This window comes from Hydractinia symbiolongicarpus, chromosome 14 (genome assembly GCF_029227915.1).
Source record: "Hydractinia symbiolongicarpus strain clone_291-10 chromosome 14, HSymV2.1, whole genome shotgun sequence".
NCBI lineage: Eukaryota > Metazoa > Cnidaria > Hydrozoa > Anthoathecata > Hydractiniidae > Hydractinia > Hydractinia symbiolongicarpus.
In genome coordinates, this window is record NC_079888.1 from 11,881,425 (window position 1) to 11,953,513 (window position 72,089).

General features: G+C 35.6%; 3 protein-coding genes across 9 annotated transcripts; 2 read left to right on the forward strand and 1 right to left on the reverse strand.

Moving 5' to 3' along the window:
- The first annotated feature begins 6,577 nt into the window (after positions 1 to 6,577).
- Positions 6,578 to 12,073, forward strand: LOC130625812 (uncharacterized). 4 transcript variants are annotated; one of them, XR_008981764.1, is made up of 7 exons: positions 6,578 to 6,670; positions 8,330 to 8,444; positions 8,686 to 8,720; positions 8,876 to 8,968; positions 9,295 to 10,968; positions 11,118 to 11,189; positions 11,425 to 12,073. XR_008981764.1 is itself a non-coding variant. In XM_057440927.1 (6 exons), the coding sequence occupies exons 1-4, from the start codon at positions 8,385 to 8,387 to the stop codon at positions 9,440 to 9,442; spliced, it is 336 nt and encodes a 111-aa protein (XP_057296910.1). In that variant the 5' UTR covers positions 7,528 to 8,384; the 3' UTR covers positions 9,443 to 10,968; positions 11,118 to 11,189; positions 11,425 to 12,073. The 4 variants fall into 4 exon arrangements, 1 of the variants encoding a protein (XP_057296910.1); XR_008981765.1 differs by lacking the exon at positions 6,578 to 6,670 and adding an exon at positions 6,722 to 7,521; XM_057440927.1 differs by lacking the exon at positions 6,578 to 6,670 and having other exon boundaries at positions 7,528 to 8,444.
- Positions 12,074 to 17,644: 5,571 nt separating this feature from the next.
- LOC130625168 (uncharacterized) lies at positions 17,645 to 19,822 on the reverse strand. The gene is made up of 2 exons (XM_057440235.1): positions 18,637 to 19,822; positions 17,645 to 18,519 (listed from the first exon to the last, which is right to left on the reverse strand). The coding sequence occupies exons 1-2, from the start codon at positions 19,820 to 19,822 to the stop codon at positions 17,645 to 17,647; spliced, it is 2,061 nt and encodes a 686-aa protein (XP_057296218.1).
- Positions 19,823 to 23,266: 3,444 nt separating this feature from the next.
- On the forward strand, positions 23,267 to 54,762 carry LOC130625378 (uncharacterized). Of its 4 annotated transcripts, none has more exons than XM_057440459.1 (15): positions 23,267 to 23,339; positions 23,933 to 23,980; positions 37,682 to 37,887; positions 38,946 to 39,051; positions 40,074 to 40,331; positions 40,513 to 40,755; positions 41,417 to 41,578; positions 42,325 to 43,083; positions 43,982 to 44,059; positions 49,882 to 50,012; positions 50,781 to 50,830; positions 51,095 to 51,264; positions 51,373 to 51,522; positions 51,962 to 52,070; positions 53,567 to 54,762. In XM_057440459.1, the coding sequence occupies exons 2-15, from the start codon at positions 23,941 to 23,943 to the stop codon at positions 53,709 to 53,711; spliced, it is 2,607 nt and encodes an 868-aa protein (XP_057296442.1). In that variant the 5' UTR covers positions 23,267 to 23,339; positions 23,933 to 23,940; the 3' UTR covers positions 53,712 to 54,762. The 4 variants fall into 4 exon arrangements, with proteins under 4 accessions (XP_057296442.1, XP_057296444.1, XP_057296443.1 ...); XM_057440461.1 differs by having other exon boundaries at positions 42,325 to 42,924; XM_057440460.1 differs by lacking the exons at positions 23,267 to 23,339; positions 23,933 to 23,980 and adding an exon at positions 24,633 to 24,779.
- The last annotated feature ends 17,327 nt before the right edge of the window (positions 54,763 to 72,089 follow it).

A 72,089-nucleotide genomic window follows, 5' to 3' on the forward strand; every position in this document is an offset into this window, starting at 1 on the left:
CTTTGTCGATTATACTATCGTAGAAGACCATCTTGCCTTTCAAGTGCTTGAGGTTACCCCTTAGCGTTTGAAGCTCGCGGTTTAACCCTCTTCTTTCACGCTCTGTGATATCCCTGCCAAGGGAATTATCTTCGATAAGGCTTTCTGTGTCATCGAGCACGTTCTCGAGTAGCGGCAACATTTCGATGTCATCAGCTTTTTCATTGACATTATCCAATTCGTTAAGGAGCCTCTGGGCCATAGTCTTACTACCCTTGTGTGGTGTAGTATAGTCGGTGAACCCCATGGCTCGCAATCGCCCCGCACCCAACACCCTCCGTATCACGTCAACGGTTTTAAATGTACAATCCAGATTCGTGAGGAGCTTTATCTCCTTGCCCACGCCTTTGTAGATGAGTTGATCCCCATTCAGTTCAAACCTATCGTAATGTCTCGCGTTGAACTTCTGCCCTAGTCACTTAGCAAGGTGTTCGTAAAGCGAGTCGACTTTTCCTTTGACCACCTGCCACCTCTGATCCTCTAGACGATCCCCAGCTCTGCTAGATACCGGCTGCTCTTCTTGTGTTGGGGTGGAGATAGGGGGATAGTCAGATCTACTAAAAGTTACATCATCATCCTGCTCTTGAATGCCTTCCTCTGATGTAAAGTCATCTCCTTCGTATCCCAGATTTTTAACCATTTATTCAAGCCGTAATTGCCTACTAATAAATGTACGAAACCAAACTTGATCTGCATAAGGAACTAAAGGCAATTCCAGCCATGAAAGGCAAGAAGCAGCGTGTCAAGGTCTCACACAACCCCAGTACGATCAACCAAAACGACGACTTGTACGTGGATGTACCCAATTTGGAACAGAATGATGTAATTTTCCCCAGTTCCCTAAAACCTGGTTCAAAAACTTCGCATAACCTTGAACGGTCATGAGATACAGAACATCAGCGACTTCAATATACTCGGTGTGTATAGGGACTTGTGGCTGCCCAAGTTTGAGCCTGAGAACAACTTGATTCTTGAGGGCATAAATCCCAACGATGGTACCATCAGAGCTCTGCAAGTCAAAGCTAGTGACCATGTTGGAAATGATGAAGAAAAAGCAATTGTGGCAGCGTATGGCAATACTTTTGCCATCCCTATCGGCAAATGTTTTGAACTCACGAGGGATCTGCCATTCTATCAAGCAGGCTTACACAACAGACTGCAGTTTGTAATACATTTTGCTCCCTATGACCAAGTCATCAAAGATGCTGGTACGGCTACTGCTGGAAGCACGGCAGCTAAGCCCGACGATAGTAGGTATAAGATCACCAACATCTGCTTCGAGTTTGATAAAGTGACAAACAAGGGTCTCGCGAGTGCTATGATACAGCCGTCTCGCCCTACCCTATGAGCGTGTACTCCGCAGCAAGGTTATAACGATGAAGAAAGCTGATACCAACTATAATCTCCAGATCGACACTCGTCTTACTACTATTCGTGGATCCGGGGAGAGTTAAACCTTATGCTGGCGCTAACGAGGTCTTCTACAACCCCAAGATCGAGAAAATCGCGATCACGGTGGAAGGTGAGCCTAACGAACTATATTGGCACGCGATGTTGCCGAAAGATCATCTCGAGCAAATCGTTGAACTCTTCGGATCCCACGATAGCAAAATGACCATCGGTCAGTTCATGACTGAGCGCTATGCGCTGTTCATTGATTTCCGCAGTAGTCCAGATCACAGTCTCCATGGTTCTGGCAGACCCTTGCGAAGGCTTAGCGATGGGATCACCTTGCATATGATTAAAAAAGCTGATGGAAGTGGGGATATACGCTGCTACGTCTATCTATTGCAGATGCTCAGCTTAAGATCTTCGATGGCAGATGGCATAGCACAGAGTTTTGAATAAGCAATGGCAACCCTGGCAGTAATGGCAGGAGGGGCGTTGATTAATGCGTTGGCGTTTAGCGGTTCTAATTTCCTTTTCAGTAAACTGTCGGGGCACGGGGAGACGGAGCGTAAGAGACATGACAAAGCTATTGAGCAACTCCAGGCTACCCAGGCAGCTTGGGTACGTACCAGACAGGCAAAGATCGATTGGTATAACCAGCAGTGAGAGCTTAAGTGTCAAGCTGGCGAAAGCTTGAAAGAATTCGATCAAGGGATGAAGGACTATTACATCGCGACGATTGAGAAAGCTCCCAAGCTCTCCGACTTCTACACACCAAGCAAACAGCAACAAGACGGTGAGCTGACGTTCATCCTTGGCTCTGCTGGGTTTCGCGGTGTACAAGTATATGTAAGAAGAACGTTTTTGATATCTAATAAATACCGAGGAAGAAGCCGAAAAGCTAAGCCAAATCTACTACACTCCGGAACATCTCTGGACAGGTCGAAAAGCCATTAAACTACTCTCCGAGCAGAGTGGTCTTTCTAAAAAGAAAGTAATCCATTGGCTGACGAGACAGCTGCTCTGGCTCCGACATATTCGAGGCCCCATGCGCATCAACTACCCACATTTCACTATTACAAAACCAAATGAAATGCACCAATTTGATTTGCTCTATATGCCCCATGACAAGCTGCATGGAAACACCTATAAATACATCCTCACAGGCATCGACGTTGCTTCAAGATACAAGGTAGCGAGGCCTTTACGTACGGAAAAAGCTAGCGAGGTGGCTGATATGCTCAAGGGCATTTACAAAGCGGGACCTTTACGATACCCCAGTATATTCCAATGCAACAACGGCTCCGAGTTCAAGTCTGCCGTGAGCAAGCTGCTAGAAAGCAAAGGTGTCGAGATAAAGCGTGCAACTACCAAATACCACCACACTTTCACGGTGTTCGTTGAATCGTATAACAAGGTGCTCGCGCACAAGAGCTTGCCTCTGACGAAACTAGTACAACGTGGGTTAAACACTTGTACAATATCGTCAAGAGTTTGAACAACACCAAAGCAGCTATGATCGGCATGAAACCCCCTAAAGCAATCAAACTCGACGAGGTGCCGCAAGGTGAGGAAAAACACGATGAGAAACCGTTACCCGATGACGGTCTCTATATTTACCTCCTAAAACCTGGAGAAGAGAACGGCGATGCTAAAAGACGTGCAACAGACGCTTGGTGGAGCAGGAAAACGTATAGACTCGATCGTATTGTGCCTGGTACACGTCTCCTGTACTATTTGGCAGATGGGCCTGGTCAAAACTTTGTGGCAGAGGAGTTGATGCTGGTACCGGAAGATGTTGAAGTACCATTTCATTTGCAATGTCATTTCACCGGTTCGCCCGCAGCGGGGGAGCCGCTCAGTTTGATACTTATAGACGTAATTTTTGTGGCTTTGATAACCCACAAAAAAGTGTGCGACTCTAGTCCTCTGGTGGAGCACCTAGATCGCATAACTCGTCTTGAATAAGGTCGATAAGCCGGAAGTGGCATATGTATCGCTCCACATGCCCTTCCTCTTTAAATCTATTAAAGGCATGCATACCATTAGCATTATCGATAAAGACGATCTCCTCCGACTTAGGGTATTGATCCTTAAACCATTTTCTTTTAGTGGGGATAGCACATTTTTGTACGCGAGCGCCGTAGTATGGGAGGTGGTGGTACTTATCGTCCTCAGGTGTCGTATGCTTGTGGTAAATCATAATAACGTTGTCCTTCCCAGGATCATGGGCATTTGACACATACCTTTGACGGAGTCTCGCATTTTCTTGGCACTGTGCCTCAAGCTGGCGATCCCTGTTCTCAAGATCGTCATTCAACACCACAAATTGTCTCTCCCTATCCTCGAGGTCATCATTAAGCAGTGCCAGAGCTTGACACTGCTCTTCGATGGCCACGTCCCTTTGCTTGACCTCATCCTGTAATTTTTTAACACCTTTTTTTGCAAGCCACTTTATAACCTCAACGGCTTTAGGCTTTCTAGAACGACGCACAATATCCAAGGCACCGTCCAATGTTACGAAAGCATCATGTGGATTTTTCCCGCCTTCCCGTATACCTGATCGGGGTAGGGTCCCACCCTGGCCTACAATTTCTTCCCTTGTTTTGGTTTCCTCAGCCAGATGTTTAAAATTGCGCGCTATGTCAGCGATCCCCAATAATCTCCCAAGATCAGCACGTTTAAAAATCACAGTGTTAAATAGGGCAAGACAAGACATTTTATCTTTTTTATCAGGTTTTGGATCCGGGGATCGTATATGCAAGGATGGTGCTCGTGATTTTTGTTGCTTGAGAAGAGCAACAAAAACATGTGACTTAGTCATATAGCGCTGGAACACCTAGGTTGTACAAGTCATCTCGAGTAAGATCGATCAGTTGAAGTGGCCTCTGTATCGCTCGACGAGTCCTACCTCCTCAAACCTGTTGAAGGCGCGTACTAGGTTGGGTTTGTCAATGACGACAATCTCTTCAGACTTTGGAAATTTCTCTTTAAACCAATTCCTTATGCTGCGGATATCGCGTCTTTGAACACGCTGGAGCATATGCGGCACCTCTTTCGAAGAGCCTCAATTTCCCGGGATTTTTCCTCGAGATCTTCGTTCAGGAACTCGGTATGCTCATTCATATAGTCAACACATTCCTGTCGTTTTATCAGGTCATATTCAAGAGCCTCAATTTGCTGTTTCTGCACTCTAATCTCCCTCTGTAATTTTGCAAGACAAGACATTTTTATCTTACAGTTTTTTGATCGGGGGATCGTGTTGCGAGGACGGTGCTCGTGATTTTTGTGGCTTTGATAAACCACAAAACTGCGACTTAATCTTCTAGCGCCGTAACACCCGGGTCTTAATATTTCATCATATAGTGGATCATGGTAAGAGCCAGCGACGAGAAGCAGGCGATTAAAGCGATCCGGTTGTTGTATTTATCCCTCAGAATCATCTCAAACAACTCCCAATCTCTTTCCTCGAGATCTGTTTCCAAATCCTCGATTTTTTCCTCCAATTTATGGATCTTTTCCTCTCGTAATTTTTCGATACAAGTTATATTTATTTAGTTGAAAAGTCGAGGCGAAATGTTCCAATTTCTGGGGTGCTCCAGTAATAGCGTGATTTCTCCGCCTATGCATGTCTGATCAGTTGTACCCCGGGTACACCTGATGTCCGCGTCACTCCAAAATTTTCCAGGTCCGAGGGTGTTCCAATCTCCATACAAGCACGCATGTTTTGACTTCCTGAGCTGAGCCTTGATCGTCTCCCAATCCGAGATCATGTTCGTTTCCTCATCTACCAGCTTCATATCGCTGCGCTCGTGGGGGTACCATATGAACAGCTGCTTCTTCTGCCGACGGAGATTTTTAGGCAAAGCCGCGTATGACTGCGTTAACAACCATAACCTATGCTTTGGATGTCTCCCACAGATGGCCAGCTCGAGCAGAGGTTAACGCTTCTTGTCGAGGCTCTTGTCCGCTATAAGATCGTCAACAATGAACAGAGTCTCCTTCCCTGCTAGAAGCTTCGATAGTTGCTCTATCCAATAGAAGAGTTGATTACCCGGCTCTATAAGGAACACGTAGTAATCCTTCCAGAGCGATGCTCTATCGAGGTAGGTCTTGTTCCAGCGGATGGTGGGGCAGAGGATGACAACGTTGAAGAAATGGTGTTTATATTCATTCTCTAAGAAGTCGTTGGGTCTTACCACACGAGGTAGGCTTTGTAAAAATAGCTGTATGAGGCTGTAGCACCATATTCAGAGTCATATTTATTGATTTTCGCCGGCGAAGGTGGAATCTTTAATATCGCCTGGGAAGATAGATAGATAGATAGATAGATAGATAGATAGATAGATAGATAGATAGATAGATAGATAGATAGATAGATAGATAGATAGATAGATAGATAGATAGATAGATAGATAGATAGATAGATAGATAGATAGATAGATAGATAGATAGATAGATAGATAGATAGATAGATAGATAGATAGGTAGATAGATAGATAGATAGATAGATAGATAGATAGATAGATAGATAGATAGATAGATAGATAGATAGATAGATAGATAGATAGATAGATAGATAGATAGATAGATAGATAGATAGATAGATAGATAGATAGATAGATAGATAGATAGATAGATAGATAGATAGATAGATAGATAGATAGATAGATAGATAGATAGATAGATAGATAGATAGATAGATAGATAGATAGATAGATAGATAGATAGATAGATAGATAGATAGATAGATAGATAGATAGATAGATAGATAGATAGATAGATAGATAGATAGATAGATAGATAGATAGATAGATAGATAGATAGATAGATAGATAGATAGATAGATAGATAGATAGATAGATAGATAGATAGATAGATAGATAGATAGATAGATAGATAGATAGATAGATAGATAGATAGATAGATAGATATATTCACAGTTACTCTCCTGACCAAAAACAGTACCGAATCCTACTGTTTTAGGTTACGTTTTCTACGTCGGTTACCTTTCCTACGTACGACGGTTACGTTTCCTACCCAGCAGTAGGTTACGCTTAGGTTACGTCGGTTACCCACGACATGGAGGTTACGTTTTCTACGTCAACGCGCATGTGCAAATATAAAAAATAAATCATAAGGGCGGCTTGCGGCGTGAAAGATACTCTCAGTTAAAGATTGTTGTTGTTGTTTTTTAATCATACCAATGAGATAGAAGAAACAGAAAAGCTTTTTTTCTTTGGTAAGTTTTATTTTGTCCTTTAACAGTTTTAAATGTTGTAAATGCTTATATAAATATATTTTTTGTGGGCAACCAAAATGCATAGCTAGCTAACGTTTTGTAGCTAGCTAGTAACACCCCAAACAGCAATCTGAACTTTTTAGGTTTATTTAATGAAGTAACATTAGTAGAATTAAAGAGCTATAGCTATGGTCATTTAACAATAGCATTATGTTTCTTGGTAGTCTTTTTGTGTAGTTAAGTATATTGCTGTAGTGTGTTTTTATATAGTCCTTATTCTCATGTTGGTATTTTAATATGACCTCTGAGCGTTTGTTTAATAGCTCATTTTATTTTCACTAAATTTATTCTTACTTATTTTTTTTCTTGTTTTTTTAAAGACAATAGCCATGCTTGAAGTTGTTTTTCTAGAGACTCACACCTATTTGTTTTTAAAACATTTTGTTTATTTTTCTCTTGTTTTTAAAAATAATGACCATGCTTGAAGTTGTTTTTCTGGAGACCCCACACACTTGTTTTAAACAACCAGTGTTGTTTATAGATATATTATTCCTAATCAAAATGATATCAAATCATAACAAAAGCTGTTATAAATTATTGTTAAAAAAGTGTGTTGTCTGTTGTACCCATGCTTTCAAAGAACTTATATCACCGGTTTTTATTATGATAATTTAGTCAAGTACACAATTAAGCTTTCTTTTATATCACACTGCAGTTGTGCTTTGCTCAAGTATTTCATATATATTTTACATTGTCAGAATAAAAAAAATCATTTTTCAAGTTGGAATTGTCAAAGCAGGTCACAAGAAAAATAGGAAGCATATTTTATCATGAGTTTTGGTAATAGTAAGGTAAACAACAGTCTTTTGTGTGTATACACCTATTTTATATATACTATTATATACCTTTTTCTTGTTCTTAACAGTATATTTTTATTTCTAGGAAGTTTTGTATCGACAATTAGTGAAAATATATACGTGTACAATTTCTGCAAAAGTCAATTTGTGAAAATAAGTCTTTCCTGCAAAAAGGTTTATTTGTTAAAATTAATCAACATGAATTTTTAGCAAAACAAAAAGATTTCTGAATCTTGTAAGCAGCTTTAATTGAAAGCTATATAAATCCCAAATAATTTATAAGGACCTAAACTAAAATTGCAAACTAATTCACTGCAAAGCAAGTTGAAATTATTCGTTCCAAACATTTATATATTTCAAAAATAAATTTTTGAAATTTTTTAAAATGACTAATTTGTGAAAATTATTCTTTACGGAAGGTAATTTTTAATATAATTAATATAAACTGGCTAATATAATTAATATTATTAATATATTTAATATAAACTGAATTATATACAGAAATATCATATTCCACATATTATGGAATCACACAATCCATACTCACATCATCATCATCATTCTCGGCTTAACGTCCGTTTTCCATGCTAGCATGGGTTGGACGGGGTATATTAATGACCCTCTTCCAATCTGATCTAGACTGTGTTAGATCTAAACTCAACTTCCTTTGTATCAACTCACCTTTTTGACATATTTTTAAAACTATATGTAGCTGTGTGGATGTCTTTTTAATACAGTTGGCACAAAGTGTGTGAATTTTTTTTTGACAATGGTAAATATATGTGTATACATTTTTATATAGCGAAATCTTCAAGAATCATTTGTATTGGTTGGTACCATAACAGTTATTACAAGGAATGGGACTGATGGCATGGCCTATCCTATTATCTTGGGAAAAAAATGGTAACAATTGGAAAGTAAGTATGGCACACATTTTTCTAAACACATTGTTACTTATTATAACTTTTTATAACAAAAATAAGGAAATTTTCAGCTAGGTTTTTTGTCAAATTTTATAGTGATGTTGATAGTGACATCAGGGTACGAAGTAAAAATGGTGAGGCGCTTCATTGCAAATTAAAAGTCATTGGAAAAAACGATGAAAGTCTTTCTTTTATTGTCAGGTCTATAATCAGGTTTTGATATTGTTTGTTTCAGGTTGAAACATCGTCTACGTCAAATAGTTTAGAAAGGTATGTTTATTTCTTTTTTAATATGTTCTGAAATTGCTGTATAACAATCTAATTTAAGATTAAATTAAGAATTGAAGTTGCGCATGTAAGAAAGATTCTGCAGCCTTAACTGTTACTAATTTTAGATTCCTTAAATTCTTTTATCCTTGCCTTAGTATGTTGATGAGAGAAAATATCAGGTTGAAAAAGAAAATTTCAGAGCTCGAGAACCAACTTTCAACAGACTCTACAAGCTTACCTATAGAAAAGTATGATTTTTACTGCCATATACTATTTACAACATGTAGATTTTTTGTTTCTCGTATCTCCTTTATTCGAATTATATTATTAATGTATTCAAATTATTATTTGAAAGTAAAAGAGAAAAAAAATTAGCTAAACCAGAAATGCCAACAAAAATATTCTGCAAAAGCTTCATTCTGCCGAAAATCTTAGTTTAAATGTAATATATTCCTGCGAAATTCAACTCGTGCAAGACATATTGCAATTAAAATACTAAGAAGAAATTTCTGTTTCCCACCGTTTTCTTGCAGTCTCAAACTATGTTAATTTAATTGTTTGAATTGTTTCATAGAAACCGCAAAAAATGTCCATCACAGTCATGTGATAGTTGTGTTACAAATTTATCTCGGCACATGATAGAAGTACACTATTGGCCCCAGAGTAAGGCAAAATATTGCGTTGGCATATACGGATTGAGGAAACCAGGTGTTAGGTTTTAGGTTGTCGAAACAAAAGAATGAGTTTGCACCTCCAAGACGTCCACAAACTATCAAAAGGACCTTACTATTATAGTATGTTGAAATTAGCCAGGGTGTGTGACGTTGCATCAAACAACGAAGTACACATATGACATCCATCCCTGCCAAGCATGTCGCCACTGATGATCGCCACTGATCCGAAGTAACAGATTCGGATAGTGACATGGAAGATGACGAAGTGGTTGACTCTGCTGAAATTTTAGAGAGGTTTGTGACATATAAAATTTCAGTTGATGGAGGGAAGAGTTGCCAAAAGAGTGCTATTCAGTCAAAGCAGCAATTGAGAGATATTTGGGCAGCTTTGGATTCCTCATATCCCAGTGATTTAGTCAGAAAATATAAAATTCGCGACACCTTTTTGACAACGTATGCCGAAAAGACAAAGGAATACAAAGCTTTAACCATTAAACGGTATATTTTGTCACTGCCACACTTCTATGACTTTCTCCTTACTGAGGAGATCCATCTACCTGGAATAGCACCAGATATGATTTTAAGGATGAAAGTTAGTGTATCTCGATGAAGCAAATCTAATAATGGAACGGTAGAGATACAGCAGCTTGAGAGACAGATGGAGGAGCAACAAATGCTTATCACGCCTGAGCAGATCCAACGGTATGAGGAGTCTGCCAGTGCAAAGGAGGCTATCTCGATAATTAAAAATTTTCGTAGCCCTTACCGAGAAAACACCTTGTCTCGTCAAGAATATGCGTGTATACGGGATTTTCTCATAACGGAAATAACTATAATTAATTTTCAGAGGTCTGGCGTACCTAGCAACATGAACATCGATGAGGTGAAGGCTGCTGTATTTCGTGATGGTAAATATATTATTAAAGTAAAACGTCACAAGACATTTAGGAAACACGGTCCTGTTAATCTGTGTAAGAGAAACCTTGTACCAACAGCTCTTAATTTTTTTCGATTCAATTCGCAGTCAGATACACAGTGACTTTGAAAATGTTTTTGTTTCATATAATGGCAAGATGTTAGAATCTGGAGCAATATCGAAACAAATTAATAGCACTTGGAAAAGGTCCGGTGTTTATGGTGAAAACGATCCGCCAGTGAGGAAAAACATCACTTCAAATATATTTCAAAAGTCTGGATCCACCATCATTGAAGATAAAAATCCAAGTGAAGCTCCATATGTTGCTAGCCTGCTGACGCACTCTGAGAGCACGTCAAAAAATACTACCGTTTGATAGAAAAGGAAAAGTATGCCCTTAAGGGTACAGCTGCCTTGGAGGAAACTTTCAACAAACGTGGCAAAACAAATATTTACGAAAAAAAGAAAACGTGGACTGATGCCGAAGTCGGGGAGTTGGAGACTCTATTTAAGCAGTTTTTGACTGCGAAATCTGTCAGAATTGGCGATGTACGTAATCTACGTGAAAAGTTTATCCATCTTATTCATTTGTCTGATAGGCAGATTTTGGATAAATTGAGAAGCTACTGGCGCTATGGAGTCACGGAAGGGGAGAAAGGTAGGTTAAAACTATCGCATTTTTCTTCTTATATGTTGTATTGGTGACTTTTATTTGTTTTACGTTAGTATAAATATAAAGATTTTCATGAAAATTGTGCCTGTTTTTTTTATTAAATTTAAAAGAATTCATTTCCTATCTTTTAATAGATGGTAATGATGCTGTTCACAATTCATGCTCCTCTATTGCAACTGAATACAAACAATCTGTGTCAAAAGGAGGTATGTTTGTGTTGTGCTACTTGCTAGCTTAATTGATTTTGAAAAAAGCGCTGAAGCTTTCACAGGCCGAAACTCGCGAAATGCAATTTTTTTGTGAAATTTACAATTCGCGAATATTTCTGTTGCGAAAGTTTATGCACTTAAAGCAGCCCGATCCAATATTTCTTTAGTTAAGGCTTAATAGTGTGTGGTGTGCTCTTGTTGCGAAAACACAATTTTGTTTTTGATATAGTAGATAAGCATCATGGTGAAAACGAAGATGTTGACGAAGAAAGTGAAGATGATGATTATGAAAATACAGTTTCTGGGAAGGAAAAAATTTTCTCGAATGTTGAAGCTAACATCATTGTCGAAAAGTGTGCCGAGATCATTCGTTCTGGACCAATATCCATCAATAGAGTAGAACGTGCACTCGAATCAAGCTCTGTTGGAAAACGTACTACAAAACTTTGACATGTCGCAAATACAAACAAGGCTTAAATATGAGCGCTTGTAGTACAGAAAAAGTTCCAGAAGAAAGTGTCTCTAAACTGTTTTATTTCTACCTTTACTGTACGAAACATTTAACTATAATTTGGTGTAGTTTCGCACACTTTTAATTATTTTTCCCACTATTAAACGCTCCTCATTGTATGTATCGAGAATGTTTTCATTTTCTTTGAATTCTTATGGTTCGTTAAAAAAAAGATCTGTAGCGCACGTTTTAATTCTTAACGGTGCTGAGACAAGAGTATGGATTAAAATAAGTACCATTTGTTAAAAATAGTTATATCGTTTTGCAGTATACAAGTTATGTTTTATGTGCATCACTTGACATTTTTATGTATGTTATTTTTCTATATATATATTTAGTTATGCAAAAACAATGAACAAAATTTCCGTAATTTGCTACATTATTCATCATTCACCCTAACATCGTTTGCTTATAACAAAAAACGTGTACCTTGTGAATCCTTATTACATTGCCTTTATCGTTATGAGTCTTATGAGTCGCCGTTAGGGAGAACTGCCATGTGCCTAGGTGATGCCACGTAACTCGTGAATTTTTTGAATAAGTAACTAAAAACAGTCAATAAATGCACGATTAAGCGCCCTTGATGCTCGTTAAGGGGAAATGGGCGTTTTGAAAAAAGAAGTATAAATGTTATACTACCGTAGGGGACAAATATTCAATGGGGTTCCTAACCGGAAAAGGTGCCACATCTAGCTAAATTTAGTACTTAATAAGTCGGTTAGAAATCACGAAATTATAACGAAAAGTATCAGCTAAACTCCAGGAACGGTCTATTTAATTTTGCAACAGTATTCTGTAAAGTACCCTGCAGTAAAGAGCGGGAGTGTCCTCATCTGTTTAAAACAAATTCGAATAAAAACAAAAATATCCTTTCAAATAAATACGCAACATACTGTCATAAAAGTGAGGGAAAGTCGAGAATAGTAACAAAATAATGTCCCGGTTAATGGCGCAGCACTATTGTTAGGTCACGCTACTATATTTTTAACATGTTCGAGTCTGTAAATAACGCATCCGTATTATAACTTGAACAGCACGTTATTATAAAAACTGTGGGTAATACAATAGCAGTTTTGACCATTAACAGTTATACTTGCGATATTATGATTTGGCTTTTATATATAGACAGCAAGACAAAGCAGACATCAAAGCACAAATTTAAGTAGCGTTATTAAGATTCTTCTTCTTCTCCCAAAACAAATCTTGGAGATAAAGGATGACGCAACAATCAACAATAGTTCAATATTTATTATTCTGTCTAAACATTGTTAAATAGGAAATTATGTTGAAAATTGTATACGTCGTCATTGCGTAGCAATCTCAAAGGTTTTCCCAACCGAAAAAAGCGATAAGAACCTATAGTTCGGCTATTACAGAGTACGGTGGTTTTTATCCTGGAGTAGGAGGCGATTACAATAAACGTGATCGTCTTCGTGCAATGATCTCACACTGACGCTGTTGTTATAAACTTTACTTGTATTACTCGTACTTGTACATTATTCACGATGGATTTTAACGATTTCAGCCAGCGCGAAATACCAACGTTTACCAAAAAGTAGTTGTTTTTTGTGTTTGTCAGGAAGATGTGAAAAGAAGTGCTAAAAGTTATAAATGACAACGAAATTATATGTAAAAAATTCTTTGAAAACTGGAATATTGATTAAAAAAGCTGACGTCAGCATAAAATATTGCTGACAGTCATCGTCTAATGCATAAATTTTGTTTGTCTTGTGTTATCTAGAAATTATTCCTACAAACGTTATGAAATATAAGCCAACACACGATAAATTTTGTTTAGGAAAATGTTTCCTCCTAGCGGTAATGCACTACCGCATCCCCCTACCCTCAATATACTAGCCTCAACTTTGGTTGACGACACATAATCAAAAAATTAATAACCTCTTGTTATGTCTATCACCGTTTTGTTTCTTACAAAGACAATACGAAAACTAGAGTGCACTAAAATCGTTTTTCCGATTCCGCGCCGTAGGAAAAGTCTGCGACCTTTCCACTTCCATGCTGTGATAGATCGTAAGACAGCAACACCAAGATGAAAGAGATAATACTACGTTAATTCTTAGCACATATATTTATTTTACATGGGCTAATAAAAAGATTCTCTTTCATATACCTTCATAGACACAAAAAGGGTTAATATGCGCAATTTTTTTATACTCAGGTCGATAACGTAACTCATCGATAGAATATTAAGAATACATCCGACTAGAAACAGAGTAGCAATATCAAAAAGCAATTATATAAACACAATTTCAAACTTAAAAAGTATTTAACCACATGATTTGATGAAGAATAATCAAAATTTAAAAAAGTTTTGTTGTTGTTGTGCATATCTTGAAAAGGTTACGTTAACTACGTGTTAAATTTTCGAGGGTACCTCTAACAGACAGGTCCAAAAATCCTAATTGAAGTGACTACACGTCAAATCCTTTGGTACGAATGCCAGTGTATGTTAGCAGAATGTTCATGTGTAATTTCAAGATTTTTTGACACAGTACGTTTACACAGTGACAGTGCAAACATGAAGCCCCCAAAATCGCAAAAAAGACCTACTTTTAAAAAGATAAGGGGTATGTTATGTATGTGATTGCACTCGATTTTTTTTTAAAAAAAATCGTTAAAAACTGGATAATGGCGAATGGTGGTAATTAATTAGGGGGCTATTTTGGTGCGTGGTAGGATGATCTTTACCCATATAATCAATATTTTCCCATACCACGCCCTAATTCTACTTACCACGACGTAGGTTACGATTCCTACTATCTTAACTTTAGCTTACTCATTTTTTTTTTAATCGCAACACTTTTACAAAACTTTTAGGTTTTCCTGTTGCAAATTTATTAAAAAATATAAAATAACCTTTGGCAGCCCTTCAAACATCACGCGCGGTTTTATAATATGACTTTTCTTTGAGGTAGAAAACGTAACCTATTTACCTATACAGATAGATAGATAGATAGATAGATAGATAGATAGATAGATAGATAGATAGATAGATAGATAGATAGATAGATAGATAGATAGATAGATAGATAGATAGATAGATAGATAGATAGATAGATAGATAGATAGATAGATAGATAGATAGATAGATAGATAGATAGATAGATAGGTGAAAGATAATGTATTATATCTTTTTTCATATTATTGCTAATGGCGGAAATCTTTAAGCCGCAGGACTTCTTGTTCTATCTGCTTTGGGCAGACAGAAACCTGGGATGTACTTACTTGGGCTTGATCACGATACTCAAGGGTATCCACCCGCGTGCTACCGCCATCTTGCGGCTGGCGCGTCCAGCTGAAAAATAAGCGATCATCTTCATCACGTCGCTGGTATCCAGCTTGGTGCTGGGGCTGCCCAGGAATTTTTTGCCACCATGGCATACGCGAACGTGAATCCGAGGTCCTCGACACTCTCGTACAGCATGTCGATGATTTCCTTCTCTTTGGGGGTCACATTAGAACTCATGTTTATATTATATATTATCGCATGTGAAAAAAGTCGGTATCGGGCTGGGCTGTAGACTCTCGCTGAGGATGCTCTGGTGCACATGTTTCGGCAGGCTGCTGAGCCACTGCGGGCTGCTTACGCGTAAGGTAGTAGACACCTGCTGCCATGTAAGCAAGTACGACAAGGCCTCCACCAATGTATACACTGCCTGACTGTATAGAAGTGCCTCCAGAAGAGGTTTTGACTGTAGATTCTACAGCACCCTCTTGTTGCTTCAGATCTTCCTTCAGTGCCGCCAATTTGTGACCTTGTGCGACTCTCCCTGGGTGCTTTGCTGACTTTGTTATGACTGTTACTTCTTTGTGGTTGAACTTCGTCTATTCTTTAAGTCATGAGACTTGGAGAAATCACTTCCCTCCGCGTCAAGAAAACCCCTTCGAACCATATCTTCCCTCGTACTCCAATCAATTCTTATAAGGTCTCGTCTCTAAAACACAGACGTGAAGCGGGAAGCGAGCCGCCGCATGTGTTATGATGACGGTATCATGTACACCCAAATCAGCAGATGTACTACCCCAATCCAAATAACGCAGGGATGATAACTTGTATAAATATTGTGCCATGCTCTTTAAATGCTCGTAACGTTCACGATTGTCAATTCGTATCTTTGATAGACTGTTTCCCATTGTTTTCTTGATCTTCATCATCTCGTTCTTCACCACTCTTGGACGTTGAGAGCTGGGTGTGATTAATCGTATGCGCAGCAATAAGCAGAGGTGTTAAAAGCTTTCCGAAAGCGACATATACCAGTATCCCCAAGTAAGCCATAGAGTCCTTGATGATGGGGTCCTCCTCGATATCTTGCCTCAAGACTCCGGGGCTATCGAGGGGCACTACGTTACTTATAGCCTTGGTGTACATGCATATCGCGTGGGTTGACAGTGCCTTGGCAGTCTTTGAACCCTTCTCTTGGAGCTCGCGTTGGGTGAAATCGACATGTACCTTGTCGATCACCTCGTCTGATGCTTTGACAACAAAACCTTCTGTGCATTTCTTGGGTAGAAGGTGCTGTTTAACTTGACGTATTGCATCTTTCAAAGCCTGGCGTTTGTTAATAGGTTTTTCACGTTGCTCGAAGGCTTCTACAGGTGTATCATCAAAAATTTGCGCGATATCAGACATTCTATTTATTACATGTCGATATCTCAAATAACCGAAGATGATCAAGACGTATGGCAAAATTATGGCGATTAGTAACAATACGTCCAACATTTATTGACACCCCTTAGCCACTAAGAGGTAATGACCCCTGGCGAGCGTTGATATCTTGTCTGGTTGCACTTGCCGCTTGTCATCTGCCCTATTGAGTGCCAGCTTGTTCACTTTCTGCGTGTAGATTTGATGCTCCTTATTCTGGATACATACCCAGGTTTTGTATATGTCAACGCCAACCTCTAGGCAGCGCTGGTAGTCTTCAAAGCTGGTGGATCTCTTCGTGACAGACTTTTATACACCTTTAGCTTTGCAATCGCCGCCTTCTTTCGTGAGGCTCTTGTAGGCATACAACTTTGCTCTCAGAGTGATGAATTCTGTCATGATTTTGCCGCTTAATTCATCATTCATCAAGCCCACGACTTTCTTGTTTTTGCCAATGGGGAGAGGTCTGCCATCATCTTTGCTATAGGCACTCGTGTCGAAACGTGCTTCTACATTGTCAGCAATGTCGCGATAAAAATCCTCCGTTCTGATGTGGTACACGAATGATTCGGTATCCATATAGCAGAGTTGGAGCTTCCTACCGTACTTGGGCTGCATGTAGTCATAGTGGAAGTCGTACATTACGATTTTCGAGTTGTCTAAAATGGTTTGACCAACATACACGAGCTTGTTCATCTTTACCTCTGTTTTACACATTTTCACACCCATGAGGTGGCTGCTGAAGTAGTTCCCGCCCTTGAAATTGGGCTTCATGACGAGCTTTGTGTACCTCTCTTCGTTGGTAACCAACTGGATGAGCTTATAGAAGTCCTCTCGAACTCGTTTTTGGCGGCTGTTCTAAGCCCCGTGTTGTGGTCGATGTAGTTTCTTAGCCAGGGCTTCTGGTTAAACTGGATGACTCTATACACCTTCTTGAGCTCGAGTCCATGCTTTAAAGCTTGATGAAGGGCTCTGATGTGCACGACCCTGTGAACCACCTTGTAGTCCGGCAGGAAAGGTAGCTCATTGTGCTTGTCGTGAAGGCTCTTTGGATAATCGATGTCAACCTCCAAGATGTATCCATGCTTGTTGTCAGCGACGAGCTTCTCGATGCGCTTCTGTGTAAAGGCCTCAACGTTCGACAGCCACTTGAACCCGTGCGTGGGTAGGTCTTGACGCATAGCCCAGCCGTAGAGGTTGTTGGAATCTAGGTACTGCAAGTATAAAGACTCAACCTCCGGATCGTATTGGTCCCTCATATACTTGTTGTTAGCTTTAGCATATCTGTGCACGGCTTGAGTAATACCACCTCTGATACCCTTCTCGAACATCAGGACATTGTCGGAATCCGTAAGGAGCTCCAGCTTGATCCCCGTGTACTTCAATTATGCTTTCCAAGCGAGACCAGGTGCACTGTAGAAGTGGGCGGGATCGAGCTTGTAGTTCTCCTGACACACTCCTCGAAAGCCCTGGAAGATGTCGGTTAGTAGCAAGACGTCTGCGACGAGGTACATAATAGTGATAGTCACCCATGTTGACCTCAGCACCCTCTAGAGTGATGCACTTCCATACTTTTTGAGCATGCTTGTAGTTGTTGTCGCTAATCCCCTTCATGTTCAGTTTGCTATAGAAAGCCTCCTTGGGAGGTAGTTCCGTTTCCTTGAATCGCTGCCAGCTATCCATGTACTCATAGGGGTAGACGCTTTTTTGAAGCATCAGTCTGAAGACATCATCTTTGTCGATGAATTTGACCATGGATGGTACGTTTGTCTTTACCTGCTCCTTGCCTAGCTGCTTTGTAGTACCTGTGTCGCAATTTTTACACCAAAAGCTTGCCACATACTTGGCGTCGATCCTCTGAAATTCCAGACATGTATCTGCGCACTGCTGACATTTCATACCTGCTGTGTTTTTACCGATGAGGTTGCTTGCCAATTTGTCCAGGCTTGATGTCATGAAGCGACAGCTGTCGATGAATCTGATCTCTATGGTCTTGTACGTATCACCATCATCGTGCCCCGTGTCTGCAATGGGCACCCTGATTTTAACGTTGAAGGAGATGTATTTTTCGGTGTTTTCAGCGATGCAACCAATATCCTGAGTGTCATACTTCTCCCCCAGTTCTCGGATGAACAAGTGTGCGTCGTACCCTGAAAGATTGTGGAAGATCACGGGTACGTGGCTAGGTATCTTGTATCTGAGATTGCAAGTCGCGTGCGCTGCATCTCTATACAGCCCCGTGTAGTGACAGTGGTCTCAAACTTTACGGCTATATTCGTCGTTGTCAAATGGTTTCATGCAGATGTGACAATTCGTGGCGGAGTCGTGCTCCCTCTTTAGTACCTCCGTTAGTGGTAGCATGTCCTGTTGATTGTAAGTGTCGTAGAGTCGCTTTATCTCATCCTCTAGGTTGTCGACGAACTTCTTCACGCAGTCATCACCCCTGTAGACTGTCAGTGGGTCCGGCACGGACCCGTAGGCGAAGGTACTATATGTGCACCAGCCACATGGCACGTGCTTGTTCAGCTTTGTCGTCTTGGTCTCCCTCTTATCTTCCGTCATGGGAACGAGCAGGGATTCGAAATCCGCATAGATGGCGAAGGGTACCTTGAACTGCTGCTGACCATCCTTGTAGTAGAGCCACTTTTCCTTTTCGCTTGGCAACGTGATCTTGACCACTTCGTTATCCCTGCAGTAGGTATAGTGCTTGTCTTTCGATTCAATTGTTGGAAAGGCTTGCAGACAGTTCATACAGAAGTGCATCTTTGCATGATTCTTTGATGTCTCGCTACCCAGGAGCCGTGAGGGATTTTTGATGGCTATATAATGACTCTTTTTATCGTCCGTGAGGAGTAGCAGATTAACCTGTTTCTCGCGTCCGTTGTGTGTAGATTGACGCAGGATATTGAAAGTCTTCCCCGTCAGGTACAAGACGTTCACCGCGATGTCAGGGTTGTTCTTCTCAAATTTGGAAATGTCCTTGATGCTTGTTGGAAACTCGATGGCCTGCCAGCTGTACTGTTCCATGTAGGGCTCTAGCTTGCTTATTCTTTGAGGGTTCGTCCCTATCTCCTCGTGATGCAGAGCAGACATGATGCTCCACTTGAAGCACTCCTCGTCTTCATTCATAGGATTAATGATGGCCTTTTTGGTGAGTATCCACTTAGGTGCTTTGATATATGATGAACCCCTTGTTAGCCGTAGCTTATGGAAGTCCACGTCGATATGCATAATTCGACTGATTGTAAAGCCACTCTTGGGCAGCGCGGGATTCTCTACATGCGTCCTGACCTGGGAAAACATCGTATCCAGCACCTCATCCACGACGGTACCCTGGAAGACCGATGTCATGTTGCTGTGGAAGACCTTATCAACTTCGATAAACTCGCTTGTGCCCTCCACTGCCTTCTTCCATAAAATCCAGAGGGAACACTGCACCTTAGCAGACCCCATTTCTTTAACCTGCTTCTCAACTAAGGTTTTCACATGTGATCATGTGTGCACCATCTTCAAGTACCCATCGACATCCGTACCATCTATGCCAGGGTTGCGAAAACTTCTGAAGGTCCTATGGTGAGCATGCTTATGTTCCTTGGGAGTGAAGTCTTGGTTTGGTTGCTGCTCATCTTCAGCATTCCCTTGCCTTCTTCTTCAACTTCACCCATCAGGGTCTTCCTTGCGCCATGATAAAGGGCAAGGATGCGATTTTTTACCGATGCATATATACTTTGCACCGGCTTTCTAGTGCCCTCTGGTACATAGTTCACAAGCACTGGCTTGTGAACTATGTACCAGACCACTCTCGCAGCTTACTCTTTACCACTGGACGTGTCCTCGCCATCTCTTGACGTTCAAATACATTCACAGCTTCGGGTGTGGGGGGCCGAGGCTCGATCTTACTCTTAATTGGACGGGTTTTTGCCATCTCTTGACGTTCAAATATATCCAAGGCATCTGGTGTAAATGCTTGTGACCTTGGTTCTGGAACAGGAACAGGTCGTGGAGGGACCTACAGCAAAGCAACAAGGTCGGCTTTGCGCAGCTTGGAATAGCCCGTAAGTCCACGGGTTTTCGCGATAGTGTGTAACTGTTTCACAGTGTACTCATTCATTTATTATATGGATTTTTTTATTTCAATCAATAAAATTTCTAGCACGGTCGTAGTTTTAGTATGGGACTTTTCCCCTACTCAATTGCGCATGCTCGAAATTTTGTTGATGTCAGCATTATTCCTGTTAGTCGCTATTGCGCATGAGTAGGATTTATCGGTATTTACGAAATTGTCGGATTATGGGATTCGGGATTTCGGATTTCGGGGATTTCGGGAATTTCCCTTGTCGTCCGTCGACTGTGCTAGAACGAACATTTTTCTATCTCTGCATTTCGTGTGTCTCGGTACTGCTGTTACCAATTTGCGTGACAGACAGACGCATACGGGTATTATAATATAGATTTGACAAGTAGGAAATAGTTTTTGGCATGCCGAGTTACGCAATGAAGCCAATCAGTGAGACAAAAAGCCCTGGGATCATATAGACTCACGTGAAGATCTGATAGGGAAGCGAGTTATCGCTTGGTTGGTAGAGTTCACCCTCCTAACCGAGTTACCCGGCTCAATATAAACAGTAGACCCTAAGGCTCATTCACCATTTCCATTTCGGATAATTTGTTCGCACGAAAACTAAAGGGGACAGTCCCGCGGTGTGCTCACCGCGACGAACCAGGTGAGTAGGATGTTCAATCTTACCCACGCGCCGTTCGCCAGGCGCAAGCCAATCAAATTGCTTGCACTTGTTGATCGCCTGTTGTTTTTTGGTAACGCGCTTAAGTGGAGGCTTAATCTCGTTACCAGAGACCTTTCTCTGTGGTGAAAAGCAGAAGACGCTACGAAGGGACACGACATTGGTGGGGGCTGCCTTTAATGTACGAAAAGAAGTGGAAAATGTAATACGTTCTATGGAACTCTAACATGATAGTAGAAGAAGGAAAGAAACAAGACGTCCTAGAAAGAGACTGAAATGATTACAACTTCGATCCGTGGAGACAATGCTCTTGGAACGAGATGGAGGTGATTAATTAAACCCTTTCTGCAACGACGATGTGCCAGATGACGAATGAAGCTTGAGAGCTATATATATTTCGTGCCCCCTTCTCCCGTTCTTAAACCAAAAGCACAAATTGTTGGAATCGAGAAAAAAAGAACATTACCCGCTGTTACGAACGAAGTATATTTTAAAATGTGACTTTAAGGTCACGAACTCTTGCTAAAAATGATATGTATACTTCAATCTCTTGAACGCAAAAGTAATAGTAATTTTGAATCTTCAGCATGTCATTTTCTGAAAAGGAGAAGCTTCTTGTATATCAGTTAGAATGCAAGAAAAGTTTTAAGAGGAGAAATTATTAGGATATATCTTTTTTTCTAATTTTATCCTGAATATTCTTATAAAATGTACTGTTATATAAAAAGTGTGTAGTCTGCATTCAATTTAATTGAACTAAATCTTTGACAAGATTTCTCTAGCCCTCTGCTGCGAACCCTGCCTACTGGGTTAATATCAGCTTGACTTTCTCTGTTCCCAAGCCCCATACCCGACTCCTTATTATTGCAAGGTGGATTCAAATCATTTATGTAAACATGTATGAAAGGAATCTGTTATTAGTATATGCATCGATGTAGCTATGCATCTGCGAAAGATATCCAGTATCAGAGTACGTCCATCAGTGTTCATGAAGATGCGTGAAGTACTATGAGAAGCCATTTAGATGTGGTACTTGTGTCATTATTCACTAGTGTAATTGTGTAATTCTCAATTGTTTACACAACAATCAAACGAAATTTATTTACTCAGGCGACAATCGCACTAAACTTATTTACTTAGGCGAGATCGCACAGCAATAATATAGTTAGGCGACAATCGCTCAGCAATAATTTACTTAGGCGACAATCGCACTGAAATAGTTTACTCAGGCGACAATCGCTTAGCAATGATTTATTTAAGCGACAATCGCGCTGAAATAGTTTACTCAGGCGACAATCGCACTGAAATAGTTTACTCAGGCGACAATCGCTTAGCAATGATTTATTTAAGCGACAATCGCACTGAAATAGTTTACTTCTGTTTTAATTTGCTCCAGCAACAGCACGGTGTTAAATAATTAGGAGACAACCACAATACATTGGTTTACTTGGGTGAGGTATTGTCTTATTTTATTAACCACGAACCTGTAGGCTGCAACATCTCTCTTATACTTATGTCAAGAAAACGCTACAGACCATCGGTTCGAAGTTGTTATTTGGTCAGAAAACCAAACAACAAGAAGATCACCGGGAGAAAAAAAAGCTTTGTATTGTAATTATCGCGGCTAAAATAAGTGCATCACAAGTGGACACGTCAAATAAAGGCGTTATGTAACTGACTAATGTGTTTAGAAAAATAATTATGTCACCATAATTATGTGTATTCATTAAAACGTTGTGACCTATTTAATCCTAACATAAAAACAAAGCACCTCAGAAGAAACTAGACACCTTTCGCGTTGCAGGGATGTGCGTGCATCGATAATGGTAAGGATTGCTCCAGATCGATTAACCGCGAATTAGAAGGGGTACAGTTAAAAATTTAAACCAGGATTTGGTATAATAGCTATAATAACGTCATTTCCTTTTAGAGTTGAAAACATCTTTTACAGCAATTACTAATTGTAGCATAATGATGACATTAGGAATTGATGAATAAATTAGCATCTGTAGATGCCGACAAAAACATTTATGAGAACAACAGAAAAACAATGGCATAAATTAGGATTTAAAACGGAATAATTTAAAAAGACAATAGCATAAGTTAATTGTACCAAATTAGTGTTAAGTTATGCTTCCGTTAAATTTTTTTGTGGTATTAATTGCCCATTACGGAACATAAACAAAAGTCAAGAGAAATTTTCAAGAAAAGCTGAAAAAAAATAAAAGGTATACTTTTGTATGTAATTTAACCTTTTTGTGTATTCCTGTTACCAATGTAACAAGCCCTTTTCGTGAGCGTGAGAACTACACACAGCTGGTTATAAAAGACTTTTGGAAACATTAAGAAGGGTAGAGACATATTCGAAACAGAAAATTTTTTTAAGATGACAAAAGAAAAATTTTAACTTCGTTTCAACTTCGCCATTAGTTTTATTGACCGTTGTAATACAAAAATGCCACGCTCTGAGAAATTTTGAAAACAGGTTTTCCAACGCTGATACAAAAGTCTTAAACTTAAGCTAAACCTAAAGCTTGAGTGACTTGGTATGAATAAAGTAAAATATACAGTTACATTTTGCTGTCTCAAACCTTTAACAGAGCCGGAGAAAGCACGAATTTGAAGCAAGTGTGAAAAAAATTCTTTTCGCTGTCTAAAACAAGCCGGAATGTCAGTAAGAACCCATTTACTAAATAAACAAAGCTTCCTGAGGTTTCTAAAGAATGTTCAGTGTACTACATCCTCTTAAAAGTTTAGAATGGTAATGCTATCTAGGGAGCAGAACAAACGTAGTAATTTTCTCATCTGTTTTTTTCTTCAGGATACACAATGCACGTAGCAATCTTCATGTTTGTGGTTCTTACACCAGGTAAGCATTGCTATTGGTATTTTCAGTACTTGTTTTCAGAATCTCTTTATATTTTAATATTTATGTACGTATAATTTAGTAAAACTAGTCGTCAGCCCGTGGAAAATCCACGGGTTCGCCCGCCCTTTTTATACCGCATTGCGTGCTTCTCGCTATTGCGCAGCTAAGCCACCAGTTTGCGTGACAGACAGACGGACGGACGGACAGACGTATACGGACGGATAGACGTATACGGGCATTATAATTTAGTAAAATAAGATATTCCTGGGATTAGCAACTCGACTCCAGGGCTCTTTTAAGTCAACTAAAAACAGCAATGTGCTTATTTGGCCGATTAATTATAAGGGACCGACTTGTCACTGCCTTTTTTCGCATACAGCCGTTCGCTTACGAATTCAACGACCAAGAGCTCTACCTCTAATAATTTTAAAAAAAAGGGGAGAAAGTTACTTCTTTTTTCTGATTATCACAACCAACGATGAAAATTTTGTCATACACAAATTTTTCTCTTGTCCTCTTCACTAGACTTGAGCGCTTCGGTACTGGCGACGTTTCGTTTTGATATTTCTTCTACTCCCAGAAGTAGCTGCTTATTTCGGACAAAGAGAAGAGGGGGTTGAGCACCAGGGGCGCATAATCAATCATTTAAACCACTATAATAAACAAATATGGTAGACTTGTTCGCCACGTGCTACTGAGAGTGTTTAAATTTTAGAAGACCATAGTCAAAACTTGTAGCTCTAAATTAAAAGGTATTTTAAGATGTTTTCTTTAGAAAATAACGGGACCAAGTATTTTGGTAAGTAAAAAAAGAATCGCTTTTTTTGTCATGTTTAACTAGCTAGCTACATGGTGTGTGCGCGCATCCTGGGCAAACCTAGACAGGCAAAAAAAGAAGACCACAAAGTCAAATTTTGGCTATTAACTTTAATTCCAGGAATTTTATAAAGAAACTGTAGCTAGCTGATTGTTTTTTCGTAACTAGCTAGCTATCAACTTTTTTTAAGAGCAAGTTTTATTAGCTCAACGTAATTGATTTGTCCGGTCGTGGTGTCTGTATGATTGTCCAAGAGGCGCAATACTTTCTAACAACAACAGTATTATAGAAAAAGTTTCAGAATTGTTTAATGATATTTTATTTTCTAATCTAAGCTACTTATATATACTCCTTTGACCTTAAAGCTTACCTCCCGAGAAAAATCAAGTTGACCTAAATCGATTCATAACATCTTCAGAAAAAACAATTTAACGTTTATTTTGTTAAAATCACTACAGTATTCAAGAAACCAGGCAATGTTTACCTCATGTTTTTAAGCCTTCACCTCACTTGTTCGCTATTTTGCAAGTGAGCATTTAAGAGTATAATTATGCGCCTGACGTCACTAGTTAGAAGCTCACATTCATACCCCCGGGATGAGAGGCGAAACTTTGCGGATGTGATGTGATTTGTAAAAAAAGGTCCACACGTTGATGAATAAGGACGAATCCTTTTTTTAAATAGTAATATGGCTTCTTGCCCACTTACCTAGTTGTCTTAACCACCAAAAGAAACAAGGTGTATTTTTTTTCAACTTTCCCAAAGATCCAAAACAACGAACTATATGGATCTAACTAATCAAGAGAGAGGATACACTTCCAAAGAATTTTAAGATCTAGGAAGCTCATTTTACTTCCGAGTTCTTTGACTTTAGAAAGAAAAAAACAAAAGGAAGAAGGTTAGTAGATTTTTTCATTTTTATCGTCATTCATCGAACTCTAATTCGAATTCGTTTACCTATTAAAACTCAATGATCAAATTAAAAATATTCGCGGATTCCACACTTGCACCACGTCCTTACAGCAACAGCAACACGTTAAGCGACTTCTTCTTGAATAGTATCCTCATCACAGCAGCTCTCCCAACTGAAATCCGAGTCAGTGCTTGGTCTAGTATTTCGCCTGCTCAAATTGAAATCCTCCCTGTTGCTCATCTTTTTTTGCTGCACAACTTCTGGGTATTGCAATTGAATGATGATTACTCAACCAAAGTTAGTATATATTCATTTTCAAAGTTTCCTGATATTTTCACGGGGGTAAAAATACTCATTAGCAATGAATTTCACTATTAAAGTTTGAGTAAAGAATTTCAATGCAGAAGATTATTTACGATCTTCTAACAGGTGACGTCAGAGCACTGAAGGTGAAGAAATTTATAAAACAACATTGCGGATGTTTTACCTCGTGTCGGAGGTGAATTTTTGAATCTTTGAATAGGCATTTTAACTTATAAGTGCGAATTAAGGAAAATAAACTTTACATTCGTAAATCACGTATGAATATGAGCCAATTTAGGTCAACTTAATTTTTCTCGGGAGGTAAGCTTTAAAGAACCAATATTCACAAAGATATACAAAGATGTGTAAAGATATATAAAGTACAGAGTTTGTTTCTCCAACATATTTTTAAGAATATCGCATTTTCAGCAATATGCGCCCTGGGCGTTTATAACATTTTAAAAATTTTTAGGTGCACTTTTATTAGAGAGGGGCGTTAATAAGAGTTACAAAAAAGAAATGTTTTAGCATTGTTTAGCAGATCAAACTGCTTTTTTAAAGCAGCAAAGCCAGCAACAAAACTTAAATGCTATCTGGAGAAAGTTAACCACACACCAATAAAAACTTTAGATAAGTTTAAATTAGTCAATTAATATTTATATAGCACACTGAAATAGCCTTTGTCTATCTACTAATTTGAAGCTACTTTGATTAAAGGCGCGTAATCACCCTGTAGGCAACTTTTTTGAGGTACCTATTTTATAGTAAAAATTGAAAGATATACATGAGAAAACATTATCCTAAAAATTTTATTGAAAACTGACAACCAGAACATGTTCAAATGTTTCATAGAAATAGCAAACTCACCCCAATTTCTCTTAGCCTACAGAACCGCCATTACATTTCATTGCACGAATCATGTGATAATAAGCGCACGGCAAAATCGATCGCATGGTTGCTGGATTTATTCGATTACAGAAAAAAAAGGAATGAGGGAGAGTATCCGTAGCTGTGTTTCCATCGTAATGCTTTTATAAATGTATCCACAAAGTTTCGAGCACGATAAATCAGATAAATCAATCGAAGTTTCTGTGTTATTCTTTATTATTTAAACGTTTTATCTTACTGAAATCAGACTTCTTTGCAACACTGACCACTTCTTGTTGTTGTTTTTGAAGACAGCTTCGCCTCGCTAGCTGTCTTACTTTTTGATTATTTTCCTTTGTTCAAACAGTTAGTCGCTTCCTTATAGAGACAGTATCAGATCTAGACAATTAGCTGTCTTACTTTTTGATTATTTTCCTTTGTTCAAACAGTTAGTCGCTTCCTTATAGAGACAGTATCAGATCTAGACAATTAGAATATCTAAATTTTCAGAATTTCTCCTTTCATGCTCTAAATTTAATTATCTCCATAGTGCTGCAACTATCTTCAACTATCACAATGAGCATTCTCCCCTGTTGGGTATTTTGGCTTATAATATATCGTAATCCCTGTAAAAAAAGAAAGAGCGTGATAAGCATTAATTATCATAATTTATAACCCTGGCAATGCTGTGATTTCTTCTTTCTGTTTTGTTTTGTCTGGTCTCCAAAAACAATGACAAATAGAATAGAAGAAAATTAAATTTAAGTGCAGAAAGTGATACGGATGTTTTTACGCGCAGCCACTTTCTTAAACAGAACCTAAATTTCTTTCCACTTTTTGATGACATGTTTTGCAAAGATAAAACAAACCAAAAAGAACAGCATGGTGAACGGTGCCTAACCATATTGGCGATTTTATCGAACTCTATCTCAGAGCTCATTTAAAGTTAAGGCCGTTTGTTTACCTACGGTTTCACACGAACATTTTGCGACGGCCCGCTTATTAGACAAAAATAAGAGATCAACAAGATCGTTAAATATGGCTGCTGGAAAAAAACAAACAATAAATTCAAGATATTAAAGTACCATTATTTCCATTTCTAGTACGTTTTACATCCTCAAACTTTCAGAAAAGTCATAACTCCGTCTGAACTTAAAATAAAAGTCTGAAATAAATATAAAAAATGGATATGTTAATTTTTTTGATAAGGGTGATTACGCGCCTTTAAGCAGAATTGTGATATTTATGAGACAATTTTGACACTGGCTCAACTTTCACCCGCGCCAATATTCAAAATCTGTTCTTGGTCTCACTCATTGTCTTAAAAAGTATCATTATCAAATTTGTTGCAGAGAACTTAACTCAAAATCACATTTTGTCCTGGTCAAAAATGGTAAAAACACTTCCTTTAAATATCTTTAACTCCTGTTGCCATTTTATCTTATTTTCCCTGATTTTGTATATACTATACAACATTACTGTACATCTTAGTCAAGTGGAAAATGTCGCTGTGTTGTAGACATATCAGGGTTTCTAAACCCACCTACCCTGTTCAAATCTGTTAGACCAGACATTGTCTCTGTGAAGGACAACACCTATCACATTATCAAGCTGGGAGTTTGTTCTGACGCCAATTTGGTGAAGTCCATAATGTAAAAACAGAAAGTTTAAAAACAGGAATTATATACGTAATTGATAAGAACTCTGGTGTCATACTTTACCTTATCAAATTTAGTTCTGCGTTAGGGTTCATTTCTCCTTCGATGAATAAGCTTATAGGTCCTTGAGACAAAACAAAATAGACCTTAATAGAATGATTTTTAAATGCGGTCTGGCTGCTTTTAGATGTTGTTGGAAAGCCCATTATTATAATTTGTATAATATGTTTATCTCCTGTCCTTTTAATAAATGAACAACTAGAATTTAAATTATTATTATTATTATTATGCAATCTAATATGCATTTAATTTGCTAATTTGAGACTAAAATGGTGGATTTTTCAAGTAGTAAACTTTCATTTTCCTACAACTTCACACTTGGGTGACTTATGGTGCAACCCTATAAAGTTTTTGTAGAAAATAATGACATCGTCATGGCAGCCTTAGATGTTGATGTGTTAGCTTAACTATGTTAGCAAAGTTGCCGACACAGAAAAATGTTGTTTCCCACATTTCATGTACTGTCAAGTTGCCAAAATGTACTTTTCTTGAGTGTGTTGTGTACTATAGGCATCACTTACTGACCACACAAAGTGGTATAAAAGCGCATCGGAGATGTCCTTGTTAGTGATTTTAAAATAGACACATCACTTTTAAACGTCAATTATGACGCAGAAAATTGCAAGAACTAGAAATTTTGGAAAATACCATTTTTTATGAGGAGACTGAGACCTTAGATGCACTTTTATTACCCTTTCTGCGGTCAGTTAATAGTGCATGTAGCGCGCAAGACTCGATTTATAAAGGCACGAAAAAGTGCGTTTTAGTAATTTCTTAGTCATTAAAATTACAACTTTTTGACATAATAAACTACACACATCAATACTTGAAGGGATCCCAAGGTACTTTTACAAGTTGGACTCATCTGAAAGATTTGCATGAGAAATGCTAAAAGATATATTTACTTTTTGTTAAAACTTCATGTAACTCCAGATATAGCTTTCTAAATATTTATTTTTCTTGTTGCTCGACCTTCTTCGTTAAAAATTTTCATTCTAGCTCCAGTCTTTTTTAGTGGCACGTGACCCTGTTACGTATTATTTCAGTAGCGCTTTAATTATTACCAACTGAATAGCCAGAACATATAGCTTCGCGCGGCATAGTGAAACGAAAGCTCTCTACGAACAATTATTTTTTTAAAAAAAATTAAAATAATTCTGCGAATGTTCTCCCATAGCTGAGCAATCAAACGAAAAATAAATTGTGCATGATTTTTATTTCAAAAATGACTTTTGAGACATAAGTTGTGCATGATTTTTATTTCAAGGGACTTTTATTTAAAACGCAGGTTGTAAAAGTTACTGATCATTCAACATGATTTTTATTTCAAAAGGATATATTTTGGAAGGCAAATAAGAGTAACAAAATATCAACGTGTGACTATAAGCCCATGAAAGGTTATGGAAAAAGTTGAAGAGGAAAGGGAGAGGGGGCTGCATCACCCCTCCCCCTCCAGCACGAATAGGATTAAGGGCGGTTACAACCTTTGTAATTTGAGACGGCACTCGGCATTTGCCAAAGGTAATTACCAACATATTTTCAAAACATGTACCTTCGCGTCGGCAATTATTTGACTTGGTAAAATCGCACATAAAAAGTCACTAGTCCTTGTGCGATCAGACGTAATATATTTAATAAAATGACGTTTTTTCTGCGTTGAACTTTAATATTTACGCAATTATAACTATTATTATTTTATTTCTTATTTTTTCTTTGCTTTTCTCCGGTAAAAATAATATTTTTTATTTAGGAGGTAGCCAAAACATTTTTTTGTGTTTTGTTAAGTTTAAAAATTTAGAAGCTGCCACAGTATTCTAATAAGTGCGAATATAGCATCATCATCATCATCATCATCATTCTCAGCTTAACGTCCGTTTTCCATGCTAGCATGGGTTGGACGGGGTATATTAACGACCCTCTTCCAATCTGATCTAGACTGTGTTAGATCTAAACTCAACTTCCTCTCTATCAAGTCTGTCCTTATAACCTCCTGCCAAGTCTTTCTCGGTCTGCCTCTGGGCTTTGCCCCAGGAACTATCAAGTCTCTACACTTTCTTACCCAATTATCCCCCTCCATTCTTTCCAAGTGCCCCAGCCAATTCAATCTTCTTATCTGGATAACATCTTTAATTCTACGGAGACTTAGCCTGCTTCTTAGCTCATCTGAACTCTTTCTGTCTCTCAGACTGGCATTACACATCCACCTAACCATTCTCATATCATTCCTTTCTAAACGGTCAAGATCTTCCTGCTTCACTGCCCATGTCTCACTACCGTACAACATAACACTTCTTACACAGGCCTCATACAATCTACCTTTTACCTTAATTGACAGGACTCTGCTAGTCAATAAAGGAAGTAACTCTCTAAACCTTTTCCAAGCAGAACCTATCCTGCAAGTAACACTTCTTCCAACACCCCCTTCACTGCCCAACATATCACCTAAGTAACAGAAGTTCTTAACTATCTCTAACGAGCCACTGTTGTACATCATTAAAGCTGGAAATACTTCATTCTCTATAATCTCACCTTTGCAACGCTTGCATACAAACTGTATGCCAGCTCTTAACCTTCCACTAATACTACTGCACTTCTTATGTACCCAATGCTTGCAAGTCTGACAAAAAATTGAGTTACTACCAACCCCTTTCCTGCAAACTCCACAAGGCCACTTTCCAACTACAAGGTCACACTTGGCTGCAATGCTACTTATCATGACTTTAGACTTTGCTGTGTTTACCTTCAGCCACAGCAGTTATTTGTCAACGCTAAAAATGGCGAGTTATGAGGGTTTCGTTGGACATTCATGTATGATGTATGCTTTTAAAAGGTCTAATCATGGAGGTGCAGAGCTGCGTTGATGTTAGACAGGATACCTGTCTCTCTTTTCTGATTTTGCGCTTTGATGTCTGTCCTGCTTTTGTAACCCTGCTTATTTTAGCGCGCTATCGCAAAAGGGAAAAATGATGAGTTTAGTTTACTATACTACGTTGATGTTTGCGCTACATATTAGAAGAAAATCAGGAAAACAAACTTTAATTAGACAGTAATTTCTGGCTCTCTTTATCGTGGGATGAATTAAAGTAGTATTCTTTTCTATTAATTTTTTAATATTTTTTAATAAAAAATATATCATCTACTGAGTAACTTTGGCAACCTCGCCCCCAAGGATTGTTGAGAACAAGGTTGGCAATACTCACTTGAGCATCATACCCCGCCTAGGTCGACAGGCTATAGATCAGTAATTTTTACAACCTGTTTGTTGAAATAAATTCTTTTAAATTTGAATAAAGAAATCGTGCACACACCTGCTGCTAATATATTAGTTTTTTTGTTTTATTGCTTAGACGGCTAGAATATCATGTTGAATTATTTTTTTTTAAAAAAAACAAATCATTTGTACAGAGATCCATGTGGAAAGTACGTTGAATTTTTTTAACTTGTTGCGACAGTATATTAATTGTGTTTGGCTATGAAAGTCATTAATAATAGCAAACGAAAGTCATTAATTTGTAAGCGCTACTAAATTACTACATAATAGAGTCACGTGCCACTAAAAGGGACTGGAGCTAGTCTGAAATTTTTAACGAACAAGAAGATCGAAGCGGCTGTCAAGGCAGCAAGAAAAACAAATATTTAAAAAACGATATCTCAGGTTACATGAACTTTTAACAAAAAGTGAATATGTCATTGGGAATTTTTTATGAAAATCTTTCAGGTAAGTCCAACTTGTAAAAGTACCTCGGGATCCCTTTAAGGCTGCAATAAATTTTTTTTTCACACAGAATTTATAGGGTTGCGTCATAAGTCGCCTGAGTACAAATGTAAAAAACCTTGGAAGAGATCTATCTACACATTATGCATCGCCACATTTTATTTAGTAAAATTCAAAATCACAGTAGAATGGCCAATTGCTTCTAGCATTGGACTTAAACCTTGCTGGTTCTTAGTGCTAGCTGAGCTATTTAGGGCTCCTTACAGTGTGTTATAGCTAGAAATTCTTAATTGAGGTCGTTAGGCATTCATTTAGAATTTCGATTGGGCATTCTGTTGGAAAAATTTTAAAATTCCATGTTCTCAGATGCCTGGTAACAGCCTTTTCCAGCACATTTTCTTCTAAAACATTGGTCGAATACTTCATGTTTTTTACTTGCATACTGCCATTTTTAACGCAAAAGAATAATTTAACATTATTTGTTTTCAAAGATTTAATGTGATATTTTTAATTATGCGACATGACCTACTTTCACTACATCAACAAATTCCACTTCTACATTTCACATTTTAAATAGAACTGGATTATGAAAAGGCAGCAAGACTAATACTTAAATTCTCTTTTTCATATTATACCGTACTGATCGCGAGTAACTATACACGAGTATTAAACTACGGGTACGAGTAATTTCTTCCCTGTGTATTCCACGAGTACGCGACGAGTATAATGCACGTACGAGTACGTCAAAAATACTCGCACATTTTTGCTACTGTACTCACACAGTACTCCCTAGCGTGCTCGAAAGACAAACGATATAATTAATCGAGAAACTGGCGGAGAATGCACTTGCGGCCAATATTCTTTTATGTTGGTGTTGGATTTATTGAAAAACACTATTTTTACAGTGTTATTTTCTTTGTTCGTTAGTTTTCTATGTTCAATAGTGAGTTGAAGCTGGCATTGAGATTACATGCTAACACTATAAGCCCTGGCGTTTTGTTGATTTACGATCGAATCAGCAGTCCCATTTGGAACCATGCCACAGGGACCTGACAATTGAAGAGCCAGACGAGTCTAAACTGATTCGCGTTATATTCAACTCAACTGCGGGAAAGTGCGCACCAACGCAAGGTATATATGATAGCCAGAACAAGGGAGAACCTCAATTGCCTTACGACGGAGTCGTAACTTTCAATCGAACTCTTTTGCTTCTGAACAAACAAACAAACCAACTTCACTTCTGGAAAATGATTTTTAAGTCTAAAAATACCGAATGAAATTTAGTTGTCTGTGTTATAAAGATCTCCTCACTCTCTCTAAAACACGATTCTGGAGATAAATTTTTCTTTTGTGTTGAATGTTATTCTAATCTATTTATATCTTTGCAATCACATTGAGAATATTGAAATGCTTTGCTTCTGGTAATAGAACAATATAGCAGGTATCATGTTTACCAGTTATTGACATGTATTTCACAAGCTAATGCCCAGGACTAAATTGATAAATGCTATTAAAAAACAGTAAAAAATGTAACAATTTAGTTTGAATGATATTCATTCTTTCTTTTCTTTTTTATATTCGCTACTTTTAAACAACAGGTGCCCACAAAATATGTGAAAAAAATTAAAAATACAATTAATAAGACATGTGAAACGTTGTCCTCCCCATTACTGCCGCTCATTTTATTATGCACACTATGATAAGATGAGAATTGATAATAAAATTATAAAAACATGAGGAAGAATTTTCCGTACATCGTTGTTACAGACGATCTGTAATAATTCACTATTTTTGTTTATTTTTATGCATTTTAACTAAGATGCATATCCTTGATACACATTATTTTTTAATATAATTTTTTTACATATAAGAACATAAAGCTTCATAGAAACAAAATTTAGTGCAATTTAGTGCTAAAATTTAGTGCTGAAATGCTCCTTTAATCTTTTAAAATGGCGAAATGCTGATAGCTACACGATAGACTTGAAAGCCACTCATAATTTATGACAACCCATTTTGAAGTAATTAGGGAACTCACTCAAAATTTGGGTGCACATCATTCTCACTGGATCTCAGATTTCCCTGCTGGGTACGTTATTACTTTTGGTTACTTACAAAACAATAAAATTAAATGCGATTGGCTTAATTTAGTCTCCAGAGTTCATTGTTTAATTCATGCTTGCGAAGAAAAAGGAATAATGTTTGAATGTAGCAACAAAGCATTTAGCTAGGAGAAAAAAAAGCATTTAGATAACAGATGTAAATAGCAAAGGGTTTCCTCCTCGGTGAGAAAGAGCCATTACAGCAACGTATACATTTTTATGTAAACTAAAGAAAATTTGTTGCAACATAAAAAAAAATTATGTAAAATAAAATGTTATTTCTTACGACGCGAATAGGAAGTAAAAGTTTTCACAATGTGTAAGGTAGCAAACAAATGTGAGCTATCGATAAAAATTACGCTACCATGAATTCCCGTTTTTTATCTTATACTCGCAGACATACTCACAAATCATTTACTTGCTGTACTCGCATGCGGAAGAGGTTATACTCAGGGTATGGAGTAGTATACTCGCCAATTACTCGTACTGGTATTGCACTTTACTCGGCATTTAATGTACCTGTACTCGTATAATCGTGCATAGTTACCCGCGATCGGGACTGTATAAGAATTTAATTTGGAATTGTGCTTAGAAAAGTTAATTCTTTTGAAATTTATAAAATATTGCCAAACACAAAAGTTATGTAACCCCTGTTAATTAGGAATATATATATATATAAGACTAACCTGTAGGTTATCTTCGCAATAGTTCTTTCCTGTGTATAACGCAATACTAAATTAGTGTGATTGATTCAACTCAACACTATGGAACACCACTTTAACTAAACACAACGAATTACCAATGATACTGGTTCAACACCATTAAACCCCACCGCCAAGTGATTCTTATTAGTAATCGCCTAGATAGAAGATCAACAATCTTCCTCTATTTTCTTTCTGTTTGGTGTTCAGTTGGTTATTCGAATGTGAGAGGAATTTATAGCGACTCCTACTCGTTTAGTACAGTGGTCTTGGGGCAAAACTGGCTTTTCACCAAAACCCTCTACTGTACTATAGTCTTGGTTAAGTCATCACTATAGGTCATAGTTAATAGAACCATTAGATTGTTGTATATTGACACCAACATATTTGAAATTGGAGTAATCTTCAGATCCAATGAGAAAAGTTTCTCTGATAGGCGAAATGACCTTCACTTAAAAATCATGGGATCCTCCCCATAGAAAATCATCAACATGTATTACAGTCAGTCCTTGGTAGTAGTAATCTTGAATCCAATAAAATAATGCTTCATTAATAATAAAGACATTCTCAACCCCAAGCCGATTAGCTCTTCCTTCACACGTAGATACCAAGCTCTTGAAGCATAAGCAAGGCCATATACAACTTTATTTAGTTTCCAAAACACACCTGTTGTATCTGGTTGCCGTGAAGAAATGCTGTCTTGACATCTTAGGTGTGACATTCCCATTCATAGGTTGCTAACATTGTAAGTAAAATGCGAAGACTTTCTTTTGAAAAAGTTGGGGAGTCCTTAGTGAGATTTTTGACATCTTCTTCTTCCAAACCCTCCCTCTGTATTCTTTGTTGTGACCACCCATCTTATGGGTATTGCAGATGGACCCTTATCTTCTATGGTGGAGAAAACTTTGTTGTCTTCCCAATTGGCTAATTCTTTATACTTTGCATTTAGGACCTCATCTGTAACAGTTGCTTGAGTCAATAATAGTACTTCTTCAGTTTCGTTTGTCTCAACAACAGGTTGCCAGTCACTCACACATTTTTTGAAATCTAACCAATTTATTTCACCTGTGTCTTCATTTTGAACATTTAAACAGCTACCATACTGTCTGCCTTCTTTTCCTTTTCTGCTCACTTTTCCTGCTCTGCTGTGGACTAATCCCCTTGACCATTCACTGTCGGGAGTTAGATTGTAAATGATTTTTGTGTTCAACTTTGGTATTCCTTGGACTGTTGACGAATTGCTAACATTTCGATTGGTTGTGATTTCATTTGTTGATGTCTTGTGTGTTGCTGTTTCATTCATTGAGGAGCCGTCTGATGTTGTTTCTTTTGTTGTTTGTAAATTTGTTGTTTTCTCATTTTCTGGTTCTTCTGTATTGTTACTCTCAAAATCATCTGCACCAACATATTCACCAAAAACATCATCACGTTCAAGCGGAATGCAATTGTTCACTTGTGTAGTTGTCACTTCAGTACTCCCTCTGTGTCTTGTAAAGGTCTTTGTGAATGCAAAACTTGGTATACCTCTGCAAGCGACACATGTGTACTCCAACATAACTTCCACCATGTTTTACAAGGATTTGCTTATATATATATATATATATATATATATATATATATATATATATATATATATATATATATATATATATATATATATATATATATATATATATATATATATATATATATATATATATATATATATATATATATAATATATATATATATATATTATTTTTATGTTTTGTTTTCAAGAAAAAACTACATTAATTTTACTACTTGAAAACAAAACATAAAAATAATATAACTGCTCTGTTACACATTGAGCACTCTGTTGTAATTTGTGTTAAAATTACTTCGTGTTTATATATATATATATATATATATATATATATATATATATATATATATATATATATATAACTCAACACTATGGAACACTACTTTAACTAAACACAACGAATTAACAATGATACTGGTTCAACACAATTAAAACCCCACCACCAAGTGATTCTTATTAGTAATCGCCTAGATAGAAGATCAACAACCCCAACTTTTTTGTTCAACACAATGTCTCCAGACAGTGAAACAAAAGTAATAACAACCGCAGTTATCATTTCATAGTTTAAAATAACAAAAGAAAACAAAGCATAAAATTTAATCACAACCATAGCTTTTAAAACAAAACAAAAATTAAGTTGGTATGATACTTGAATACATTTTGACTTAAAAGCAAAACAGAATACTTTGATTTTTTGCACCATTTTGTATAACATTTGTTAAGCATTTTTGTAAAATCTTGTTTCTGTGCAATGTTTGTTGTTCTTTGTTTGCACAAGTTTTAAAAATGTTTTAAAACAACCGCACTTTGACATCAATTTATGTATATACATATACTGTACAAAACAAAGCATTCCTATTGTCTAAAAGCAAGCAACTAATTTTTAAATCACCAACATGTCGGATACTTTTGTGGTAAAAGCAACTAGTTAAAGCATTTCAACTAATTGAAAGTAACTGATCAACTTGTGTATCAACAGCTTTATGTGGATTTATATTTAGCACTTTGCAGTGATGCTTATGAATGCCAGCCAGAGAATCACAATCGTTTCACAGAGAAACATTTGGTATTTGATAATCTGGCTAGTTCTCAACCTAGTAGAAATTTAGAACGTGGTTGGTACAGATTTGATGTAAAGTTTAATGTAAACAGACCAAAAGCAAAAAGAATGTTGGAAATAAGTGAAGTGACAAAGAACGTTATACGGGTAATTTAATGTTAATAATGTGAATATGTTGATTGTGTGGATATTTATTTCTCATAGAATAATTGAATGCCTTTTATGCCATGAAAGTGCTATTTTTACATAGTAGCACTAGAGGATCATCATGTATGTACCATTGTTCCTATAATAGCATACATTAATTTCAAAAAGTTTTAGCAAAACAGTTAAATAAAAAATTAACTAACAAAATTTTGGTTCAAAAAAAAGCTTTGGAATAATGTTTTTTATTTTATGTTTCTTTATTAAATAAAATTAAAAAAAATTAAAATTAGAAAAATAACATTGTTGTAAACTGGACTGTGTTTATTTCCAAATTTAAATAACATTCAGAACAACTTTTTATTCTATTTCTTTTTGGTCCTAGTTTTTTGTTTAGTTGAATAACATTATCATTGATACTTAAATCACTAGTTTAGTTTGCTCCTGTTTATACATTATTTTTCCTGTTTGTACAGTGTAAAGTGCTACTTTGTTTACCTTAAAAATAAGAAAACAACTGTTACAAAGTTATCCCATTTTATTCTCATCTACAAGAATTGTGCACCCTTGTTATCTGATTTGCTTGTATTTTAATCATAAATAAATTAGTTCAATGTTTTTGCTATGCATAAAATTTGTTTGACACTAGCTGCACAGGATTAATTCTCCATAAAAGGATAAATAAATCCTAATACTTTCTCCCTAAACCAATAAATAAATCTAACAATATAGATTTTTAGCTTGAATTATCTTTTTAATTGCTTATGTGCACAAACTGTGTTTTGCAATTTTGTTTCTTGTTTCCTCTTTTTGTATGTCAATAAACACCACATGGGATTTATCTCAGCAATACATTTTTTTGGTAACCTATAATCTCTATTGTGTAGAGCTTGAAAGGCTGATCAAAGTAATGTATAAGATTAATACTATTTGCAACAAATCGTTTTAATGATATTAATATGTTCCTTTTGTTTTATAGTTGTGAATACAAAAAAAAGCAATTCTCCACGTTTACTTTGCTGATAAAAACAACATTAAATGGTATTTTCTTTATGTTTTAGAGCCGAGACTGGAAGCCTTGTGGTGTACAACATTTGGTCTCAGGCATAATAATTACATTTCCAGGTTTATTTGCACTTGGATCAAATCATCCATTGAAACAAGATGGTTAGTAAACAGTAATTACAGGAAAAATATTCTTAAGCTAAAATTTAATCAAATTTGAAATATCATCCATTCAGATACAACCATCATTTACATGCAAGCACATAAACCAGGATTTTTAGATTTAAATAACTACGTTAAAAGAGAAAAAACCTCAAAACAATTCTTTCTTAAATATGATAACAGATACTTTTAAAATACCCTAGTAAAAATTTTAGTATTTAAAAACCCTAATATAGTCCTAAAATACCCAATTGTTTCATCATACAGTTGTCGCCACTTGCATACGGTTGCTGTATAATTTACATTGTCATGTGACGTAACTATTGCGACAGATGTAGATAGATTAAAACATTAGAAATTGGTGTTGCCTGTATGCAGGAACCTTCTGGAATAAAACAACCTATTTTTTGTTCTTATGTTCTTGAATTTATGAAAATTCTAGTAAATTTGTATGAAATAAACTATAAAACGTAGCCCCATCCTAACATGACCCAGAAAGGTTGAGTTTTGATTTTCTTTTTTGCAAAAAACGAAAAAGCTGTTCTGTGTGTTAGTGTTACGACTTTCACTGGCATGATATGTTTATTTATTCTTTGTACCCTTGACTTCTACTTAAAATTTCTCTCCTTCAGTTCAGAATAATATGCACATGTGTACATTTTTAAATCACAAAAGTCGATCAAGTAAAGTTAACCTCTCTTCAATTTTCTTTATACAATAACTGCAATCAATGAACAGAGTCATTTAAAGGTGTGCCTCTCTCTGATTTTTTATTACGATTTCTTTGTGGTAGCAGCCATGATCTACTACTTTTTTTCGTTTTTAAATGCAAATGGCAATTTCTCAAGATATAATTTTAATCAATTTTAGGGATTAATAAGGTGGTTAAAACTAAGATATTTGTACGTTTTTTTATGTTCGTTCTTCTTCAAAGGAAGAAACATTTTGCGGCAGGAACAAGTTTTTTATTTAAAATTTTTGAGATAGGGAGCTCTCACAAAAAGTCTTTTTTATGTTGTTAGGTCGAGTACGTAGCACTGTTCAGTTGTTTGACTATCATTTTTTTGAATCAAATTGTAATGCTACTGGTAGTGGTGGATTTGTGGTATGCAACATCACACGTCGTATATTACCACATACATATGATATTTATGTACGCAACTGTGGTGAATTTTACGTTTATTTTCTCTCCCCAATTGTGATATTATACCCAGTAGGAAGTATAAGCGAACGTATTGTGGGCAGATATTGTGCTGGCTATTTGAAAAACACTATAAGCAGTAAGTACATTCTCTTTATTTAAATTAATTTGGTGGCTCTTTTTTTGGTTTTTAATTATCCCATATTCCTGTGAAGGAACTTTTACCAAAATACCTGAAATGTTTTTACTTATTTTGTTTTGACTTTTTGTGTTATGTTCTTGTGAGGAAATTCTAGACACAACTAACATTTTTGTTGCAGCTCCAGTTAGGCAAGAATGTCACAATTATTTAAATGCATCTGATGCACCAACACGTCCATTGCCACATATGCCAATAAATAACATTGATTGTGCTGATTTGAAGTTCATGAATTACCGTTGGATAAGGTTTGATGATATGTTGCAGGACACATGCTCTGTAAATTTAAGTTTGGTTGGAACTAAACCATGTGGTGGTTATTTTCGTGGTTGGTTAAAAGGAGATCACCCGAAAGAAGAACAAGGTAGATTTATTGTGTAATGAAATGAAGTCCTTTTTGTTGATTCTTTAAAAATACAGTTCTGGCAAATCTTTTGGACTTCGTATGTAAAACTTTTTAGGCTCTCTATAAGATTTCCCAAATTATGAGGGTACACCTCACTTTTCTGCAAAAAAGATTTTTCAGCCAAAGTTTTTCCTTATTTTTCTCGCATATTATGTGCATTTAATGCACTCTCCCTTTTGCATGTCTAAAAAAGACTTGATTGGAAGGAAATTTTTTGCAACTAGAAGGAGAACTTATATTTTTCCTCATAAAGTTTTTTTTATATGGTCAAGGTTTAGTAATCATACCTAAAAGGTCCTTTTTAAAATATTATATTTTTAAAAAAGATTTATAGAGATTTGTAGTTATAATGTGCCTGTACTCTTCTTTTTCATTTTCTCTCAAATAATTAAAGAGTTATTTACGGGAAAATTTTTGACTTTAGTGTTTTAGCTATTTTAGGGGAGCTAATTTTCAAGAATTTTTTCCTTTTTTTTTAATTAAAAATGAATAACTTGCTTTTTTGATAAATGTGGCATAGCATTGTTGCTTTTATAACGCTTAACTGATTTAGAAATATTACGCAATAAATAATTTTGTAAAAAAAAAAGTTGTTGAGCATTACATTTTAATATTATAGTGATTGTTCAAAGGGAGTTGTGTTTTTCTACACCCACTCACTGTAATTGTGAAGCATCTATCTCCATTGATATTATCAACTGTGGTGGCTTTTATATTTATAAAAGATATCAAAAATACCCTCTTTGTGCTGCAAGAGCATGTACCGTGAAGCAAAAGTCAGGTAATTATCTAAGTGTAGTTCAATAATGTAAATTTGCATTTTCTTTTTGACCAACTTACACTGTATTCTGAAAGGAAATACAAGATGAAATGTTAAACTTACGTTGCAGAGCTTTAAAAGTTGTTCAAACTTTTTCTTTTTGAAGAGCTTTATGTGCCTAAGATATTTACATTTGGAGATTTTTAACCTTAAAAAATTGTCCGCAGTTTCTGTTGTCATAACTTTTGACCTGTAAAAGGATATGGATTAAAACATTATCAACATGTAAGGGTAACATAAACAAAATAAAAGAATATTAAGAGATCATAAAATAGTGCTAATTTACTCATGCCAGCCCTCACTCTGTAACTTTGGGTCAGATTTTAAACCAATTGACTTCTCTAGCTGTGGCAGTTAGTAAGATTTTATTCAAGGCCTAAAAAACTACAATGCACCAGGACTAAAAGCATATTTAATTGTTGCCTGTAGAGCATTGCTGAGATGTGTGAACCATTCTAGACATATCCATGTAACTGTTTCTTCACATTCATGGTTATTGCCATAATCTACTGCCTAATAATTTTATATTGATATGTAAATGTTATAACTGTAAATATGTATATATGTTTTGTATACGCAATAAGCAGTACAGAATAGATATTTATAAAATTATTATCTAGGAATCTAAATGTTTTTTCATCTTGGATGCAAATGAAGGATTTATTCCACAACTACTTTATGAGCAACTTACAAAATCTTTATTATAGAGCTTTCAAATGTGACAACAATTCCAACAAATTTAACAACAGAAACAAAAAAACAAACATCAACAAAAGCCGTCTCAACTACTGCAACAAGTCATGTTACCCTGGAAAATGAAATAGAAACAACGTCAAAAGCTACAACAGCAGTAGATTCCACAGTGACAAGAGAGACTATATTGTTGACTGAGGTGACAACTATTACAACAACAACAGCAGACGCTGACCCAACAACAACTAAAATTAAAACAATAACTGCAACCACTTCAACGCCAATTACAACTAATACCACAGAACCAGAAATTAATCTCTGTCAAAATTATGAAACTGTGATTGACAATACTAGATTCTTTGATAACTTCTCATCGCTTGTGAGATGTGATGTGAAGTATAAGAAAGCTATCCGTTTTGTGTCCCCAAATGGTGAAAATCTTAAACTGAATGAAAGGTGCATTAGAAATAGTTTCATTCCTGCATGTGAATCAGCTGGGTATAGTTGGCTTGAAACAGCACCACCTACCATAGAAATGGGAGTGTCTCTGGGAGTAATGTGCTTTGCAGGTTATCATGATGATAGCGTATTTGATATAACAGCAAGAAATGCATGTATGTGTAAAAAGAGACAGTTAATCCAGATTCAAAATTGTTCTTCATTTTATGTGTATGAGTTGAATCCTGTTGACTACAGCGTTAGACAATGCATGTATCCCTACTGTAGAGAACGACACTTTTATTGTGCTTCTAGATATTGCTTGAAAGGACAAGGTATGTGTCATAATATACACATGTCATGAACAATCAACAAAATTTTGACACAGGAAAACTAGCTAGTCACCCAATTTTACCTGAAAATGAAAAAAAGAAGTTACTTTGGATGATGTTCAGCATTTCTTTGTTCAATTAAAACCTAAGAAATATGTTAAATAAAACGTCACAGAAAAGTTTTACTAAAATTATGTTTCATTTACTATGATACTGCAAATGTATCAAGTTTTATTCCATTTCAAAAATTTCGACCATCAAGTTATAAAATGACGGCCTCAACCGGTGTTCTTGGTGTGGTCAGCCCACTCTCCTGATGTGGTCAGCCAACTTTTTTGGTGTGGTCAGCTAATTCTCCTTTTAGGAGATTGGGCGGGCTAATTCAGCCCTTCTGTTCAATTTTTACTTTCCCTAACTTTTATTTAGCTTAATATTTTCTAGAAATTCCTATTTTGGAAAATGTGCCGAATGGTGAACAATTTTTGAGCAACATTTTTTAGCACTTGTTTTTTAAAAAGTTTTTAAATTGTTTTTATATTTTCATAGGCTTTAGGGAACTTCTTGGTATATATTGCTATATTATATTTTGTCTCAAATTTAAGCTAATTTCTCTTAGTTCAGCAAATTTGATGACGTCATTAGCAAAAATGTTTACATCAGCAATTCCTTTTGACCAAGTTGTTACCTGAGGTCTTGGCTAGATCTTTTAAAATTACCGAGGTGGGGCGAATAAGCCCCTACCCTTAACACTGAAGAACCCTCATATAGTGTAGCAGAAATGGGCAAGAGTGTTTATTTGCTTGTTATTTCATAAGCACTTTTCTATTAATAATTCCAACATGAGATATGATAACTGTGGCAAAGAAATAGACACTGACAACTTGTTTTTGTTTTGTTCTAGGCATTTTCATGAGCACTTCTACACAACCGACAACAACTGTTGTGACATCATCAAAGAAAGCAAGGGATAAAGTAGCAGGTTAAAATTTTATGGTTTCTCATAATGTTCATTTCCTTTTAAAATTGAAAAATTCTTGTAACATTTTAGGCATTCACTGTCAACTAAGAATATACTCGCAGTTTAATTGTTTTTAATTTTCATCTGTATTGAATCTTAATGGCTAATTTTACTTAGATTTTTTTTTGTTTTGGTAAAAGTCGGACATTTTTCTCTGATAAAAGTTGCATTCTTGTTAAAAAACTATATAATATGAGATAGAAGCTATTACTATTATGATTTGGATAAACATACATCAAAAGATTTGCCTGTTGTATGTACTACTAGTATACTCATAGTGAGTTACTTTATTGTTCTACAGCTTTAGCCGGTAGAACTTTAAAATGGGCTCCTTTTTGTCGACATTTTAACTACTGATACTAGTGAAGGACGGAAGGATACCAGTCTAGTGTAGCGGTACATAAGTTATAAGTTTTTCAATGTTGGGAGTATTTGCTCAACAGTAGTTCCAAAAGCCAAAATTCTTTTTAAAAAATAAAATAAATAAATAATAGTTGTATTATTAATTTTCACGTTTTTTAGGTTTCATAAAATCAGTGTTTACAAACATCATTTTTCTACTTTCATATTTTTCTTCTTTGGCTGTTCCAGTTGAAAATAATTGATTATTAATATTGTGAGCATTTTTTCTGCACAATTGGAGAACTAAAGCAAATACTCCTCCGTAGAGGATTAGAATTATTCCTTAATACGCCGTAGAACTTCCTGCCGAAATGGCTGGTTTATTATGCATTCACTTCAGTACAAAAAAATACTAAAAGAATATTTATGGTAACTATGGCGATAAGAAGGATAGTTTTGAAATATAGCTTTGGCAACAGGAAGCAACCTTGAAATCCTTTATATGAAAATTGTCAACATTAAAATGCTACACAACAAAAATGGCGTTGGGAACATGTAAATTCTATCAATGTAACTTTTTAAAAAGCATACACATTACAAGTATAAAAAAGCTGAGAATGTCCAAAAATCTCAAGGTTGCCACTCCTTTTCAGAACTCCTTCTTTTCAAAATTCCTTCTAAAATTAGATTTTTAACTACTTTTTCCTAAAATCTCTCCCTTTTTTAAAAACTATGGTAAAATATATAGAATAAAACCAAAAAAACTTATTTTTTACTCATGACATTACCTGTTACCATGACTCATGGAAATAATGAAAATAAGTTCGACTTTTTTGTAAGCATTATTTTCTTACGAGAGACCATTTAAAAAATAATACCCAGCGGAGATTGCAAATTTTTAAGGTATATTACGCATTCACAAATTGCTTCTGATATTGTTTAAGAAAATTAGCATAACTAATAAAGTATGTGATCCCAAATAATAAAAACATCACAATTTTGAATTTTGTTTATGTATTGGCATTATTATTATTTTTCACTAATGTTGCATATTTTACATGCTGTAGTTCATCAAGCACCTATGACAGCAAAAAGTATTCCTTTTGCACGTGATTTTCTGCAAAATTTAAATAAACATCCCCTCAAAATAAGCACCCACATTAGACATTGATAATAGAAATGTGCTATTTTTTCGTTTTGATTTAAAAATAGGCATTTTAGTGGGGGTCAACTTGTCATCTCGTGTGCACAGACTTGTTAGAAGCAAACTTTTGATTATAATGCATTCATTAGGTGGTAAATATGCAAAAAAACCATGGTGGCATTTTTAGACACCCCCTAAGTTAAAATTGATGATGTCAGCAGTTTTGCAGTCAGCAAAATGAAAGATTCAATATTTTTCAAACATTTTGATACCAATCAATAGATAATTTTAATTGGAACAAAAAAAGTATAAAAACAATATGTTCAAAATGTACAGTCAAGTTATAGTAGTTTTAAATTATGTAAAATACGGACCGGAAATTCGCGGACCAGTATCCTTAATCTGCAATAACTTGATACTTTGTATGTTGGTAGATCCTATCAATTTCTAGTGTGTGATACTTAAAATGTGACATAATGAATACCGTAATGGCACAATTCAACAAAAACACTGACGAGAAATTCACAGACCATTTCCTTAAATTTGCTATATTTTGTGAATAACTAGTCATTAGCTCGTGGAAAAATCCACAGGTTAGCCCGTCCCAGCTAAGCTACCATTTTCTGTGACAGACAGACGGACGGACGGACAGACGTATACGTGCATTATAATATAGACAATTCATTGTAGTTTTAAACTCAGTATGTTGGTTTATTTTAATAATCACTAGTATGTGGTGCATAGATTATTACAGTATATAAATTCTGATATTTTAGAATTCATAAAAAAACAAACCAGAAATTGTCAGACCTGCTGTTCAAAATTGAAAAGCAATAAAAATGTATTCAAAAATGTTGGTTATCTAAAAAGCATCATCATTTTCTTATTTTGTGAATAACAAAATAAACAATTAAAACTCAGTATGTTGGTTGATTTTAATAATCACTAGTATTTGGTGCATAGATTAACACAGTATATAATTGCACATTGTATTTGCAAGGTTGAAGGTCTTGGGGAAATACATTGATGGCAGCGAACTGGATAAAATATTCACGGAAGCAGGATTATATGGTAGCACTACTATGGGACAGATATTAGAAGGAAAGCATATGAAAAGAGGCGTGAAAGCGCATATGACAATGTATCTAGCACTGACACGTATATATTTCATGGATTGGTACAAAAAACATGACGATATTTCTATAAATGTTAATGAAATGCAACAACACTTATCGGTTTTCCTAGTCACACTAGAAAAATACTGAGAAGATAAAAAACAACAGTGATCAAGTATTTCAGATCATAGAAGATCCGAAAATCTTGGAAAAGTTACAGAGCTTTGGTGACTCCCCTACTAACCAAGGTAAATTTTTAAGAAATTATATGGACATGTGTGAATGCTTTCTTCTTTACATACGCTCATCAAGACAGGGACTTTGGAATCTCCACCTTTCTTCCTTGAACACATTTGTTAAATACTTCTTTGCGCATGATCAAATTCATTAGGCTATATTGACACCACTATATCTGGCTAACATGTTGGATTTGGAATTGAAAGATGAAAAAACCTGGGACAACTTGAAACAAAATTTAAAGAATAAAAATATGAAAGTTTTTTATTGGTTTAACACAGAATGTTAACGCATAATATCGTTTCTGCTTGACAGCACCTGTGCTGAATTCAATATTGGATCTATTTTATGATTTGTACCTAACCACTGGTAAAAGGAAAACAGCACTACCAAGTTACCGTATCACACTTGACTAGACTGTGTGGAAACACCAAAAAGTTAGTCGAGACAATGGAACCTTTCAGTTTGAATTTCGATGATAGCGACTGTTTTTCCAATGATGTATCAAAAGCAGTTCTACCAGATTTCATTGCAAACGAAGTTTTAAACAATAATGTCATTGGTGATAGCATGTACAAAGAGTTTATCGATGAGAGGTTGAAGGGTGAAAAATTAATTTTGTCATCTATGAAAAAACGAAAACTGAAGACATTCAAACTGCAAGGAAAGGTGATGAAGTCAAAAGTGGCAGGGAAAATGGTGCAAATAAAGGAAGAAAAGTCAGTTGTTGTTCATTTCATATTCGATCACTACATGTAGGAATCATTGAAAGCTTGTACACGAACCAAACGTACATCTGGACACAAGATTCGCTACCAAATTGGAGAAATGACTAACATTGCAAATATTCCATTAAAACAGTTGTTGTCTCATATTGATATCAAGCAAGACCTAACAGTCTATCTTGCCAACTATATTGCTACAGTTCTAGAAGATATTAATCAGGAATATGTTGTTACCTATAGCACTAGACGAATATCAACCATCTCTCTATGGAGATGATGCAACATGATCATGCAGAAGCTGATACGCTGTTAATTCTGCACTGTTGGGACATAGCAAGATCTGACCCATTTACAGATTGTATTGTATATTCTCCAGACACTGACGTTTTTCTGTTGTTGATTCATCACTTTCAATCTGTACCTCAGTGCTTGGTATTTCACACTGGTAAAGGTGAAACATAACGTGACATCTCTGTTTTGGAACTGCTTTGAAGCTTTTGGTGCAAATAAAGAAAACGCACTGTTAGGTTTCCACATCCTCACTGGATGCGACCAAACGGGCAGGTTTAGTGGGAAATAACGATCGTTTTGGTGAAAACAGTTTCTAGATGCTGATGATGATATATTGATTGCACTGTCGAAACTAGGTTTGTGTCCTTGTCTTTCTGTTATTAAGCAAATGTACGTACTTCGATTTAAATGACATCATAGCGATAGATTGTTATATCATATGGTGGTAAAAAGCGACCAGAAAGTATCAAGACCATTCCTTAGCTTCGATGGTACCTGTTTTTGAAATTGCAACTTGAAGCTGAAAAACTGCTTCCGAATATGGCAGCACTTAATTACAAAGTCTTTCGCAGTCACTTCATCATTATGATTCTCAGAAGATCTTTACAACCATTGCAAGTGCTACCTTCGCCTTTAAACTATGGTTGGAAAATTGCCGATCATAGCTATGTTTCAATTTAGACAGACGAACTTCCTGAACTTCTTGCGGTTGTAAAACGAATCGCTGTTTCAAAAGATGTAAATGTTACAAAAACCAAATGAATTATACCGACATGTGCAAATTTGTTGGATGTGAAAACGATGACGCGGATAAAATCAACTATTATACAGATGAGGAGGACAGCAGTGAAGAAAATGATGATGATTTTTAGATATTCAACATTTTTTAATATATTTTTATTGCTTTTCAATTTTGAACAGCAGGTCTGACAATTTCTGGTCTGTTTTTTTATGAATTCTAAAATATCAGAATTTATATACTGTAATAATCTATGTACCACATACTAGTGATTATTAAAATAAACCAACATACTGAGTTTTAATTGTTTATTTTGTTATTCACAAAATATTGCAAATTTAAGGAAATGGTCTGTGAATTTCTCGTCAGTGTTTTTGTTGAATTCTGCCATTATGGTATTCATTATGTCACATTTTAAGTATCACACACTAAAAATTGATAGGATCTACCAACATACTAAGTTTGAAGCTTTAATCAACTGCCATTATCGAGTTATTGCAGATTTAAGATACTGGTCCGCGAATTTCCGGTCCGTATTTTACATAATTTAAAACTACTATAACTTGAGAACCGTACATTTTGAACATATTGTTTTTATACTTTTTTTTGTTCCAATTAAAATTATCTATTGATTGGTATCAAAATGTTTGAAAAATATTGAATCTTTTATTTTGCTGACTGTAACACTGCTGACATCATCAGTTTCCACTTAGGGGCGTGTCCAAAAATGCCACCATGTTTTTTTTGCATATTTACCACCTAATGAATTCATTTCAATCGAAAGTTTGCTTCTAACAAGTCTGTGCACACGGGACTATTTTTTTCGACAAGTTGACCTGCACAAGTGATTTCAAATATTATTTTAAAATTTTTCTAAAACATATAGACTAGAGCGCCTTTGAAATTGAACCAACACTCGAACCTCAACTCTCCACATTTTTGCCTAGTCTAAATAATTACCAATTTTAATGGGTGTATTTATTTTTAAACGCCAATTTATATTTCTTTTTTCAGTCAGAGCAATCTAGCTAGCCTATTATATACTAATTGGTAAACTGGAAACACTTCGTTGATATAAGTTAAATAATTGCCTATCAAAGATTTGCCAAGCCTTCTTTTTAAATCTGAATGTTTCATAGTACATTCTATATGTGATAAATGCATTTAGCCTTTTATTTTGATTTATCAAGGACGTTTTGCGATGCAAGGAAAATTGCAAATAACCAATCCGAAGCTAAATGGAGCATCACTTACACAAGGGAACATTGCAGATCGAACATCAACCACTTATAGATTATTGGAAAACATTGTAGTTGAACTCGTAAGTTTTCTTTGTTTGCGTTGTTTGAGGTAATTTTATTAAAGTATGAACGGTAAATTAAAGGCAAAAGAATAACTAGAACATTAACCAATCAGATTGCAGTGTTGCTTTGTTTTGCCTTCCAGACTAAGTAAAATATGAACCGACAAAGCATGTGCATGCAGCCTCTGAACTGTTTTTTTATTATCTACAAGTCTATTTTGAAAAAAAGTAGAAAAAAAATCAATTTTTTTCACGTTTGTAATATTTTTTCTCTCCTAAGATACTGTAAATCATAAATAAAACAATGTTAAAAGAAACCGAAAGAGTTGGATTATCTTTAAACTTTGAACATTTTTCACATCTTACAAGTCAATTACTATATCATTTTAACGTAATGCCAGCTAGCGGAAGCAGTTTCGAAAAGACGGGTTCATCACTCCCGTTCGTCAAAAGCACACGATTCTCTACATTTTCCTAATCAGTATTTCAAGCTGTACACGATAGGGCCAACGGCTGAACAAGTTTCTTAAAATATTTTATTGTTTATCGTGGGGTCATTGCTGACGTCATTAAATTTAAAATAACGGTTTTTTCATTGTTCTACTGCCTGAGTGGATAATCCACAAGCTTGTCGACTAGTTTGAATATCTAGAGACTTCGTTTTTTATTTAGCAATGTATTATAGTGTAAGCATGAACTTTTAAAAAATTGACACGAGTTCTCAACCTAACATAAAAAGTTGCATGGGTAGTTCTTGATTGTTTATGACACTTTTTTATGATTTAGCTGAGAGAAGCACTGCACAATATGTCAGATATCGAAGTAAACGCCCTCAGGTATGCAAAAAAATCTCTTGTGAGTTCGCCGAGTATCTTTTAAACAAAGCTTAAAGAATTCCGCTTCAGTATAAATTTCCATCAATCTCTATAACGAAGTATAGTTGGAATATCATAATTTGTCAGGATTTTAATGTTTGAAATTTAAATAACTACTCAGAGCAACAATATGATTATGTTTTCTTTGTAAAGTAGTTTCTTTATTACCATCACTCCGTAAAAATTTTTTTAAATTAAAAAGCACTGACTATATTCACGTTTTAGAATTGGTAGTTTAATCGCCGATTATACGTTAAGTTCTGATAACGCGTTAAACGTAACTGCTGTAAGGGAAAATCTTATGAAGAATGCTGCAAACAAGACGCTGGACATATCCAATGGTGGTCAACAATTTACTGGAGTTGTTAACAGTAGTTCTGTTGCAAGTTTTAGAAGTATGTAGATTTTTTGGAACCAATAACGCAACATGTTGTTGTTGTTGTTGTTGTAGTTTTATTGTTTTAATTTTTGTTGTTATTGTTGTTAGGGTTATTACTTTTTAGGCCTCGACTTCTGTGCACAGACACGTTGCGATAAGAATGCAGCTTGTTTCAACCAGCCATCCAGTTTCACATTCACTTGTCTCTGTTCTACTGGTTATCAGGGAGATGGCTTCCAGTGTGTTAAAACAATCAGAGAAGTTGAGCATAAATGTAAGTATGAATATTATGTACACCTTAGTTTGGCTATTCCTCACAGATCCCGCAGATTGCACGAAGTATTACGCGAGTCCACGATTCGTTATAAATGCATAATTTAACATGATTAATTGTTTGAACAAAATTATTCGTAAAATATATTTATATATCGTCATTTTGGGACAGATAAAAACAATGTTAAACACGTTTTGCCCTAGCTTAAATGTTTGTATTGATGATCTAACCAAAGTTCCTTGCTCGCAGCCATGGTTGACATTTTGCTTCAGATTATTTAATAAGCTATCCAATTTATTTGACGTCTGCAGTACCAGTTAACTATTTCATGTCAAATATTGGAAAATATCTTATTTATTTTTATCTTATCAACTGCTTTGCACACTGAAATAGCTGCTGTATGGAGCAATTTAAAGTATTGATGTTTTTATTTCTTCAGGGTCAAATAACGCTATCATCATTGTGTCTGTTCTTTTTGCCATCGCTGTTGTTGTTATCGTCATTCTGGCAGGTTTTATATGTATACATCACCTGGGTACATCTAAAAGGTATGAATGTACTTGCATAGTATCCTCTTCTTTAAAGGGAAGGAGGTAATGTGGTCCAGGCAAGGGGGTAGCTGGCATTCTTATTCTGACCAATAATTAAGATTGCAAGTACGTGCTCCCGGGGCATGGTAGATTTTTAAATAGCGCTGTCCTACTGGAAGCTACAATGTTATCTCAAGTGGCGAGATGTTACGCTACAACGGATATTTCATTTAATTGAAAACTGATTTGTGATGCGAACCGCCATTAAGCGAAATGAAGCACCGAAAGTATTTATCCAGTTAATGTATTGTTGTAGCAGGGAATACACTCCGTGTGTAAGGTCGAATCTTTTCGGCTATTATTCTTACTTTATTTTTTTATATCTTGTCACTTGTAACAATCATGTATTGGACCTTCTCAGCATCGAGTTTGTCGGCTAAATATTTTTCTTTAGCAAGATTTTTCGGCACACTGAATGCTTACAAATGATTTGGTGCAGAAAGTTTAAGCCGTTTTTAAATTTTGCTTATTGATCTAAAAAATATCGATAAACCTTATAACCAGGTAGGGCCGACCATTCGACCAAAATCCGCAGAACAACATGTTGCCCAACATTTCGACCAAAATTTGCTGACCAACATGTTGCCCAGCATGTCGTGCGGCATGTCAGTCAGGTTTACTTTAGGCACCAACATGTTGGCCAACGTTTGACATTTCGAACGAATAACGATCGAAAGACAGTCAAACAGAAAATGAATAAACATGTAGAAATGTTGGCCGCTTGTCGTTTGTAAAAAATATTGTAAAGTAACCGTACCAACATGTTGGCGCGATTTACTGGTTGAAATGTTGGTCGAAATGTTACCCGGTTTGCGCCCACCTGTAGCTGATAACACTAAACATATTTCCGGGAATCTCTTTCCAAATGGTAAAAACTGAAAAAAACTTTATTAAGAATAATAAAAAAAATGTTATTCCCTTAACCCTTAGCTATTTTGAGGCCTATAAATTTGGGAGGAAGGGCGGAATCCCCTCCCTCCATGCTCAACTTTTGATAGACTTTTCCAAGTGGCATCAAACTTGGCACTATGTCATAAAAAGAACAAAATGGCAGCAATAAATTTTTTTTTATTTCAGGTAGCCAAATATATATTTTACATAATTCGCACGAAAAAAGGCCAAAAGTTGCCCGAAAATCCGATTTTTCAGATTTTGTAGTAAAATACGAAAATTTTGGATTTGCAGAATGAATTGCAAGGATTGCAGAATGCTCTTAATGAATTAAGTTGTGTTGTGAGTTTTAAGTTATAAAGATAATCTTTGCGAAGATTTTCCTGATTACAAGGACTTCATGTGGTTTTGAGTAATTGTCAATATCTAAGGTTCTGAGAGATATGGGAACTAAAAATTTTGTAGATAGGTGTCTTGCTAAATTTATTTGGAACTTTTGTTGCTTTCGTTCAAAATCAAGTCGTTGCAGTTAGTTTGAGTTTCTAAATGGTTTTATTTTTTAGCTACAAAACTGGTCATCTGGATAAGCGAGGCTATGATGATTACATGACGTCAACAGCTATTGATAAATACTCAACAAATGAGATGCAGAACATCAGACTAAACATGTATGTAGCAGCTGAACAGAAGTACGAAGACGTGAAGTAACTGCCGAACTAAAATATGACGATGTGAATTCACAGATGAATAGAAAAATGAAGACTTGAATTAGCACCCTAACAGGAACAATATCTACCACGTTTTTGTTTTGCCACACATATATTTGATTTTTTTTATTTTTAATTCCCACTAAAAACAGAAGACATCTCATAACAACCTTACGTCAGTATAACTACTGTCAATCAATATCATCTTTCTTGAAAATCCCATTATTTTCTTTTTCTAACATTGTGCCTTAATTTCAAAATCGTGCCCTGGTGGGTTATGACGTTGAAAGGAACCTTTTTCTGAGCGAAACAAAGTCTTGATTCTTCTTACTTTTATATTTGCTTTTCCTCGTTTTTAAGAAAAGGGCAATCCTGCAAAATTGAATTCAACTAAAAAAATAATGTTAGGCTACAAATTCTTTTTTATAGTTCAAAACGTGTTTCGCATTTTCTCTATCGAGAGTAGATCAGAAGGTAAATTTGCTTTTAGTATTGAAAATTTATTTTTAATATTTTGAGCATATTGGACATGTAACCTCTCGCGAGACAGCTGCTGTGTTGAAATATGCTTTCTTAATTATTATTATTACTATTATTATTATTTTACTTTTTAACATAAGTGTTAATAATGGAGTTGTTATACCCAGTAAACACAAAGGCGTCTTAAAGACGTCTTTTCTCGTCTCCGGCTGGTTCGGACGTCTTTCGACCAGAAAAAGACGTCTTAAAGACGTCTTTATTTGGTCTTCGTAAGACCAGTTAAATCTCGTTCGAAAGAAACGTCTTAAAGACGTCTTTATTTGGTCTCCGTGAGACGAGTTATATCTCGTTCGAAAGAAACGTCTTAAAGACGTCTTTATTTGGTCTCCGTAAGACGAGTTATATCTCGTTCGAAAGAAACGTCTTAAAGACGTCTTTATTTGTTCTCTGTAAAACGAGTTATATGTATACATGATATTTTTGTTATATTTAATGTACTATTTGTTATATTTTATATTTACCTTTGCTGTAATATTATCGTTATTTTGATAAAGAATTGCTTTTTCTAAGAATTTAATGCTATTCACTGAGTTAACTTTGCGTAGCATTCTCAGGGTAGCATCTACTTCTAAAAAAAATCCTAAAAAGTCGGGATAAACTCCTGCAAACTGAAAAATTAAGTCTTCAGAATCTGTTTTCTGTTTTTGTCCGTTTTTCTAGTCATCAGATTCTTGAAAAAAAATTTTTTCTCATTAAAATTTCTGTTTTTGTTGCACCTTACCTCATAGGTAACTTAGCAACTTCAACATGACAAAAATATATTTTTCCACATATTTGTGGATAACCATAATTTAGAAATGTCTTCAAATGTAATTAGTTACCTGAGCTCACAACGACTTCCTTGTGGAAAGAGGAATGTCGAATTTCTATTGCAATTAAAGAAGCTTGTATTTAGCAATTTGAAAGCCAAAAGGTCGAAGTTGATTTTCATTCGACCTTTGAAAATGTAATAGAAAAACCTCAGAAGCTCTGAGGATAAGATTGGAAAGAGGAACCAAGTTTTCTTGTACCTGACTCCTGCTTTACTCATCCATATGTGCGCATCCTGAAGTTATTGTGTTTAGCAGTATTATGGGATAGTAGAGAAACAAATTACATCTGCCTGTATCTCATCATTTTAGTTCAATCAGAGCAATTGCCTGCTGGCGGCCATTATACATTTGAGTAAATTTTAATCAGTCTACATCGTCAAGCCTGTTAAATCGGCTGTTTAATCTCCTACACTTGCTGGTTCCTGAAGCCTTCAGTTTTATAGGCAAATTCCCATGCTTCTAACGTCCGCAGCTTCACCTGTATATGACATCATATATAAAATGACGAATGACTTAGTGAGACCTTTTGCATAATTAAAATACAATAAAGAATCTTGATCAAATTGGTTACAGTATCGACAGCCGACGTAATTTACGAGCATTAGAAAAGTGACGCAATATTATTTGTAATCACCAAAATGTGGCATGAACAAAAGAACAAATGAAAACCATAATGGTTATGAACCATTATAATTTCCGCAATCTATTAATTTGCAAAAAATAAATGCCACAAATAACACTTTTAAATATATCTTGTAGACGAGGAGAAAGAGGACTTAAAAGGTATGTTTAACTTCAAGGGTAAATATTTTTGATGTAGTATTTTCATAAAAAGAGGCAGATATAACTTTGCTGCAAAGAAAACAGTTTTATAGTTGGATATGGTCACAGAGAAAAGGCAATTAAAAATATTAATAGGGAAAACGTTTGAGATTTTTACTCTACTTTGTTTCTGTTCTAGATGTTATACCTTGCAATTGCAGTACTTGGTTTTCTATGTTCAGGTAATATCTTGTTTCAACTTCTTTGTATATTTTTGGGCTGCATTTTTACAGGGATTACATTTTTACATCTTGTTTTTCCATACCTTCGCGTGAGGGATTCGCATGCAAAAATATTGATGTGCGTGTTCAGATCTTTCTGATTGGTTTGAATGTAATTACTTAAACTACCAGACAAGAGAATAGGAAAGGGATTAAATGTTTTGGTATATTAAATCTGTACTCTTCGAAACTACAAGACCATCTGTTAATTTCGAAAAGTTCCTTTGTTTCACCACAGTCAAGGAAAACAATTTGCAACATCGTTGCCAACAAGAAAGTTTTCTGCTACCTAATATAAATTACGTACAAAGAAGGAGTTATGTAAATGTAATCCCGGCCTTCATTGTTTGCGTTCCGATTTTTATTTGCCTAAAAATTAAAATTTGTATTACGTAAATCAATTTAATCGCAAATATCCCTGGGCTCCTTAGGGTTTATAATATGGGTTGTTTCAATATAAAACAAGGCATCAGCAGGCACTCCATTTATTTGGGAGAGGGGAAGGGAAGCTAATAATTTACCATTGTATGAGGCTCCACCATAGTTAAAGCTTACTTGCTAGATTGGGTAACAAGGCGTCCTCCACATAAGCTTCATTTTTTTGAGGTCTTCCTCACTCGCAGTGCCTTCACAACCCTGAAAAAAATTAAAAAGCCTGAGAAAGAGGAAACCGACAGTATGCCATATTTGACATAAAATGTGCTTTAGTGGGTATGGAATTACATCTTCAATTAACTAACCTTGGAGAAAGAGATTTTGATGAAAACATTTTACGTGCTCTGATATGATGACTCGGTCCAATTTTTTAAATTTTTTTTTTGCCTTTAATTTTTATATTTAACGAAAAAAAAAATACAAAACGTGGGATTCTTTATTTAAAACAAACAAGACGTATGATATACGCAAACAACCTCGCGAATAAAGTTTACAAAAAGCTGTCTATCAAATTGGGATTTTTGTTACGAAGTTAGACACGACATATTTTACTATTCAGATACGCAATAATATTTGTGACACACTTATTTTTCAAAATTGATTTGTGAGACCTTCCTGAACGGAAAATTCCTCGAACTTTTAATTTTCGATGGGTCCGTCTTGGGTGAACCGACTGACAGGAAGAAGAAAGACCACAAACCCACAAACCCCAAAATTTGCGAAATTCATTAATTCAGTTAATTCTGCCTACATTCACTTTTAAAAAGTTTGGTGGAAACACCTTTCTTTACTAGTTAGTTAAACAAGTGTTTTGAACACTTGTCTTATCTTTTAAAAAGGGAAAAAGAAAAAAAAAGTAAAAATAGTTACCAAGATGAGATTCGAACACACGGCGACTCCCGTGTCGGTGCTCAGAGAGGCAAAAATTTCCATTCTTGTAGGACACATTTGCGTTTTAATACAAGCTCACGAGCTTGTAACAAATAATAATACTAATAACAAAAAAATGATATAACACAGTGAATTAGCTCCAGGTCCAAGTTTTGACTTCCTTCAAAAAAAAATTCTTAGGCCTTCTAAACCTTGAAACTTGTTATTATGTACTTAATTTGGAAACAGTAATAAAAATTCCACACCTAATGGAAATACATTACTCACAAGCCGCGAATGACTTTTGAAAGAAGGTATGTAAACACTGTCAAAAAGAAGGGGAAATGTAAACAGAAGTCTCTGCAAGTGTTGACACATACTTTAAAGTAGATCGATTTTTACTTGCTCTACTTTTGATGTCAACCTCAATGGCATTCATAGTTTGGCTAGGATATTTAAAAAAGTTACTGCAACCCAAATTTAGTTGTCGGAAAGATCATGTGTGGTCGTTTTTTAAAAAAAGTTTCTACTGAGAAGACCGTTCACTTTTAAACTTTACTTTGAAACATCTTAAGAAGCGTTTAGTTGTTACACTTATTTGTTAACAATAAAAGCTGAAAAGTAGCAACAAAATAAAAAAAATACTCAGGTTAACATTTTAATGGTTTTCTCTTTCTGAAAGAATTAGTTATCGTGAAACATATACTTGGTCCCAAAAAATTGTGACGGTTGCTAAACCGAAGACAAAATGTAGAGTTAGTGTGAAATAACGCTTGAAATTTAAGGGTACAATAAAAAGAATTTTAACTTAACATGCAAAAAAATGAAAACTTGGCTGGACCCAATTTTCTTGTTTCTTATTCTGGATAAAATCTGATAAGACATCGTTTTGCTTGGGATCAAAGAAGCCTTTAATTTGCGCATGCGTACAAGGGATGCATAACATTTCTTGGAAATACTTGTAAACAAATTTGCCGGCGTTCAGACTCATGGTATGCAAATAATCAGCCTGATAATTTTTTTTTACAAAGACAATAAAGCGTATAAGAAAATAGTTAAAAATTTTGCAAATTACTACTTTTATGGAACACAAACAGGTCATATACCAAAAGTTTAACAACTTCTAGAAAACAAGTTAGTTTGTGCAATTCTTTGCTTCGATTAAAAATTCTGTTCTTTTTAATATGTTATTCATACGTAGCCGCACACTGTGGAGATGTTCCATATGAATGTATGCCAAATAATCATCAACTTATTACTAATGCATTCCACCACCTTGATACTAAAAGAATTGCTAGTGAGTTGAACAGAAAAAGTGGATGGTTTAGATTCAAACCTCCAACAACTCATGGCAGAAAAGCAAGACTGCTGGAAATCAACGAAGTTAAAGAGATAGAAACAGTAAGCTTTATTTTTTTAAAGTTTTTTACAGTTGCACACACCACGTTTAACCATAGCTAAGAAGAGAAGTTTTTGTCCTAACTAACCTATGCTCTCACCATAGTTTCTGACTGAGTAAAGAATCCAAAAGAGCTTCATCTTTCTTATATTTTTTTGTAGGAAATATGGTATCCTCATAGCTGTATTATTGTCATTTAATCCTTATCTATTAAGCATTGTGTGGCTGCACATGAAAACCTATCATTTTTAGGCCATTAAAATGCAGAAAATTGTAGGATAAACACATTCCTTTTTTCGGGTTGTTAGAGTTGTTTAGAAAATTCGTTTTTTGGCTCAAAATATGATAGAAAGAATAACAATATCTTGTTGTGCTTTAAGTTTATGTTGTCATTCAAAGTAACACACATAACCCAGATATCTTTGTGAAAGCTGCATGTAATCGAAAGACTGTAATTTGCATAAAATATAGTTGCTTGTGAAGAATTCATGGTAGTTTCTGGCAATGTTTATTATATTTAGCAAGTGTCAATTCAAGACAACAGCTAATTAGTATTTGCCAATCAAATTCTTATTAAAGAAATGTGATAACCTGTATACACTCTTTTTTATACACACAATATTTTCTAAGCAATATCTCTGTATGCTTATAAAAAAGTCTTTAAGAAATAGATTTACCATTTCTCCAGACTGCCTGTCAGTGCGCAACTATAGTAGATGGATGTACTCATCTGGTTCTTCTTGGTTTTGTAGGACATGAAATGGAGGCCGTGTGGCTCAGAAGGAGTTTTGCGATTTACTGAAACCATATACAGTGATGGCAGTGTTGGTAAAGTACCAATGATGTATTTTGAGAGTCTATATGTTTTATCAGGAGTCCACCCGCAAGTTGAAGATGGTTAGTATTTTATTAAAATAGTAAAATTATTGCACATTATATTGCCACATAACTTAGAGCGAATGTTCGTTAGCGAATTAAGAAATTGAGATAAATAAAATTTTGGATGACGTCATTCAGGTTAAGATGACGTCATCTTATATTTCCAAACCCTAAAAAAGGTGTAAAATAGTGGAGCATAAACTTTGTGATAAGAAAAACGGTTGTAAACATTTCAAATGTGTAAAATTACTTGATAGAAGCATAAAACGGCTAGTATGACTTTGGAACTGTTGTTAAGGATAATTATAGACAAAAATGTACCAAAACTGAAGCTAACTAAAAATGATGAAAAGTCACCAAATTTCAACTCCTAAAACCTTATACTTTTTTATAAGTTTTTCAAAAAAATTGGGAAGGTTTTTTTGGAGCGGGAAAATACAAGACATGATTATCTGGAGAGAATTTCAAAGTCGTGGGATCTATGCAGAAAACAGTGGTCGAAGGATTCGTTAGAAAAGGTTGACTAATTTCCCTAATTTTTGTGTTAATTGACAAGATATTCTCTTTCTGTGCTAATCTTGACATTATTCCTCACCTTAATAATTAGTGGATAGTTACAGATCTATAGCAAAAGCTGGTGCAAGAAATATAAGAATTTGATCAGAGCGAAAAATTTTATGCTGAAAACAGCGTGTGTGTATATATCTTAGGATCTGTAAAAAGTTGGGAGCTAATATTTGGGACAGTTCTAAAGATTCTTTCCTTATGAAAAAAAAGTAAAACCCGAGATTGCAGGTGTCAATGCCACTAATTTAAATTCGATTTGAAATGGAATGACGCAAAAGGTCCATGTGCAGCAAAGACAAGCATCTTTAAGATATTAAGAATGAAAGGACAAAAATATATTTGAGAACTCATTTTGTAATGTTGATATGAAAATAAATAGGACCTAAATATTAAAAATTTTTACTTCAAAGCCACAGGACAAGAGACAATATTTTCAGGCGATAGAACAAATTTATGCTAATTACTATCGCCTAAAAAAATGTAACTTGTGTCGCCAGAGAAGCTTTTTGTTGCTCACAACAATTTTTTTGTTACCGTAACATTATTTTTGTTGCCAGTGACAAGGTGCAAAATCAAAACGATTTGATTTTGTATCTTGTTACCGGGAACAAAAGATTGCTGTATGTAACAAAAAAACGTTACCAGCAACATAGTAGTAGTAACAAAATTAAATTTGTTACCATCGCCTGAAAAATTATCCCGTGTCCCCGTGGCTTAAAACCTACCTTCCGCGAAAAAGAACAAGTTGAGCTCGTATGAAAGATTTTTATCTAGGAATCTTTTTATTCTTTGAAAATCTTTATTGGTTTTGGAGATATAATTCACTAATTATGCCAAATTTTGACGTCATCAGCTCTAAAGCATATACAGTAGACGCTCGTTATCTTGACCTTCCACGGGAACGGTGAAAAAGGTCGAGATAACGAAAGTTCGAGATAGTGGATGGTTGAGATAAGGAGCGTGGATCGTGAAAAACGTCGAGATAAGGAAAGTTTGTCAATATCAGGGACACATTAAAAAAATATTTAAATTTTTAAGGCGGTGACCCTAGAAAAAAACTATATCGCAGAGGATTGTCTTTTCTGAAGATACTTGATGAGGATATCATAGTATGTACGACAAAATTAGGTCAAAAATTTCACTAATTGGTTGCCATAGTTACCCGTTGCTAGGAGAGGTATAGGCAAAATATGACATTTTGCTGCTCGACGCCTAACCAAATAACAAATAACCAATTGTTCCTCAAGGGTCACGTGTATGGATTGAGTGAAGCGCATTTTCGCAAGGCTGACTCGTCTTAGAGAACTGATGCGGTATTTTTTGGACGACAGAAAAGCTAAAACAGGGCGAAACAGGCAATATTTCGACAAAATAACTGAAAGACAAAACTTTGATTTGCAAATCGGTTTCATTTAAACACTAGGTGGTACTAATGCCTGCATCCTCAGAAGAAATTGTAAAGCGTGGGTGCTTCGATTTTGAGAATTCTTGTTCGTGGATTCCGAACTTAAACGGCAAAGAAACTTGTTTAAAGAATATTTTATGAACATTCTTGACTTGTGGATGGACAAAAGGTGAACGATTTCGACCTGTAAAGCACCAAATACCTAAGGCTCTTAGGTATTTGGTGAAGAAGTCTTAAGTGTAATTGATGACGAGTAAACTCTCACGAGTTCACTTCGGAGGGTGCGTCGTTAAGACAGCTTTCTGAATGCTTGTGGAACACCGCATTTAATATTCAGAACTGTCATATATTGTCTTAGGTGGCCCCAAAGTATAATCTAGCTATTGCAAGGAATTAGACATCGACCGAGGGGCAAGAAAGCTGTCTAAAAATGCGATAATGGTTACTATGGGCGTCGCTATGCACTTATATTTGCGGTTGGTTGGAAAAAGTGGCAGAATGCGCAAGAAAAACCTAAATTTGTCATAAGCACTACTTGCCACGGTATTCCAAAATGAATTTGCTGTCAGAAAACAGCTAAATGACAATTCTTCAAATTTAGAAATTTTTCTAGGGGAACCACCTTAAACTTGGTCAGGGATGGAATATTAATCAGAAGAATCAATTATTACTGCATGTATTTAATCATTCAAGAAAATTCAAAACGCTACTTTGCTTTTTAGTAGATATTCTGTCCTCTGTCTTTGTTGGCGCCTTCTCTTTTTTTTCGTCGTTTATTAGAAGATTTTTTGAAAGCAGCAAAATACTTGTCCTTATTTTTACCCATGTAGATATGGTGTTTCTTGGTACCCTTAACTTAGCTGCCACATCTTTCTGTGTCACACCTTCCTTTTTACCTTGAGCTTACGCTTTATCCCAGACATGATGTGTAAACGAACAGAAAATTGTAAACATTCGAAATCTTGATTTTGAGAAAGTTTGAGAAATTCGAACGTTCGAATGTTTTTCTAATCGAATTTTTTTTTGTGATGATAACGTGATAAAATGTACTCAAGGGACCGTAAAAATAGGTCGAGATAAGGAAAGTTCGAGATAACGGGTAGTCGAGATAACGAGCGCTGACTGTATTTGCTGTTATTGAGCATAATTATAGTAGTTAAATATTGAAATTTATGTAAAATCTTGATAACGCCCAACTGAACGGCAAAAAACTAGTTCTTTATGCTTTGGCCAACACTAAATACAACACCTCACTCGATAGCATTTCATGCAATAATTAGTGGGACTTCTTTCTAGGACCAAAATCTTAACAAACAATCAAGATTTTAAAAAAAAATACTTTTGAAACTCTTTCATACAAGTAAGCTTTAAACTAAGGGCGTTTTCAATGCTTTGAATTGTATACATTATATTGACCCTGTTGGTTTCACGTATGACGGCTCTTTCTTTATTACTATAATACATTTTTATAAGCAGCATTTTTACATTTTTTTTAGGTCAAGTCCGAATCCAAGCTCAAAATTTCTCTTACCGGCACTTAGATCTTAAAGCGCGTAACGTCCCATTACCATTACGTCCCATTCAATGCAAAATAAGTTTTTTATCGCCGACAGTTTGCACATACCAGCCTTTCTTTGGTGCAAAACAAGAAATAATGGTGCGAAATTGTGGAGAATTTTTTGTTTACTATTTGCCACAGATAAAAGCCAGATTTTGCGTAGTGGAGAATGAGAAACCTAGTAAGAAAAACTTTTCTCTATATATTTATAGTTTTTTCATGAACAAGATGTGTAACATATCTCACAAACAACTATTTTTTACCTATTGCACTCTAGTAATTTTATGTGGGTGAAGTAAAGTTTTCTTACGTATGGTAAAGTTTGTTAAGGTGGCAGTAACCCTTTTTTAGCCGTTCAAACAGATTCGTTTTTCAGTCAGTGTATTATCAATACGAACTTTGCACATAGAAACAGTTTTGTTTATTTTTTTAATTTGCTGAGTCAGCAGATATACTCATTTATTCATTCATTCATTTCATTAATATGCAATAAAGAAGAAAATAAGTAGCTTTCACGAGCTTCAACTTTTTACAAACTTATGATTTTACATCGACTTCTGTTTTAAAACAAACCTTGGGTTGTTCGTATCAAAACTTTTGTTTTTTTATATTTTTCTCACAATAGCCTTTTGTTTCTTTTAAAAGAAATCTCATCTCAGGAATTGTTGAGGTTGAATATTCTTGGTGAAAGAATCGTATTATAGCTATAAATTCGTTACAAGTGCGTTATAACAGAAAAAATATGGATATAGTCTGAAAATAACCTTTCTTTACAAATTATGTAAAAAAAAAATTCCGATTTTTAAAATAGTTACTGCTACCTTAAATTGCGATATTGTCATATATGAGATATTTTAATCTCAGAAGCAGAATGCTAGGGCCAAAATCTAAAAAATTACATGTGTTGTCCACCTTGTGAAAAATAGTTGTACTTTTAGAGCCCAAAGTGCGAGAGGAATGCCAAAACTACGATACGGTAATAGATACAAATAGACTGTGGAAAAGTTTCCCTTCCCAGTCGAACCAATCAGTACTCTGCAAAGATATAAAATTTGGTATGAACTGGACGCGGTTTTATTACCAAGATTCTGTATTTAACCAGTCTGCTAAACTTCTTGACACTTGTTCAGTGAATAGTAGTTTGGCGGGGGCGTTTCCATGCGGGGGATACTATAAAGGCTGGCTGGTTAAAGGTCATCCTGTGAAAGAGCAAGGTAAGTAATTAGCAGAGCTTTGGCTATGTCTAAGAAACCATAATATTGATTGTACAAAATATTAATTGAAGAGCACTCAGTCTTTTGACCTTGCCACGTGTGCACAAGTGTTTTGGCGTGCTTTCAAGTGTGCTGCATTGGCCAACTTCTTATAAAATTTAGCATTTTGCGTGTACTATCTGAATAGCATGGTGTAATCGATTTGCGCGTATGTGTGTGCGTGTGCATCACATGCTCCTCCTGAAAAAGTCTTAGCATTTTCTATTTTGAAGTTTTTTCCATTGTCTCTCAACATGTTTTTTAGTGATTGTAAACAGGGAGTTTTGTTTCTCCCTACCGTCAAATTGCAAGTGTCAAACGTCTGTAAAACTTCAGGTTATTAACTGTGGCAAGTATTACATCTACAAACGAAATGATATCTTTCCTGTATGTGGTGCAAGAGCTTGTACTGTTCCTCATACTGAAGGTCAGTTGTTTTATATTTAACTGCACTCCTCTATAAATGAAACTTTAAGCAGCATCAGCATCACGATTACCAGGAACGATAAAAAACTTTCGGCCAATGGAATTTGGAATCAAAAAATGTATTACTTAATTCAATACGTTAATTTTGTCCAGCAAAATGTCAAAAAGGCCAGTCATGTGCTTGCCATGGGGGTGTTATTGGAGATACTGCTAAAAAGGGTTGACGTAGAAATAAATTTGCAATTTGGGAAGGATTAAGAAAGCTGTCAAGTTACAGCATATTACTTAATTAGATACACAGCAGACGTTTTAGAGATGTGACACCTAGAACTAACTGTTTAATGCTCAATGAGGCAGAAGTCAACATAAAAAACATGATTTTTAAACATGTTTCCTTTTTAACAGTCTTGAAACATCCTTCAACAACAGCAATACCTGCAACTACCACAGTGGATCCAACAACTACAGTTGGGAAAAATTCGTCGCAGTCAACAACGAAAAACGTTTTTGAAAATGCAACAACGACAACTAAAACAGTAGTAACAGTGAGCACTAAAACATCACCCAGCACTAAAACATCACCCAGCACTATAACATCATCCAGCACTAAAGCATCACCCAGCACTAAAGCATCATCCACCATTGCAACAACAGAAAAAGCAGCTGAAACAACAACAATTGAAGCGACAACAACCGCTTCCACCATATCTGACCTTTGCACCAATTATGAGACCATCATTGACGATTCAAGACTTTGGAAAGCATCAATGGATAGATTATTCCAGTGTGATGACAAGTATCTACGTGCTGTTCGATTTATCTCTAAAAACCATCAAAACTTAAAAATGAAAGAAAGATGTAAGACAGATGAATTAGATCGATCTGGTTTAAATTGTGGATCCACTGGACTTACTTGGTTACTTGGAGAGCATCCGCTGAAAGAGAGTCTTCTTACGCCTTCTTATGTCTGTATTCAAAAGCGAAAAAATCCTACAGAAAGAAACAAGATGTGTAGTTGTGACGTCAAGCAGCTCGTCTGGATTAAAAACTGCTCATCATTTTTTGTCTATCAATTTTCACCAATTGTATTTGAAAATGAATATTGTCCTGCAAGATATTGCATGCAATGGCAAGGTATGATTATATCATTTTACAATAATAACCTAACGCTCTTTAAACCCAACTTTTAATAAGGGAAAAATTAGTATGTAATGATTTTTTTTTTGTATTAAAAAAGGGTCGTGTGCGTAGTAATTTCTTTTAAACTTTACCTATAGAGTACATTGTCTGAGAAATTGAAGTAAAACTTGGACGCTGGAGTTACACGTGTTCATATATACATCTTTAAAAAAAAATTCAAGATGATGGTCATTGCGCTAGACATTTCTCAAAAATATAGATACCATGACACATGAAGGTTTGACATATTTACTTTATTCTTGTTTATTATTTTAGAACATTTTCTTCCATCCATAACTACCTCTACAGTAGAGACAACTGCAGGTTTGCATTCTTTGTCTTTATCATTTCGATCAATGTTATATTTGAATTTTATGCGACGAGTTATTAGAGAGAGTATTTTTAGGCGCTTCTATGTGTGTGTATCGTTCACTGATTAAAAAAATAATTTTTTCCTACTCGATTTATCGTGTAAGCCATTGAAATTTAAGACCATCCGTCCATTTTACAATAAGTATATGTTTCAAATAATATATTTTCAGTAAAAACAAACAAACTATACCACAGATTCAGACTAATGAGAATTGTATTAAAGAAGGAGTTAACTTTTATAGTCTTCTTATGTTTATAGTAAAAAAAAGGATCCAAACCAAACAACTCGTATTGAAAAAAACTTTTTTCATCTTTCACATTAGCTTTATACAGTGCAGATGGCACGTTAACACTTGCAAGTCCAATGCTACAAGGAGCACCGTTAACTTACGATGACTTAGCTGACAAACAATCAACACAGTACATGTTCTTAAAAGAGACCGTCCACGGATTTGTACTTTTCATTCTGTAGTATTTTTTGTTCGCACAAAGGGCTAAAGGTGGGCCCTTTCGGTGATTACATTCCACTTTTGTTTTGCTTTAGTTAAAGGAGGCATTTTCAAAGATAACTTCGAATGCTGTTAGAATACAAATCAAAGAATTAAGGTAAGACGGACCCAGAATTTTATCACGTGACTAAATTTATTTTTATAGAATAAGAATAAATTAAACGTCACGTGATAAAATTCTGTATTTGTTTTTTTAAGCTTTGTTCACACTGATGATTCTAACGGCGTTAAAAGCGTTATCGGTGTTAGGGTGTTAAGAAATTTCATTGATACTACGCCAAGGATATAACACCGTGAACGCAATTAGCTTCTTCATGCTGTTTTACATGCCAGAGTTTGTTGATAAAAATAGAATTAAGGCTTTTTTATCATTATTCTGCTAGCGATATGTGATTCAAAGTACAATTTCACGTACGTAACCTAAGGCGAGTATAATGGTGTTTTACAAATTTCCGGTCTTCATGATATATTTGGAAAAAATGAAGTAGACCTTTCTTTATTAAAAATAACCATCTTTTTCTTTCGAAAATGTGCCATACTTTTTAGTAGAGGACGAAATTTTTTACTGTATGGTCGAGGTTGATCTATTGCGCAAAGAATTGTCAATTACCGGCTAGCACACGCAACCGTTGCCAATGTTGAAAAATACCTGCTTGCTTGTGTTGGGCTTCACAATTTTCTTATGATGCAGGTTCAGGTTGCTTGATGTCACGTGGTGTTCGGTTGTTGGGTATTAATTCTGGCTGCTAGTGACTTCATGAAATCACTTTCACTCTCATACGGATGATTTTTCTTCATTTTCTTTGCCTTTGAGCACTTCTTTTTATCATTTGTTGTCACATCACCAGCATTGCTTTCATTGCCGTCGGATTGTGGGACAGGAATACTGCAACGAGTTGGTCTGGCTGCAATATATAGATCAGTCCAATGCATGAAACTACACTTAAAATAATCTCTGATTGTCTTGTTTTCGGCGACAGAAATCTTAGATTGATTGGATTTTTCAAATTTTTTTTATACCGTTTGCGTGAATTTGAAAATGCTTTTTCACTGCTTGAACTAAAAGATACGAAAAATTAAAAAAAGCCTAACAACCAAAACAAAAATAAACAAACGATAACATATCAACTACAGTAGCCACATACCATCTTTAAAACCAAGTTCTCCAGCTACTTTTTTTCAGCAATTATTCTTTAATTTTTTTTTTTGAAATCTTTAGATCGTTTGTTATACAACACAAGATATGACCGGACAGCTTCAAAAATTTACTCGTCTGTTCGTTTCGCCATGTTGCTTAGTCGATAAGAAAAATCCACTTAGGAAGAAAAACAATAAAGAAGATCTTTTATCAAAAATTTATTTGGTTGCTGCTTTTTTCAATTTAATCACCGTTAAAGGAGATACAAGTTTTTAAAATTTTGCTGACGTAAGCAAAGACCTGTCAAAATACAAAAACATTTCTTTTAGAAATTTGTATACCGTTGCCTTCATTAAATAGAGCTTAAAGCGCATCCTCGTCCCCAGGGCTTGTTGCTAATGTCAAAACCGCTAGCGCTCACATGATGTCAAAAAAGCAAAAGCGCCTGGGGACGAGGTTGCTTAAATTGCTGATCAAGAAAATGTAAAGGATTATGTGATTTTGATGAACGGTTACAGAGATGTGGTTATCAACTCTACCGCGCGATGAAAAATAACCACCTCGTTTACAAGCCTTAGAGTTATAATTGCATTGCAATGGCTTTATTAATTTAAATTTGAAGGATTAATCGAGTACTTACGTATGATGATTGATCCAGATTTTATTTTCCAAATCTTCTGAGTTTAACTTCTCAGGGAGTGGTTTCGATCTTTTGAGAAGGTCTTCTCGTTTATTGACTGGTTATACTTTGCAGAGGAGGAATAACTGGAGGATGGCTATTTGTACTTTTTAAAGTTATTTTTTGAATATGGTGTAGATGGTCGTGAGAGCGCTTTACTAGTTTTCTCCTCATCTTGCAATGATTGGATTCTTTTGTCCAAATCATCTACAAACAGCAACAAGTCTTCTTCAGACACATCCTTTGCCAATCCTTTTAGGTGAGGCATTGCACCGATTAATCCTCCTCTTCGATACTGATTTAGCTGCTGGTTGGCGTTACCGATTAGACAGAGGGCATCTTTAGCCAAATTTGATAAAATGGATGGTTTTATTACAATAAGGTTTCCTTGTTTGGGTGCCTTAATAATTTGGTCTACCAATTGTAAGATATGCACTTGGCTTTTCGAAACAGTGGTTTGCAGTTTCTGCAATACCAGATCATTTGATCTTTTGCTGTCTGCCTTGGCCCAAATAGGTTTGTTGCAGCTCTTTACAGAGAAAAACGGCAATTCGTGGGAATTTGGACGTTCTATAGTCTGCCTTTCAATTTTTTATTGGTACGTTTCTTCGACCACATGAGTTTAGCCATAGATGCTAAAGGTGGAGCTACTTCTGTGCCAAAGGAGTCTTCATGTTATATTCTTTGATGAGGTCAGACCAGACATCTTGGTCTGGGTCGTCTAACTGGTTTTCTTCTTGCCCCAACATTTCATTCATTAAATCATCATACAGTTGGTTTGATGTTGATGTACTTATGACATCAACATCTTTTTTACTAGACCTCCTAGTACAAGAGCTAGATTCTGCATGACTGAGGCAAGTTTCTGCTGATGAAGACCTGGATCTTCTCCTTCCTCTAGGATATGGAAGCATTTGCTTCATTTTGTTTATCTGCATGACTTAGACCAGGAGAATTGTCTCCACTGCGGTACACATGGAAGTTATTATCATTGTTTAAAACATCGGCTCGGAGGCTGTTCAATGAAGTAGAAAATTTTTCTCCTAGGGCTGTGATTGATTCCAGCTGCTGTTGTTGCATGGCTGGAAGGAGCTTAGTTAAAAAATCCATTGGAGTTTCTAACACTATGGGTTAACCACCCTCTTTTGGAGTTGAGGTGTCTGCCATTTTGATTGCAGCTCACCATAAATTTTAGATCTATAGCAATAAGTAAATAAATAAAATTATATAAGAGAAGGAATAAATATAATTCTCTACTACTTATGGAAAAAATAATAAAATATAGCTAGCTATAGAAAAAGAATAAAAAACGGATTAGCATAGCTGAAGTTTACCAATCGCAAACACCAACAAATCGACCACGTCCGTCACCTTCAGTAAGATTTGGGAAATGAACTGCTGAGGATTTTGGGTTATCGAGCTTCGCTCATACTCTGCTTGCGCAGAAGATTGGGAAATAAAATAAGATATATTGACGCTTAATTGATGTTATTGACGTTGTTGTCGTATCGTCAGTAGAGTTAACAAATAAGACATAACTTTTCGGCGACATCAAAGAAAAATGAAGATATCCATTTTGGCGGTCACAGACAGACATAACTTTCGTAATAATATAATAGAAGAAATATAAATTGTTTTAATGAGTTAGTGTAGTGCATAAATTTTTTATCAATTCTTTTAATTAATTCTTTATTTAAATAAAGAAATTTAAATGGCTGTTTTCTATCATGTGTTTTTGACAAACAATTAAAGAGATATAAGGGTTTAAAAATCTTGCTGACCTCAGCAAAAACCCGCTAGACCAAAATTTTTTTTAAATTTGTGTACCTCTGTTGTATAGAGCGTGAAAGACTGATCAAGAAAATGTATAGGATCATGTACTTTTGACGAACGGTTATAGGAGATATTGGGTTTTTTAGGTATTTTGATGACTTCATCAATCCGTCTGTTCCGAAACAAATGGATTCACCCAGCTTTTTAAAACTAGTCCTATTTTGATTCAAGGCGGTCCCTAGTTACGGACACAGGAGACGACGTCTGTTACTCCCATTAATTTCCAAGTTATTTGACCCTAAACTTAAAAGTGCGCTGCAGTGGCTTTTCACCAACTTTCATAATATCATTGACGTTAGTCTTTGTAATTTAAATAGCCGTTAAACAAATTGTTTTTCAAAATTTGTGCATTATCTCCATTGGAAAGAATTTTAGCCTTGTTCGGTATTCTCATTCGCAGACACCTTTTCGTATTAAAACAAGAGATTTTTCAGTCTCAAACATTATTTGTAAGGGAAATGTTCGATTTGTGATGTGAAACATTCGATTTTGTAAAAACGTTAAAAAAATTTCTTAACACTGCCTTAACACCGGTGTTAAATATCTAAAAATTTTGATATTTCGACACCAGCGCTAAAGGAAGCGTTATCGCGTTCTACAAAATTTCATGGTGTGGTGTTAACACTGTTAACGCAGACCATTTACGCTACATATTCAGTATCGCGTTAAGCGCCTATATGAACGTTCAACCCCCTTGACACCATCAGTGTGAACAAGGCTTTAAACGCCGGCAAAAAGAAACACCGCCTTTTAATTAACGGCTCCGACTTTAGGAATTGCTCACAAATGTCGTTAACCGTTAGGGGTAGAGGTTATGCTGAACTTGACGCTGGTTGACGGTGGAGGGGGTTGACACTACTGTTGACTTTTTTATAAATATGTTAACACTAAATGTGATCAGCTTTTGCAAATCCTCCCGTCTTGCTATTTTTGGCTTTTCATTTAAATCAACTCAAGGGAAGGGGGTATAGCAAAATTGACACAGGCTAAAAAAATCTTGAAAAATGATTGATGTCATTTGTAAACAAGCCCTAAGAAAACTTATACCTTTGAATTCAATTATATCTTTAGAATTGGAAGTCTCATTGTGGATTATTCGATCTCATCCGATGTATATTTAAACACCTCAGCTCTCAACACTGCGTTCAATGCACAAGTTAAGAATACGTCTATTTCAAAAAATGGGACGGTACATTTTAACGGGACGGTGGAGACTTCATTGATTTGTAAGTTATGAAGATATATAGCAATAAAAGTAATTTAAATTTAATGACTTTCTAGTATTACACAATTTTGTAGGAATGGTTAAAAAAATAAGAACAATGGTAAGGCTTGAATTGCTGAATTTACAGAAATATATTTTAGGGCGAAAAATTTCGAAAAATCTGTTGTTACAAATTTGAGAAACTTTGACTTAGTGACAAAAATGTGTAATGTGCTGTAAAATAAATAAAAACAAGAAGCCCTGGGGGCTCTAAGAAT

Excerpts from the sequence above, each read along its gene's own strand:
- LOC130625378 (XM_057440459.1), top strand. The coding sequence starts at position 23,941 with ATGCACGTAGCAATCTTCATGTTTGTGGTTCTTACACCAG. Across the intron at positions 51,265-51,372 it reads TTCTGTTGCAAGTTTTAGAA|GCCTCGACTTCTGTGCACAG; the intron begins GTATGTAGATTT and ends ATTACTTTTTAG. Across the intron at positions 51,523-51,961 it reads CAGAGAAGTTGAGCATAAAT|GGTCAAATAACGCTATCATC; the intron begins GTAAGTATGAAT and ends TTATTTCTTCAG.
- LOC130625168 (XM_057440235.1), bottom strand. The coding sequence starts at position 19,822 with ATGGGGTCTGCTAAGGTGCAGTGTTCCCTCTGGATTTTATGGAAGAAG. Across the intron at positions 18,520-18,636 it reads TGACAACGACGAATATAGCC|GGTACGACGCACACTTGTTC; the intron begins GTAAAGTTTGAG and ends ACAATCTTTCAG.
- LOC130625812 (XM_057440927.1), top strand. The coding sequence starts at position 8,385 with ATGGGACTGATGGCATGGCCTATCCTATTATCTTGGGAAAAAAATGGT. Across the intron at positions 8,445-8,685 it reads AAAATGGTAACAATTGGAAA|GTTGAAACATCGTCTACGTC; the intron begins GTAAGTATGGCA and ends TGTTTGTTTCAG. Across the intron at positions 8,721-8,875 it reads ACGTCAAATAGTTTAGAAAG|TATGTTGATGAGAGAAAATA; the intron begins GTATGTTTATTT and ends TCCTTGCCTTAG.